The sequence below is a fragment of the Lactuca serriola genome, chromosome 6, assembly GCF_051521515.1.
Source record: "Lactuca serriola cultivar US96UC23 chromosome 6, Lser_US96UC23_V15, whole genome shotgun sequence".
NCBI classification, from domain to species: Eukaryota; Viridiplantae; Streptophyta; class Magnoliopsida; order Asterales; family Asteraceae; genus Lactuca; species Lactuca serriola.
In genome coordinates this window covers 77,674,201-77,746,289 of record NC_136413.1, presented here as the reverse complement: position 1 = coordinate 77,746,289, position 72,089 = coordinate 77,674,201, and the positions used below count along the sequence as shown (strand labels likewise).

General features: G+C 37.6%; 2 protein-coding genes across 2 annotated transcripts; both read left to right on the top strand.

Annotated features, from left to right (window-relative positions):
• The first annotated feature begins 43,155 nt into the window (after window positions 1-43,155).
• Window positions 43,156-44,858, top strand: LOC145059223 (Peptidyl-tRNA hydrolase family protein). The gene is made up of 8 exons (XM_079007071.1): window positions 43,156-43,311; window positions 43,501-43,585; window positions 43,709-43,776; window positions 43,858-43,908; window positions 44,008-44,081; window positions 44,213-44,271; window positions 44,373-44,449; window positions 44,536-44,858. The coding sequence occupies exons 1-8, from the start codon at window positions 43,195-43,197 to the stop codon at window positions 44,662-44,664; spliced, it is 660 nt and encodes a 219-aa protein (XP_078863197.1). The 5' UTR covers window positions 43,156-43,194; the 3' UTR covers window positions 44,665-44,858.
• LOC145059224 (transcription repressor MYB5-like) lies at window positions 44,753-45,763 on the top strand. Its single transcript, XM_079007072.1, has 2 exons — window positions 44,753-45,140; window positions 45,240-45,763. The coding sequence occupies exons 1-2, from the start codon at window positions 44,887-44,889 to the stop codon at window positions 45,565-45,567; spliced, it is 582 nt and encodes a 193-aa protein (XP_078863198.1). The 5' UTR covers window positions 44,753-44,886; the 3' UTR covers window positions 45,568-45,763.
• Window positions 45,764-72,089: the final 26,326 nt, after the last annotated feature.

The following is a 72,089-nucleotide window of genomic DNA, read 5'->3' as shown; positions in this document are numbered from 1 at the left end:
AGACTGTAAGGCAAACATTGTGAAAGACCGAGCCTTCTATCTCAGAATGGCTCAAGAACTGGAGGAAAAAGAAAAAGGGGAAGCTTATGTTGCTCAATTGAAAAGAAATCATCAAGTATGGTCATTCGAAGATGAGGATGAGGACAATCACAGCAAAGGTAAAGGCAAGATCTGTATGGTAGCAACTGCTGATGAAGACGGCTCAACCAAGCTAAAGAAAAATCATTGCTATATGGCAAAAGATGGAACCCTCAGCATTGTGGAACAGGTAAAGCTTATGATTCAAACTTTAAATTATAGTATGCATGACTGTCAACCTTTCATAGACACACTTAATGACACATGTGCTGCCGTCCTTACAGACTACAATAAAGCCTTAGATGAGAAGAACATTGCATCACAAGAGATGTTCCACGTTAGAGGACGTTTGGATGAAAAGAGACTTAAAATGGCTATGTTAGAAAAAGATTTGATGTTAGAAAAGGATGCTAGAATGTTAAGTGAAACACAACTAGAGATAGCTTTGAATCAGAGAGATTTAGCACAGAGAGAAATTATACATTTAAATATTTTAATTGAAAAGCTATTTAATGAAAGTGAAGCTATTGAGAATCTAGTTAATAATGGAAATGTTGATAACACCTACAATTGGGGTTGGTCCAATGGGTACCCTACCGCAACAGACTCTTCACCCCGGTTCACTCCGGAACGTCCCTACATCCCTCCTGACCGTAACTTCTTGTTTCCCGTCAATGAAAAAACATTTTCTGAGGATATCCAAGCTAGTTTTGGTAAACTTCATGATCTGAGTAACAACTGTATTATCAAGGAGATTCTCCCTGAATCTTCTAATCTTATTGATAATACAATGCATCCCAGTTCTCAGACATCATCCGTTGTTGATGAGGAAATTGTTGTGGAAAGTCCTGAAGTCTCATTAGACTTCCCATCTTTGCTGTCTGACCGCAGTATCCCTAACCGCAGTCATGAACTGCAATCTGTCCTACTACCTGATGTCAAATATCCCACTGAAGTACCCACTAAGACTTACTCTGTGGTTGTTCAATCCTCTACACCATAGACTATAGTCAAAAGTTCTGCGACTATTGAACCAATTCATCATGAATTGCAATTGAAAATTTTGAAGTTAGTCAATGTTCTCAAAACCTTGATTACTCCAGTTCGGATGAATCAAGTCCCCGTTTTTCAAAATCAACAAAAGATTCAAGGAAACCACAACTAAATGTCACTGACTGCGGTTCTCCTAAAACCGAAGCAAAAAGAGTTTTTAAAGAAGAATCACGTTCCCGCAGCAAGCAAAGGGAAATTTATTCAAAACAAAAGAAATTTGTCAAAAGTCCCAAGTCAAAAAGTCCTGAAAAAATTGCTTTCTCAAATTATCAATTCAGAACAATTTTTTCCAAGAAAACAAAAAAGGAGTTCACAGTTTCTAACACCACTCAGAAATCATCTGACAAAATCCCTAAGAAAGAAAAGTATTTTCAATCAAATGGCTTCCAGGTCTATTCCTTAAACAATCCAAAGTGGAAGGGTATTTTACCTACCCCAACCCCTCCAAAGTCATTTTCAAAAACTCAATAATGGAAAGGAATTTTGTCAACTCCGGCACTCAAAAGGTCACCTCAAAAGTTTAAGAAATCACTTCACGAAAAGTCTGCACGTGTCTTCACACCTGCAAAAACCAGCTTTTCAAATCACACAAACAAAGCTGTCAGATCTCACAATCCTCGGACTGGACAAAAGCATACTTTCTCTCCAAAACCAATGACCAAGCAAAATGTCAGGGTAAATGACAAGAAATTTGTGTGTCAATGTCAGTGTCAAAAGATTTCTTATCATGACAAATCTCATTTTTCTCAAAAATCTCGTAACTATTCTCACTCATACAACAATCCAAAAAATCTCAAACACCCAGGACTAGGTTTGAAAGTTGACCTAAAATCTATCCCTGCAACCTCACATCATGCATTGATTAGACAAACTTATGTTACTCCGGGCTCTAAACTCGCTTGGGTGCCCAAATTAACCACTTAGTTTCTGCAGGCCTTGTGCAAGGAGGATCAAGAAGAAGAATGGTTGATCGACAGTGTCTGCTCCTTGCACATGACCAGAAGGTTGGAATACCTTCGGGACTTCAGGCCAATTTGCAATGGGGGTAATATCACTTTTGGAAACAATGCAAGTGGGATTATCCGAGGTTATGGTGTTCTTACTACGGGAAAATTTTCAATTCAAAAGGTCACTTATGTGGAAGGTCTGAAACACAAACTTATTAGTGTTGGCCAACTATGTAAGGTAGGCCATCGGGTTGAATTCGATGATCAATTTTGCTACATTATGACAAACGATAGAAGCACCTGCCTGATCAAATCCAGATCTGAAGGTACTATGTATCCTCTGGTCGTTTCTCTGATTATTGGCAAATCGCACCTTTGCTTAGGATTGCTCACTATTTGGATAAAACAGAATTGTCCAATTGGACAATTTGGATCGGACTATTTGGATCGGATATTCGGATTTTTGGATTGGTTTTTAGCAAAACCGAATTATTATTTTGGATTTCGGATTGGTTTTGGTTTATAAAATAAAAACCGAATAGTCCAAAAAAAACGAATTACAATTTATTATTTTGTTCTTTTTAATATATATCTTTAATAATTATAAATTTACTAAATTATTATTTTAGTATATTAAAAATTTTCATCTATTATAATACTTTAATATCTACTTCATATAAAAAATAAATTGTCTATAAAGTAGTAAACTATAATATATTTTTCATGATAGTTATTTATAAGTTTTAGTTCACAACTAATTAAACAATATTTTTTAGTTTATATTATAGAGTAAGTTAATAGTAAAGTTATATATTTGTTGAAATGTCTTGATTCTTGAAACCGAATTGTAAAAAACCGATCCAACCGAATTATAATTTGGTTGGATCGGATCGGATTTGAATTTAGTTTGGACTATTTGGATCTACGTTTTGAGAACCGAAATTAATTTGGATTCACTTGATCGGATCGGATTAAACCGATCCATCCAAACGAACACCCCTACCTTTGCTTTCTATCAAAGGCAGTATCCGAAGTGAGCTAGCTCTAGCATCGGAAGCTTGCTCACCTCAACTTCTGGTATATCAACAATCTGGTCACAGGGGAACTAGTTCGTGGTCTCCCCCATTCTGAAATATCACAATCATACTCTCTGTCTTGCATGTGAATGTGGCAAGCAGTCAAAGGCAAGTCATCCATCCATGATCAACTCCTTAATTTTAGAACCATTGGACTTCTTCACATCGATCTCTGCGGTCCATCTACCGTAGCCAGTGTCACAACTAGGAAATTTGATGTCTTGTAAACATTTAACAATGATAACAAATGGGAACCAACAATGTGAAAGCAGGCATGATGCTTATTATATAACAACAAAACATCATCAAATAATTCATTCTAGCACTACAAATGGTCAACAAAGAATTGGAAACCCTAGAAATCCCGGTTTAAGTCCATTCTGGACTAGGATTTCCTTATTGGACCCAATGGGCCAATAAGCTTCCAATTTGACTATCTTGAACCTAGAACTCTCAAATGGGCCCTAATTGGACTTATATGCATGAACCATAATGATTTTGGGCCTTAGGAGCCCAAAATACACTAAGTTAACTTAAATGGGCCTTAATGGGTCACAATCAATTTAATTTAGCCCTAATAGGTCATAAAAATCATATTTTTATTTATTTGGGCCAAAAATCACCTAACTTAACCATAAAATGGGCTTAATCATTCAAAGCCCAAAAATCTTCTCTTTCCCTCTCCATTTTCGGCCCAAGCCCACAAAGAAAGAAAGAGTTGACTTTGTGGTGCCAACTCATTTTTATTTAGTGGACTTCCATACATGCTCTCATACTTCCATGCAACAATCCCATTACCCTTCTCTATTCTTCTCCCTTTCTTCCTCTCGGCTGAACCCAAACAAACACACACACACACTTCACTCAAAAAATTCTCTCAAGAAACTCTCTCCATTTCTCTCCAAATTTTTGAGATCTAAGAGGCTTTCAAAGAGATTCTTCCACAAAAATCATCATCCAAGGTAAGTGATGTTTGATCCATGCTTTAACTCACTTCTTTTCATCAAAAATCATCTCTTAATCCATTCAAAATCATGATCTTGCATCTTAGAACACACTAAGTTTGAGATCCATCCAAGAAACTTACTAGGCCGAAAATAGCACCAAACTTCTCCCAATCTTCTTCAAAACCGAAACTACAACTCAAGGTGAGCTTCATACCCCCTTTCTTTTTGGTTTTCATGAGTTTTATGAGGGAGAATACAATAAAATGTGTAGATCTATGTGTATGTGTATGCTATGTGTGATTTTATGCATGTATGTGTCTGATTTCATGTGTTTTTGTGATGAATATGTTAACAAAAAGGGGTGTAAACCCAAGATCTATGACATGAGAAAGGAAAACAAACATAATCTAAGCTATTTTACACCAAACAAGTCAAGAATGATAGCTTATAAGGTTATGATGAACATATTCTAACATAAAACCCATTTTAGGGTTTAAATTGTCAAAAATACAAAACTTGGGTTACAAATCGACAGGTCACGGTTTCTTGAGGGTCAAAAGTGTCAAAACAGTTTCTATAATCATTTTTCTGAATAATAAATTTTTCAAGGGACTTAAAATGTAAATTTTTAGCTTAATGGGCTAATTTTGGGCTTTTCGGCCCAATAAGCCTCAAAATGCGAAAAATGATAAATTTTAGGGCTGAAATGAAATTTTTGGTAAAACAGGGGGTAATTAGCATAACAAAGTCATTTTAAGAGTCAAAAATGCTTTCACTATCAAAAAGGACCAAAAATGTAAAGTTTTTAGATTTTGGGCCAAAACTATAAAAGTTGTGAAAAATGTGGTTCTAACCGAGAATCACCATTCTGGGAGGGCTGAAGCTGCCAACAAAATAAATTTTGGGTTAAAATTGTGTTTTCATCAAATAAATGATACAAAAGTGCCAAGAAAATGTTTTAAGGACTAAAAATGAAATTCTTTTATATAGAAGGACCAAAATTGTTATTTTTATAAAAGAAGGGTAGTGAAAAGGTCAAGTCCCACTTTTAAACAAATTAATTCATTAATACAAAATACAAAATCCACAACTACCGACGAAACGAAAAACAAATACACTTTTAACAACAAATATCGTTACAAACGAAGTGATTTGGTCTCGAATCAATACAAAACAACAAGCGTTGAACCAAACCATCTAAATAAATACGTGATAACTACGATGAGCAAACTTACAAACTTTGGGCTTGGAAGTTTCAAATCATGCTTGTTGGGCCTTTCTAGCCCATTAACATGACCTTTGGGCCCAAAGGGAATATGCTTATGTGCTATTGAGCCTCCTATGACCCGATTTCATGTAAAAGGACTTTTAATGGCTCTGATGTGCTATTGGGCCCTAGTGGCCCATTAGTATTGCTAGTGAGGTCAAGAAATCAAATACGAGTTGGGCCAACGTGCTTTTTGCATTCCCGACAGCCTAAAATAACTCACGGAAATAATGGTACTTTGTACTCCCATTTTCCTCGTTTGATAGGCTTACGAGAAATCAGGATAAACAGATTCAGGACGTTATTCAAGAGTAATCATGGTTGTGGATTAAGTGAGTGGTAACGGGCGACGCCTTTAAGGATCGTTCGAAAACTGTAGTTATAAACTAGTCATTTTCTAATGTGTGGGTATAACAACTCACAACCCAAATTAATCCAACGCCACCCGAGTAATCAAAATCATTCGTCGTGACAGTATAACAATTGAGAAATCACTGTATTTTATGTATTGGGAAAACATCGGGTTTTCCTGGGAAGTTCAACATTTTCACTTGTGCGATTAATACTAAAGTTCAACCTTTATACATATTTTAAAAATCAACAAGCATATATTTACGGATCTCCACACTTTTTATAAACAATGATCTTTTCAGAAAATATCGGATTTTCTGGGTTTTACAAACTACACATAATCATTTTATCACAACATTGCTTATGAACTCACCAACATTTCATATGTTGACGTTTTTCAAAATTAACTTGTATTCTCAGGTAACAGGTAAACCGAAGAATAAGTACCAAGTAATGTCAGGGTGTTTTGCTTATGATATCTATCAGACAATTATGTTATGAATTTGTAATGTTTAAAAACAAAGTGTTGGATGTAAACAATATCAGTTGTATTATTTTAATGCATGGTGATGATTTATGTTATGATTCATGTATATTCATTTTGATGGTATTCAATTTAATTCACAAGAGCCCTCGGACGTTTCCGCCGTCTGGTTCGGGGGTGTGACAGCCAGTCTTCACCACAAAAAATATATACTAGTTATAGTGGATGATTACACACGTTTTACATGGGTTTTCTTCCTTCGACTCAAATCAGAAACACCGCAGGTTTTCATCAGTTTCATCAAGGAGATCGAGCTTCAAATCAAACTGCCAGTACGTCGCATCCGCAGTGACAACGAAACAAAGTTCACTAATCATATACTGAATGATTTCTTCGTGTCCAAAGGTATAGGTCATAATTTCTCAGCTCCCTATACCCCACAACAGAATGGTGTTGTTGAAAGAAGAAATAGAACTATGGTGGAGGCAACCAGATCAATGCTCAACTTTGCTAATCTTCCTCTGTACTTCTAGGCCGAAGCCGTGGCCACAACTTGTTTTGTGCAAAACCGCAGCATAGTGTGCAAACGTCTCAGCAAAACACCATATGAAGGTCTAGCTCAACAACTACAAGCCTAACGTCCGCTGCTTCCACATTTTTGGATGTAAATTCTTCGTGATCAACAACCAAAATCATCTCAACAAATTCACGCCTAAATCCACTGAAGGCATCTTCCTAGGCTACTCAACCAATAAGATTGCATATCGGGTTTTAATCAGACGTACGAGGCTAATAGTCGAAAGCTTTGACGTAAAGTTCGATGATTCCTATGTCCGCAACGCTGGTCCCTCCTCTGAAACCAAATCAATTCTTGAATCTGATATTCCTAATTCTCCGGGTCCTCTAAACATAGTTGAAGTTAACTATGATGATCTTTTTGATCCAATAGAGACTGCTAAGTTATCCGAAGTTCTTGTCTCTTAGGAAGCTCAATTACAACATGTTGAAGTATCAGGTCCTACGCCTTCTGATGGTCTGTCTTTTGGCACTTCCACCTCTCCGGTTGAGGGGGAAAACTCAACTCTGGATCATACTACAACCATCGAGGTTCCAGTACAAATCGAAGCAGCTCTGTCCATCCGCAGAGAACCTCAACCATCAAACGTCTCTTTGGACTCGGATGATGAGAACATAGAAAATATTGACACCAGATTGGATCCAAGAATTTTCTCTCTCCCATTAGTCCAGGGGGAACACCATCATGTTTCTGAAAAAATCCTATCAGTAGTTCAAGGGGAATCACTTCAATCTACCGCAGCACCGACATCTCAAGACAACTCCGCAGGCTGTTCTCAAGTCTAGGGGGAACTGCCATTCCCTATCTCAGATTCTTCTGACATTGAAGACATCCCCTCCACCGCAGCTGCTGATCACCTTCAACCACGTCTTCACATATGGACGAAAGATCATCCACCTGGTCAGATCATTGGCAATCCATCCGCAGGCGTTCAAACCAGATCTTCACAAGACTTAACTGATCACTGCCACTTCTCAGCGTTTATATCTTCCGTCGAACCCCGATCAATCAAAGAAGCATTACTAGAGCCCGACTAGATTGCTGCAATGCAGGAAGAGCTAGCAGAAGTCGAATGAAACAGTGTGTGGCAACTCATAACAAAACTGCGAGGTCACACCATTGTTGGCACCAGATGGGTGTACAAGAAAAAGCTCGATGAGTCCAGATCCGTAGTCAGAAACAACGCGAGGCTAGTTGCAAAGGCTACAGTCAACTTGAAGATGTTGACTATGATGAAACGTATGCTCCGGTAGCTCGAATGGAAGCCATCCGAATCTTTCTAGCATATGCAGCCCACAAAAACGTCAAAGTTCATCAAATAGACGTTAAGAGTGCATTTCTAAATGGGGAATTAAAGGAAGAGGTCTATCTTCAGCAACCTCCTGGTTTTGAAAGTATTGAATTTCCTGACCATTGCTATAAACTTAAGAAGGCAGTCTACGGGCTGAAGCAAGCCCCAAGAGCGTGGTACGAGACTCTCTCTAAATTTCTTGTCTCGTCTGGATATAAAAGAAGAGTAATTGATCCCACTTTATTTAGAAAATCAAATGGTGATCACCTTATGCTAGTACAGATATATGTGGATGATATCATCTTCGGATCCATAGATCAGAGGATGGTGGATGATTTTGCTAAGCTCATGACTAACAAATTTTAAATGAGCATGAATAGAGAGATTAACTTCTTTCTAGGACTTCAAATTAAACAGATTCCTCAAGGGATCTTCATCCATCAAAAAAAATATACCTCTGAGCTGCTGAAGAAATACTCAATGGATAACTGCTCTTCGGCTAAGGTCCCCATGGCATTTGGTTATAAGATTTCTACTGATCCCTCAGGAGAACCTGTTGATCACAAAACTTATAGAGGCATCATTGGCTCCCTCATGTATCTCACTGCCAGCCGACCGGATATAGTTTTTGCAATGGGTGTATGCGCAAGGTATCAGGCTGATCCAAAAGTATCTCATATGATCGCAGCCAAACAAATTCTACGGTACCTGAAAGGAAGCAAGTCTCTTGACTTATGGTACCCAGCAGGCAATGACTTTAGTCTTCAAGCGTTTACCGATGCGGATCATGCCGGATGCAAACTCGATCGAAAGAGTACCTCCGGTGGATGTCAATTTCTGGGAGGAAGACTCGTCAGCTGGTCCTCAAGAAAACAAAGTTGTGTTTCACTATCTACCGCAGAAGCTAAATATGTGGCCGCAGCCAGCTGTTGCTCTCAAGTGTCATGGATGAAAACACAACTGTTAGAATACGGATACAGAATGTTACAGATACCAATTTACTGTGATTCTGAAAGTGCTATAGCGATCTCTCACAATCCTATTCATCACTCGAAGACCAAGCATTTTGAACTACGGTATCATTTCATCAAAGACCACATTCTGAAAGGCAACATTGACCTCATCTTTGTCCCTACACATGAAGAGATTGTTGATGTGTTTACAAAAGCACTTGACTCTACCAAACTCAACTCTTTCTTACAAATGTTAGGAATGATGAATCCGGACCCTCAATTCTTCTTGAATTGATAGATACCGCAGACCATTTATGGTCTTCACTGCGGTCCTAATTAAAAGTTATTTATAATAAATGGTTTTGGCATATCCTGTGTACCGCGGTCCATGAACCACAACCATATATTATATTCATCTTTTATTGGTCCCCCTTGTTTTTTATTACTAATCTCTTTACAAGTGCACTTCTTAGTTTCCTCCACTATAATCATCCGTAATGGCAAAGGATCCATCCGCAGGGATGTGTCTATCCGTAGTTCCATTAAATGTTTTTCAGATTGTTCATTTCTTATATATATATATATATATATATATATATATATATATATAACAAAAAAACAAAATATAAAAAAATAATAAAAAAAACATAGTGTGCTATTTAATGATACTTCATTAAATAAAAACATTCTTTGAAGAAAACTGTCACATTCTCTTTTTCTAAAAACTTGTGTCAGACCTATTTTAGGTATGATGACAAAAGGATTGTTTTTCCACAAACACAACCTTAATCTGTCCTTTCCTTATACCCAACACGTCCCATCCGTTCCAACTTCTTCTCCCCATCCACACGATACCCAAATGTGATAACGCATGTCTGGCTTTTCATTTAATACACACCCTATTTGGAAAATCTCCCATATCTTTTTAAAACTGTTTCATCATGTGTGGCTGAGATTTAATCCCAAATTCAAAGATTCCCTCCAAACAACCCCTTACTCTTATCCTCATTTTACCTAGGGTAAAACCCAGTTACCGTCTCATCTTCTCCCCTATATAAACCCTTCTTCTTTCCCATTACCACTTTACGCTTTCTGAACATTGCACCTTCAAAGATCTCAGTGCATTCACAAATTCCTGTATTCTTCTCGCTTTCTCAAAACTTCTACAATGGTGAAATCAGGTGTTTCAAAGAAATAGTCAAAAGCTTCTGGATCAGTAAACCCAACTGGTTTAGACTCTCCCACAATCGCATCCAGTAACTTCAGAGCCATCTTCGAAGAACACCCGTCTTACAATGCTCCCACAAAACTCATCATCAAATATCTGAAAAATCACCCTTTGTTTGGTCCCTTTGGTGCGTTCACAAATGTTATTCCACTTTCAACCCTATACAAATGTGCTTTCTCCACCTATCGCCCAATCGATAGCCCCCAAGAAGTTCACCTGAACATGATCAATGACTCTTTGGTTATCTTGACCAAAGAAAAATTCCTAAATGCCATTAACCTTCTTGTTCATCCCTCCATCAAGTTTTTCACTCCTTCCATGGCGGACATCACTACAGCTCTATATCAGATGGGTTATCAGAAAAGGATCAAAGGCATTGGCGAATTCAAAAAGAACCCATTGCCTGCGGTCTAGCACTTTGTGTGTCACTTTATAATCCGCAGTCTATCCGACATAACCGGAGGAACAGATAACATGGGACTCAAGCTTTTGGAATTAGTTTGGAGCATCTTCACCGGCCGAGATGTAAACTATGGACAAATCCTTTGGGATGATTTTCTACAATATGTTCCCAAAGAAAGTCCAAAGCAAAACCCAACATAGTTAACCTTTGCTAGGTTCTGGTCTCTTTGCATATCAGACTTACATGCGGATGCTGGAATAGACATGGGCAGTGACATCAACTTTTTCGTCACAAAGGATCTCAAAAGGTACACTCCTTCTTCTGATCAAACTATTTTTGGCCCAATCCGCAGACTTCCTGCCCATATTCTTTCTACCCTCGGTCTTGAGACTACTGATGTCTCAGACCACATTGAGGCTACGGAAGGTATTGACCATACCTTCCTACCCCGCCTCTTCCATCCGCAGCTCTAAATCCTGAAGGTACTACAGTCCCTTCCTCCACAACTCTTTCCAATGTCTCTCAAAGATGAAAGCACAAAGTTTCCTCTCTCCATGGTCCACACAACACAAAAAAAATCAGGAACTTCCAAAAAGGATGCACCCAAACCCTCCAAACCCTCCAAGAAAAGGAAAACCCCACCTGTAGTCACAACTATAGAACCAAGTCATCATGACTCCAGCAGTCCTTCTGAAGAAGATAACCAACCAATATCAATCCTCAAGAAACGCAAACCTGATCCTTCTAGCCAAATGCATGACCAAACCGATACCTCAGCCTCTCAACAGGCTCTGGTAGTCCTTGGGATGCCTGCACATCCATTCGACACTACCATCCTTTTCCTTTCAGACTCAGAAAATAAGTCTGATTCACAACAAAGAGGAGACTCCCCCCAATTTTATCCCAAGAGGATGATACTGGTTCTCGCCCTAAAGTCTCTAGGGCCTCCCGACTGCATATTTTTTCTCCTGAGGAGTTGAACCCCATCCTGTTGAACGTCACCCAAACACTACAAACACCTTCCTAACCGCAGGGCACTTCTTCTGCCTATGCCAGAACTGAGCCAAGGCCACACTTGACCACAGGTCAAGGAGACCAAGGATGCTCAGGAAATCCTACTATGCTTACATCAGTAACAGGTGGTTTAGGCACGGTGAGCACAACTGTGCAAGGATCCGTGAACCCAAGGGACACCTTGGTGCGCTTTCAAGGAATTGACGGTGATGATTCTAGTGATTCATGGAGCAAGTATCAACCTACAACCGACGTTGAAGCCAAAAAGTATGCTGTTTTCCGCAGGGCTTTCCAAGCCTGCAAGGATCAACAAGTCAAGCAACAGTAGCAGAAAGAACAAGAAATACAAGCAGTGGCTAAGTATTGGGCAAATGTTATCAACAATGCCAATACCATAGCCACAATTCTTAAAGTTCAAAACTGGATGGATCAGATGGCTGAAACTCTACAAAAGCATCAGGAAGAAACTGCTACCCAACATACATCCATATTTCCTCCCACTCCCATTGTTGAAGGATCACAAGACGACGGAAATGAAATCGAAATAAGCTCTGCTCCCACCTTCAGTCTTGATGACGATGACCTTCAAGAGGTAAAAAAAACCCTCTCCTTCCGATGATGATCTGATGATGTTCGATGAAGGTGAAGAATCAAGTGGTTCTCATCACTCAACCTCCAAACCCAAAAAGAAGAAGAAGAAGAAGAATGCAGTGACTAGGAAAGAAATTTTAAATCTCCAAGCCAAGGTCGATCAAATCCTGGCTGCGGTCAAGCCAACTCAATCGCAACCAGAAGATATTCCTGGACCGCAGTCACTGATTGAAAGGATTGAGCGACTGGAAGCATGTGAGCGAATGGCTGCAGAGCGCATCTCTTTGAAAGTTAAAATGGGGATCAGGTGTGACATCCCCATTTTCACGGCTAGAAAAGATCAATTTTGTTTATGCTTTGTTTGAAAATCAGTGTAACATTTTTAAATAAAAGTGTTGCGGAATTTGTCCCAAAATAAAATATGATAAAGATTTATCAAAAGCATTTCCATAGAAATGTATTTCATTAAAAAGAATCGGGATGTCATGTTCAATACAGATCATAAGAATAAACAATACAACATAGGCCTTACTACATTATTCCGTATTTACAGGCCTAAAATTCCTTAATCTCTCATCCCAAGACATCACATCTATGCTCATGCGCCACTACCTGTAATACAAGAAACTGAGTGGGTCAGGCTTGGGAGCCTAGTGAGCACATAGGGTTTTCAACCCACAATAAATAAGTTTATTAACTTTATCAAACCAAACAAACCCGATTACCCTTTCCCGTTATCCTCACTTTACATCCCTAAAACATCTAACACAAGGGACCTAGTCTAAGGACTATCATCGAGATGGACACTACTGCTAAGGGGATTCCTCAGCAATAAATATCCTTAAGGCAACCATGTGGGGGATGGAGTACGCCTGGTGAGCACACAGTTCAAATAAACACCTACAGGTTGCGAGCCTGCTAGCGTTCCACTGGACTGTCTAGAATAGTCCGTGGTCGTCATCTATACTCCGCTAGATGACTGGATCATCAATGACATCTATAACGAGGCCTCTCATTATTTTATTTTATCACACAGCAACTATTACATCTACCCATGTTCTACCCAACACATTTTGTAGATATAAAATACATATACAATTTATATCATTTAAAAAAATGTATAAAATCGTTCATCCAGCATAGATAGCAAGTATACAGATAATATGCACACATAGCACGTAATTTATATAAAATACTTCATATCTATGTGTACGCTGAAAGTAACTATGCACTCACCTGAAAAGGTGGTGAATCCGAACTCAGACAGCGCTTCGCTTCTTAAAAATAATTTTATTCGACGAAACCTAGTATTATTACCACTAGAGTTTAGTCTATTATTCAACGAGACTAATTAATAGTCTAGCTATTATTACTATTATATAAGCGTCAAACAATACTTATATAACCCATAATAATAGCCCAAGTACTTATTATAAGTTTCTAATAACGTTACTATAATTAAATAAACGATATATTAAAAATAGCGTAGGCGTAGCTCACTTACAGCGGGTTTTATAGAAAACCGGGCTTTGTTTGGAGCAGCGTTCCCGAGCCGAAAATCTCTTCTTCTCGGAGCCATCGAGCACTCCGGTGCTTCCTCCTCGTGCTAGGGAGGTTCCCTAGGCTTTTCGGGGGGTTTCGGGGCTAGAGAGAGGTTCTAGAGAGAGAGTAAAGAGAAGAAAGAATGAGAAAGGTGTGAAGAAAATGAGGGTGTGAGAGGTTCTATTTATAGGGTGAAAATTGGCTGAACTTGGTGCCACATGTCACCATCTAGTGACAAGACTTGGGGAGAAAGCAACGGCCAAGATTGTGTCACATCACCCATTTTCGCACAACACACTTCCGACTTCTAAAATCCTTAACTTTCACATACGACCTCCGTTTTTTACGTTCTTTATATCCACGCGTAGGTAAAAATAATATCTACAACTTTCATTTTGACTCCGTCGTCTAATTCTCGACCGATCTTAAATTTAACAGTACAAGGAGATTATACTCTTAAACGTCCGCGTAAAATTCATAACTTCTACATACGGACTCTGTTTTCGTCTGTCTTTTTACCGTTGAGTTCCTATTAATGAGATCTTCAACTCTCATTTAGGTCGCATAAGCCAAAAACTGCTCGAACTAAAATTCGAGTTTCATGTCGTGCACTACTAAGCCGAATCTTAGAAAAATCATAACTTCTTCATACGAAGTCAGATTTGGGCGTTCTTTTTATGGATGTTCTCGTTTTAAAATATACTACAACTTTGGTTTAGATCACTAAGGCTAAAAAGTCCTCCATCATAAATTCACTATTTACGTCTCCCGGTGTCGTGCCGGTTTTGCCGTAAAACTTCGGCGGGCCATAACTTCTTCGTTATAACTCGGATTTTGGCGTTCTTTATATACCCGGAATCCTTGTTTCGCCCACTACAACCTTATGTAAAGATGTCGGACTTATCTCACACTTTAATTTTGACGCTTATTTTTATTCTTTATTAACTATATATTTATAATAAAGTAATAAGCACACAAATACACATAATTCACATAGAATTCAAATATTTCATCTTTATTACTTCAAAAAGAGTTATAATAGTTGACCTAGAATATTACATCATCCAAAAATGCTTAGACCTAAACCCCGGGCGTTACATCAGGTCCCTTGACAATAATCGTCAAGCTGACCACAAAGCATTTCTGGCTACTGCTGAACGCCTCATCTCTGAGGTAACCACAGTTAAGACAGATCTTCAGGTAGTCATTACGAATCAAGCCTCCAACTCTGCAAGGCTGATTGCTGAGACTCACACAGCCTATGAGTCCGCAATCTTTGTTCTTCATTCTACAATCCACAAGCTGCAGCGTTCTTTGACTTCGAACTTTCATGGTCCTGAGATTCTTCATCTCATCAAGGAGACCCACAAGCTACTTTTCAACCCCTCTATTCCCAACAACCAACAATTGGCCAAAGCTGTTAATGCTAAATTCCAAGAAGTGTGTACCAAAGTTGATGGCCTTCGGAAATGGCTTGAGGAGTCTCCAGGTCTAAACTCCTCAAGAGGGGGAAGTGAAAAAGAAGACCATCAATTTGACCAGTCTGTCTCACAACATCAAACTCCCCCTATCCCTACTGAAAAAGTTCCTACACCACAACCTTCACTGCAACCATCCCATCACACTCCACCTCACCAATCTCCACCGCAAGGTAAAATCACTCCAGAGAAACCAGAGACTCCCCCTCACTTCAAAAACCTTGCATAGTTCATGTCTTCTCCAAGCTCAACAGACTCTCCTGTTACCTCCCAAAGAAAAAGAGACTGGAAGGCAGCCAAACTTGCCGAAGAAGTTTGGAGACTATGTGGCTTCGACACTATCATGGACGAATCCCTGATAAACTCTTGGGTCAATCCCCACCGAAGACTGCAAGATGAAGATTACACTCCTCACCTCACATATGCGGAACCGCCTCCTAATGGATACTGGGATGTTCCAATCTCGCCCAAATCCAAAAACTTCACTGTATTTGAGCAGTTCGACCGAAGCCTTCCTGATGCCAAAAGACTGCCTATGGAGTTTGAGAGACTTAGTCAATTCTATGCTAAGCATGCCTCTCCCATAGATCATATATGGTCTAACGACAGACCATCCGCAGTCATAAACTACAAGGTTCGGAAGTTCATGCAGGCAGATTCATCCAATATACCCTTACCAGAAGGGGACATGACTATGTTTGCTCCCAATCAGACTTCCCCTGCATGAATCCGGAAAAAGTCTTTCTCATCGATAAGGTGTTTCAAAATAAAGCAGAGAAGCACCCGAAGATGAAGATTGCACTTGAAAGGGCCAACAACTTCTTGAAGGAAACTGTCTGTGATTTTTTCAAGATTGATGCGGACATCCATCCCATCATTTCTAAGAAGATTGATCTACCACCGCTCGACCCCGCACCAATGCCCACCGAAGGCTTTGAAAACAGATCATTGGGTGCAACCAACTTCCCTGATCTTGGCATTGTTTTCAAAAGGAAGATCGACAATGTCAAATACTTCATTCCTTTAACTGCCATGCATCATCTCACCAGGAAGCAACTTGACATCTGCTGGACCGCAGTTGAAAAATCCAAATTCACTACCGTAGAGGTCAAGTTCAAAATTTTGGGAAAAATTACCTGGTTGGAGAACATCAGGAAGTTTTGGTGGATTTTGATCAAGTATCTTCAACTTGATTGATGATCAGATGTTAAAGAGGTTACTTAGGGGAAATTGTTGAATCATAAAAGTGACCCTCTTGAACTTTTGCTACCGTAGTCAGCTATGCACCCACAGTCAAGTCTTTCTCACAAGCCACCGTAGCCGAAGCCAGACCAAACCACAGTCTCTCTTCATAATTCAGTCTATTTTGTCTTATTTCAATTCTCTCTATTGTCCAGTATGACTTGCATGGCTACTCTTAGAGAACAAATCTGATGTAACTTTTGAGTCTCTATAAATAGAGCTCATTCTCTTTGTAACAGATACGCATCTATCACTTTCTAATACACTTCTCTGGATTTATCCTTTCTATATCTTTGTTACTTACTCTTTCATAGCTTGTTACAATCTCTCTTCGGAGCAAGTCTTTGTGACTTAATCACTAAGTTTGATCTCACCTACTAACTTGGTTTGAATGCATTCCTCGTTATGAATCAACTTACGTGTATACTTGATATAACAATTGTCGTCATTTTCATTTATTTGTTTTCCGCAACTAACTCCCTAACCATCTAACTTAAATATTATTTTTGAGCTCTTAGATCCTTTGAGATTAACTATTCTGCATTACACTTGTTCTAACTTTTGTTAAAGTGTGTCTCCAAGTTTTTCTCTCAACAACTGCCATCAGTTCTTCCCACCGAACCACTCCTTTCCTAATCCCTGTTTGCAGTGGGCATTAATCATCGATCCACCCCTATTATTGCATTTCGTTCGTTTTTCCCTTATTTTGATCGAGTTCTTTTTCGTTTTCTTTTCTTCCAGTCGAACTCAATAAACCAAACACTAACCTGAAGTAGCTAATCTCCTCCAATTTTCACCTCACGGATGGAGTAGAAGAGGAACGGATTTCACATATCCCTTCTGAGGAAGAAGAAGCGTAGAGTGCCTGAGCAACTTTGTTGCCTTCGTTCATCTTCTCCTTCTCAATCAGACGAGGATCAAAGTCCTTTTCCCCCAATTCACATCGTCGACAACGTCAATAAGAAAATGAGAGGAGGCAGAAATAAAATACGTATATATGAGAGGCTATGGTTAAATAATTGGTCAAACGGTTTTTTATGGTAATTCCCATGAATTAATGGATTTTATTTTAATTATCATGCTAAAGTTACATAATTACTGTCACACCCCAAAACCGGAATGGCGGAAACGTTCGGGGGCGGAGGACGTCATGTTTAGTATCACAAGACATGCATCATAATAATCAAAGTAATAAACAACCATTTCATTAGAAAGAAAGTGTTTACAAAGTATGTGTTCACAAAACATAGAATACATATGTAAATAACACAACAAGACTTGAAGCTACTATGCTCCATCTTCTGAATTCCCAGTGCGCGTACCTATCTACTAGTTTCCTGAGAATACAAGTTGTTTTGAAAGAGAGGATCAACATTTAAGTTGGTGAGTTCATAAGATTTTAGTGATGTGATTAAGTTGTAAGAAAGTTGTAGTAAGTTGTAAGTTCTGTTTAGAAAAGTTCGCCTGTTCCTCCAGAAAATCCTATATTTCCTGATTTGATGAAAGATAAGTAAAAATGACTCTACAATCCTTTCTATAAGTACTAAGTGGATACAAGTTATATAAAACCCAGAGTAAACAAACAATCGATTGTGTGTATCTTCCCTAAGCCCACGACCAAACAAGGAACAAAGAATGAGGCGGATGGCACACATCCCATTGGTTGTTAGATCCTTGTTGTATATAACCCTGGTGTATTCACTTGGTACTCACGGAGTTAACTGTAATAGTTCCTTTATATTGATGAAAACATTCTTTAAGAAAACCCTTATTTCTTTTAGTAAAAATTGGTAACCATAGTTGTGCCTTCTATAATCTCTTAGTTTATACTAGCTATATATAATCTAATATCAAACAGATAATTAATTGTGTGAATATGCCCTAAGCCTACAACCAAACAAGGAATAGGAAATGAGGCGGAAGACACACATCTAACTATCTATCAGGTATTAATTATATATAACCCTGATGTATAAACTAAGGTATTATAGAATTAACCACCTAAGGTCCTTTAAGTTATTATGGTTTAATAAAATGGATTAAACCCTTTACTGGTAAGTTCCTAGCTTTGTACACCAAATGTTTTATTTGAAAAGTATGTTTTGTACTAGAAAAATGTGCATTAAATTAGTGTCCTATGACCTGGCCCATACCTGGTACCTCTTATGATTACTTGGTGTATACGAGATGTATATATAACTAAGATCGAATAGATATTAGACTGAGTGAATCTGCTCTAAGCCCACAACCAAATAAGGAACAAGAAATGAAGCAGAAAGCACTCATCCTACTACCAGTCGGATCCGATTTATATATATCCCTATTGTGTACACTAAGGAATCATAAAGTTAGCATTATAGGTCCCTTTCTACTGATTGTACTAGACTCGACTGTTCTGTTTTTCGTTTGAAAAGATGTAAGTTTTCCTTAGTTTATAACTATCTTAACTCGAAAATAGTTTGCATTAACTTTCAAGTGGAACTGTCACAATATGAAAGTAATGGGAAAATGTAAGTACTCAGTTGTCTTTTGAATTGACAACGGGAGTACTGATTACCTTAAAACAAGTATGTTTTATTAAGGTCATAATGTGATGAGTAGTACCCATACTATACGCTCTCACTGCAAGAGATTATGGGGACCAAACGCGACTCCCACAAAAAAATTGCTAGGCCATGTAAATTCACATTAAAGTTATATGATCATCTATACCCAATTTACTATCACCTTTTGTTTAGAACAATGAGTTAGTGATTATCGGTATAGTTAGATCATGTAGTGTTCTCCTGCTATAGCATTTAGTATGTTCATTCTATTATAGTATCTTAGTATGTTCTTTCCGTTATCATGTATAGTGTATAGTATGTCTCTTTGATGTATTGTATGTACCTCCCTGATTCTCTTTATAATATGCTCTAGTATCTAGTATGAACTGAACCTCTAAACTATATCTCTTATAGTTTACTAGTGTTTTACTTGAACTGTTATTGAAAAGACTCATTTTACTACTAAGTTATGCTTGTACTTTAAAAACGGAGTTTTTTTAAACTATAAAGTAACATAACTTTAAAAGAGTTTTTGAAATGTTTTGATCACTTATAAAAGACATAAACAATCTTTTGAAAGATGTTTATAACAAACGTTTACACAATTATCATTGTGTTCAACATGTATTCCCCCCCCCCCTCCCTAAAAGCATTTAAAACAGTTAAAAGATTCATTATAGGGGTATGAACTCACCATATGTGGGTGATTCAAACGAATATGTGCGTAAGGATGAGAAGTTCCACGAATGAAGTCCCGAAACACAAACGAATCCTAAATGACATATATGGCAAGTATTTGCATGAATATAGTGTTTATAAGCAACTATCATGCAAGGAAACACTCCAAGGGACTAAGGGACACTTGGAATGGAGTGTAGTATCACATGTGATTGATCAAATGGATGTTTCAGGCCACCAAATGGTGTTTACAACCATGGGTTTACAGCCATGGAGTTTACGGCCGTAAACTCATGGTAAAAGGTGCATAAGAGGGTGTTTGAATGCTAGGGAAACTTGTGGGGCCATTGCTCTACAAGAGGATAAGCAAAACTAACTTATTGGGAGGTGTTGAGGTGTTTATGGCCACACCAAACGTTTATGGCTGTAAACTCTCCAAATGGTGTTATTTTGGGTCCTAAAGAAAATGGTTCTTAATGTTTCATGTGTTCTAATGGATAGAAAAGGGCTAGAAGTGTTTAGGGCTCATTACATGGCCAAAACTAGGGTTTATGGCCAAGGGAGATTGCTCCTGGCCGTAAACTCTCATTGATCTTGGAGATTGGTTGATTTCAAGGATGTAAATCATGGACCCCTACTAGATAACAAGTGTATGGAAGGAATACTCACTTTTTGAGGGCCTTTGAGGAGTTTTCGGCCACCAAGAACAAGTGCGTGTTCTTGGTGAAAGTTGAAGATTATGAAGATCTAGACAAAAGGGATGTTTTCACAGATGAATCATGACGATGATACTAGATCAAAGAGTGAAACAACTAAACAAAGGAAGAAATCACTTACATATTTGAAGATCAAAGTGAAAGACTCGATGATACTTGAGAGAGAATGGAAGTTTCTTGAGTTGGACATGTAAGAATGAAAGGAAAATGAAGGGAATGAGGCTTTAAAGGGGAGTTCACGGCCAACCTTGATTTTACGGCTGTAAACTTAAGTGTTGTGGAAGTGAACTCCTTTTGATGATGATTAAGGCTTGAATGTTGCACAGTGACTCTAGCAGGTACTTCCTATCGCTCATTCCTTGAATGTACTAGGCTTAGAACACTCAAACAGACTCTAAACAATGCTAAAAGATAGCAGGAGCGAGTCTGAATTAAGGTTGATTGGCTTAACTTTACAAGGCAAAAAATTTCAGGTTGTCACAATTACCCTTATTACAATTTTTAATTATTTAATTATTCTTAAATTCCTATTGGTGCATTCATGCACACAATAGTTGCTAGAAACATTTGAACCTATCTCTCTCTATCTATCTATCTCTCTCTTTTATATATATATATATATATATATATATATATATATATATACTAGTAATGGGAACATGCCATGCTCAACACAACCCACAAATAACATAAGGTTTTAGTTGAAGTTGATAACAAGATGAATTTATTAAAAGTACATTGCTATTATGGTCTAGAAATCAAAGTGCATTGCTATAATGGTAAAAAAAAATATAAAAGAATGAAGACATAGAATGCTGATGACTCATTTACATCTAGCTGCTATTCGAGCCTTGTGATCTCCTTTCTAGTCAAGGTGGTCTTTAGAGTCTTAGGCTGCAATGTCAACAAGTTGTCCATAATTAACAAAAAAAAAGTAAAAACCAAAAAGGCGAAACAACCCATCTCCTTTTAGCATGTTCTTCATGTTGGGTTTTGAGCATTCTAACACTCGTAAGTGTACATGCAGCCCTAAATACCTTGGATCTATGTTTTTCTCTATTATACATGCAAATATGAACTTTCCAAGGTATTCATCCTAACTAGCATAATATCATTGATTCATATGAATATATTAAGTTAGAATTACATACCTCTTTGATGTAGAATGTCTTCATGAAGCTTGAGTGCCTAGTGCCCCAAGTGTGACACCTCAAATGGTTCACACAACACCAAATACACATGGAATGACTTGAGAGGAATTTACACTTCATGAAAATCGGCTAGCCCTTCATTCTCACACATAGTCACCGATTTTCTCCAAGAATAAGATCATTATATAGTTAGGGTTACACCATGTAAACCCTAATTGTCATGGCCTTTCATTTCCATGATCCATGGGTACAAATACACCATGGAGCATCTTATGGGTTTTAGCCCAACTTGATAATCCATGGAGCATTAGTCCACTATATAAGTATGGATGATTTACACAATCAACCTATATATTTAATTAGTCTTCTTTTGATCACTTAATTAATCCTAGATTAATTCTTGATCAATACTAATTAAATAATCTTATTAATATATTAGAACTTATAATATACTAACAAACCTTAAGTGTTATTTTCTCTCATTCTAGTCTATCCAATTGCATGATGCCATGCAACCCAACTGGACCATGCTGGGTCAGGTCAAGTCTCACCAATTATAGTTATGGACTTAGACATTAATCCAAAAGTCTCCCACTTGGATAAGTCTAAAAATATTATTGTGTATGACTTCAAGAACCGACTGGCAATCGTAGCTCTCAAAAGCTTCTGTCGAACTCTGACCTTGCCGATGAACTCTGACCTTTGTCAATAACTTGTCCATTATATAAGGGATTATATATTCCTCCATTCTAGATATCATATGGACTGAGACATGGATTATAATCATTCTCTCTGTCCATTTGTTGTTTCCCAATTTCCGATTTATGACGACTGACTAATTGAACAAATCAAATCAGTCTTGGCCCGGCCGAGCACTTCCATTTGTCATCATCAAATCATCGAGGGGCCCACATATATCGCTTTTATCCTGAAGGTAAAAGGAATGGATAAACTTCGACTCAGATGACTTGTTCTACTACTTGTTGAATCATACACAAAGGCACATTTTATAACATCGAGTTACCAATGCGTTTTCGTGCAATCAATGTACAACCAACTCATAGTAACAACTCATATCTTTAGGTTTGAAGAATATAAGATATTATCATCTCATGATCACTCGTGATAAAATCCATGAAGTGATTCCAATGAGCGCGGGTTGAATCCAATACTCAAAACTTATGAGAACTCATGAGTGTTGTAGCCCTTTGTCCAACATCTTAGACCTCTACAAGCCAACCCATGACAGTCTTGATTCATATCTACTTCCAACATATGACCGACTGTGGATGGTTTGAATAACTTAGTCATCCAGAACAATGACCTAGTTATTCTGGAAGTTAAAACATGCAAAGTGAAACACAATAATAATTGAATCCAATATGGTATCAAAACCTATGAACATAAATAAAACACCTTTTATTTATCACCATATGATTACACATTATTCATTGTATACTATTTCAGCTATCAACTTTATTCTTGAATTTAAAACAATAGTTGTCCCATGCTCCAAGCATGCACACTATGTTTTCTAAACACTAGTGATGCCATACACCAAGTATGCATACTATGTTTGTCTATGATATTTACTTTGTGTAATAGATCAATTGAACATAACTCCAATGATCCTCTTTTCACAGTCCCAAATCCTTACTGCAAATGCAAGAATTCCAAATTCATGCCATTTACTGAAATTTGTTAGATTCTAAACTTATATACATTGATCCTCTTGTAATGATTATGCACAAAGTTAGAAAGACTTGACAACAACCATTACAGATCATTCCAAAGGAGATCAGCTCCTTGGAAACATCCTTTTTGCATTAACTTTCCTAATCTTACACAGACTGAATAATTTCTAACTTTGAAACATTTCCATATTCCATTTTGACTATCACTTCTGACCAAGAGTTGCCTCCTTACAGATTATGTCAATATGGTCATTCTAGAATTAACACTATACTTCCAACTGTCCTTGAGCAACCAATCTTTGGTAAACCTTAGATTGTCCTCGACAATTGTTTAATCCTTTTAGTCATATCCAATTCTAGACCTTTTCCCTTCTTAATGCCCCAAGCATTTGGAAAATTTTAGAAAGGATGAATATAGCACATGCAATCGATCCTATATCCGAAGCATATGGGACACGATTCATGATTTCTCACATAAAGACTAAACCAGTCTTTTGCTATAACATTTCCATTTCTATTTGCCAAGTTCTCATAATTCAGATTATGAAAAGGGATGTCGTAATCATAATCGAATTTTAGAACGCAAATAATGGACCCATATATAGAATTTTCTTATGTTGAGCCATTCCAACATGAAGTTGATATATATATCCTTGACTAAATACGATTAAAACCTCAATCTAAGCTTTTAGATTTAAGATAAAGTATAATTTCCTCTCCCTTAATTATAGCAAAACAACTTTTACCCAATTGAAACCTTTTGTTTTCTATAATTAACATTGCTAACTTGCAATACTTATCATAATTATCATGCTCCCACTAACATGATGATTATTAGCATAACACTTATGCTCCCACTAGCTTTGACATGTACTCAGAAATTAGCTGGACTTCTAGAAATCAATACTTTATTGACTTTCTTACCAAAGTTCAGATTTCTGATACTAGATTGCTTTGATAAAACTTTATCAATATCATACACCTTATCTTAAATAGCTCACAGGTATGTCTAAACAATTTTAAGAACAATGAAAAGGGATGTCGTAATCATAGTCTCGATTGTTTAGACCTTTGCCACTTCTCACAAGTCCATGTTAGTGTGCCGATTAACCACACACGCTCCACTAACGACTTTGAGAATGTAAATATCACAATTGCTATCTAACTAAAATTTGCTTAGTGAAAGTGTTTCCTCACCATCATTTTCATGAATCGGAGAGAAACCTTATGACACTTAGATTTAATGGTGTATGTGTTATTATCCATGTGAATTATCAAAACCATAGTCACAAGACAAGGATAATGACAAATCCAAACTCATATGGACTGAACTCAATCTTAATATCTTGCCACCTGGCAGCTCAAGGGCCTGCCATTGCTTCCAAGTTGTGCAACCAATTGAGAACTCTAAGAACTCATATGCAAAGCCAACTTTAATTGGAATGGGCACAGAATATGTCAACACGAAAGGTTATGAACCTCAAGTCGTGTGCTAGTGAAGAACTTCAGGTTTTATTCTTGATTAGTTCTTGAGACTTTCAAGACCTTTAAGACTCCCACTGTCCTCTTGACATATAAGACTTTCTTGTCAGATATTCAAGAGATAGTGTGGATTCTAATCAAGACAAACACTTCACACAATTGGCCTTAGTTGGTCTTTGTTTTATCCAAAACATCACAACTTACCAATTTCAAATGTACAAGAGTAGAAATTTTTTACTCTTACATTTGACAAGTGTTTTAAACCTTCTCTAAGACATGTCACTCAATTTACATTCTTAGAGTATAACTCTAAGAATTGTTTTTGGAACGAAGTATGAAACATCTTCTTGATTTAACCACTTCAACAATTCATAGGTCCTCTTCTTAGCTATCAGAATGCACTTAGAGGATGAATTATGATAAGGTCTCTTAATCATTAAGATGATCATATACCATGATACTAAAGTACTCTCCCATCTTTTCAGATTTGAGAAACTTTTATCCTTCTGCCTAATTTGATTCTTCTTATTCGCTCTGGCATACATTGGAACCTTTTCCAATGTCTCAGAATTAAACTTAAGCTCGTAAGTATAACCATATTTATTGAGCTTTAGTAAATTATGACGAATAATCTTATCGATCTTTTGTGGTGGACTTGACCAGTGCACAAGAATGTGTACTCGATCCCTTAGTCCTTCACTTGACTCACATATACATGTGAACAAGGAACTAGTCTTAATTTTCCAAAGAGGAAAAATTCTCATTCATCATGCTATACAACTTGCATGATTCCAAGTTCCGGTCCAATTGAAACTTGGGTGATGAGGATCTTTCCTTATTCGGTAAATTTAGACATTACCACAAATGAAAGAATCAATTTCATATTTCCACTCTTGCTATTAATGGAATCATATAAGCAACAATTTTTTTTTCCTCAAATGCCATTGTAAGGATATTTTAAAATAAACAAAACCATCATTTTTTTCCTTTTATTTTAAAACTTTGCGGAAAAACTATCCTTACAATGCAAAAGAGCATGAAAACTTTGTTGTTATCTATTCCTAAGCAATGTATCATAACTCCTAAGAAGTAGCTCAAGAATCCGATCCTCAAACTATGCGATAGAAATTCATCTACGCGATTAGATTCAGCATATTCTTTCTTTAAGTTCCTTCACTTTTCTTTGATTCTTAAAACATGACCATGTGACCCAGTCACATCATGTATCTAGAATCTCATAATAGAAACTTAGCAGAGTTAGATAGTGGACTTTACATGAAGTAGAGTCAAACTTATTGACTTTAACACCCTTAGGTAATTTTGGCAGCTTCACAACCAATGCCCCTTTCTTTGGCAATGGACCCTTGATAATGGGACTATCTCAGACTTAGCCTCTCTCTTTACCATTTGTTCAACCGAGTTAACTATGGCCGATCTCTTTCCATTGGGAAGAGAGAGCTTTACTGGATATCCAATGTCATCATTGTCAATGTCTATAAAGTTTTGGAAGTTGATCTTAGCAAATAGATAAGATCATTTAGGGTCTTGTCATATTCTGTTTCATAGGAGTCCCAAAGGAACTCACTATGTGACTTAGAAAGTAGTTGAGCCACCAAATTTCTCAAGACTTTGACACCCAACTCTCCAGGCTTGTCAATATGTGACTTCATCTCCAAGATATGATCACACCTAGACCTTGCCTTGCCAATAGGGCTTGAGTGACCTTGAACTTTTGGGTTAGGGAGAATAATTGGAGGAGGTGAAAGAAGTATGATTTCCATGGGACATCATCTTCATTTAGGGAAGCTTGTTTCAAGAGATTTGGGAAGATCATGTTTTAGGAGATATTCAAGATAGTTGATATAAAGTTCTTAATATAACACCCAATATGAAATATTAAGGCTAGGACCTAACACAATACTTTTATAACTTGGAAGAGGGATACCGTAATCCAAGCTATAAAATATTCGAAGGTAGGCGAATGACGATTCACCAATTTCCACCAAGATAAATGAAATGTATTATTAGGTTGTAATTAGATTTGAAACTCCTAGATCTTTTGAGATTCATTGAACTTTTCAATGGCATGTTTCAATCTCGAGTGTGCCCTTCAGGTTTTGTGACTGGGATGCCGAGGATCACAAAACAAGGTGTGAAGTAACCATGCAAATATATTGGGTAACCTTAATATTTACCCCTTAATCGATGTGCCGGTAAACCACACACGCTCCACCGATACTATGATAAATATTAAGTTACCCTTTGCCTACCTTGTTAAGTCCAGGTTAGTGTGTCGGTTAACCACACACGCTCCACTAACGACTTAAGCAAAGTGCAAAGTGTAATTTCATGGATTAGCACCTTATTAACTTTTTCCTAAGTAACTAAGATTGGGTATTTATAAAAGGTTTAGTTACTTAGTATTTATCATTAATACTTTTAATGAAGGGAGAATGATAGTCCTTGTCCTACCCGTTCGGATAACGACCCTCCACCAGTCAAGGAAGCGGTGGGTGACAGTGAACACCCATTAAACTGCCATTTTATAGGCAGTAGCCTTATACCCCCCTTATAGACCGGCTTCGTGAATGAGGCCTACTAACGGTAAGACTGACTTTACTCTTATACATAAATATAAATATTATTAACTTATAATATTATAAAGTATACGGGTTGAATTTTAACTTTTAAAATTCTAAGGGCTAACTTGGAATTAAAGTATTCATAAGTGAAAACTTTTCAAATTCCAAAACTTGAGGGCAAGTTTTGAAACTATTCAAAACTAATTAATTCCATAACTTATGAGTTTAAAGTAGTTTTAATTAAAAGACTCTTCAAGTTCCATAACTTGAGGACAAGTTATGGAAGACCTTAAACTAATAAAAGAATGTAACTTTTCTTTTATTTTGTAACTTATTGAATTAATTAAGGTTACACATTTTATTACTTAATGAAGTGACTCTTGAACCTCCATAACTTGAGGACAAGACTCTTCATTTTTTTTTGTAACCATTGCCAACTTTTATGAGTTTTATGAAACTTAAATGTGACTTTTCATATAACTTGAGGACAAGTTACAAAAACACATTTTAGAATCAAATCTTAGATTAAAATGGATTGAAAACACATAATCAATTAACTTTTCTATTAATCTAATCAACTCATAAGAACAAGATAATTCAAATCAAACTTTTTCATGTAATTAGCCTAATCACTAAACTAATACAAAACATGAATTTATTGACAATTATCTTTGAAAATGGATTAGCATGAACATTACCACATCAAAAACAAGTTTATAAGTCCAAAAACAACTTATGGTAATGTTCATAGTCCATTTCTAGCCAAAAAAAGTCGAATATATGCTGTCAGGGGGTCCAACTCGTCGAGTGCATGAACCAACTCGACGAGTTGGATGCTTTTTGCCTTGGACTCGTCGAGTCCCTTCATGGACTTGGAGAGTCTGCTGTGCAGATAGCTCCAAACTTCGATTTTTTAGCCAATTTTGCAAGTATAACAAGAAAACAAGCCTAGGCTCCGATACCACTATTGGGTTTTGAGCATTCTAACACTCGTAAGTGTACATGCAACCCTAAATACCTTGGATCTATGTTTTTCTCTACTATACATGCAAATATGAACTTTCCAAGGTATTCATCCTAACTAGCATAATATCATTGATTCATATGAATATATTAAGTTAGAATTACATACCTCTTTGATGTAGAATGTCTTCATGATCCTTGAGTGCCTAGTGCCCCAAGTGTGACACCTCAAATGGTTCACACAACACCAAATACACATGGAATGACTTGAGAGGAATTCACACTTCATGAAAATCGGCTAGCCCTTCATTCTCACACATAGTCGCCGGTTTTCTCCAAGAATAAGATCATTATATAGTTAGGGTTACACCATGTAAACCCTAATTGTCATGGCCTTTCATTTCCATGATCCATGTGTACAAATACACCATGGAGCATCTTATGGGTTTTAGCCCAACTTGACAATCCATGGAGCATTAGCCCACTATATAAGTATGGATGATTTACACAATCAACTCATATATTTAATTAGTCTTCTTTTGATCACTTAATTAATCCTAGATTAATTCTTGATCAATACTAATTAAATAATCTTATTAATATATTAGAACTTATAATATACTAACAAACCTTAAGTGTTATTTTCTCTCATTCTAGTCTATCCAATTGCATGATGCCATGCAACCCAAATGGACCATGCCGGGTCGGGTCTAGTCTCACCAATTATAGTTATGGACTTAGACATTAATCCAACACTTCCTTCTTAGAAAATTTCACTTTCTTAGAAAATACCACTAATAGAAGACAAATAAGCTACATAATAAACAAAGATTTTTGTTATTTCTTCACTACAAAAAATGCAACCTATAAAAAATAGTTTAATGGCTTAAATCATTATATAGTGAAAAATACATTATCTAATTAATACCCCTATAGAGAGAAGTTTATAGGTTAGAGTTAGTTTTAGGTCAAGGTTGAAGATCTTTTTGGTTGACTTCTTGAAAATTTTTAGTCCATTTTCTTTATCTTTTCTTTTAAAAAATATAAAATCAAATCAAGTGGTAAACAATAGCTTCATAGGGTAGATAATGAAAGGAATTCTAGAGTGAAGTCATGAGATGATATATAATTAAATGCACAAACAATAAAATGTAATCAACCTCGACGCAAGTAATAACAATGTAGTTCCATATATTCATGCATTACAACACCTTAAGGTATATTGTATTTTAAAATATCTACCCAATTATAGCATTATACTTTCATTTTTTTTCTTATTAAAACACTAATAAGGTATACGTTGGACATTAGCCATCGAGCGTTAAAGTTGAAGCTTCTGTTTTTTCCACTTCAAAAGGTCACAGTATCGAACCTTTTCCATCCAAATGCCATAGGTTCATGTACAGAAGAGGCCATTGTTCTCATAATATCTCCTTGATTTTTCAAATGATAGATACGAACCACATTCAAAAGCTCACTGATTATGAAAAGGTCAAACACCATGCATTAATCCATTACATTAGCCTAAATAACCGAACTCAAAAGATCTTATTTTTTTTATTTGGACTACCAAAAGCCTACATAAATTTGGAATAGAACTTAATTATGCAACCATTTCACCATTGTACACTTTTCTATAACTGACAGAAAAATTGTCCTAGCTAGAATGAAACATGGTTTGCATATTTTTGTCTAACATAGATAGACTTTACTTACCAAAAAGGAGCTACTTATATAGGTATTAAACCATCCACTATTGAAACATTTTGGAAAGGAATAACACAAACATGACCATACTTTCCTTCCCTGATACAAACATTGTCTCAAGAGAAACAACAAAACAAGGTTAGCATACATCTCATTTCCAATATTTTTTGCTAGAATTCCGATAAAAAAATAAAAAAAAATAACTTAGAATCAACCAAGTAAATCAGTAGAGCTCCAAGTCAAAAACATAAAATCTCCACATCATTGTGACAGACATCCATATCGGTAACATTTTTTTGATTTTGACCTGAAGTGATAAAAAATGCAAGCAAATACCACCTTGATTATTTGAAAAGAAAAGTTAAGATGGTGTTTTCATTAACATAAATGTTGGTAAAGTACCGAAAAAATCTTTCAATACTTTGAAGATCCCTGATTGGACTAAAGAAATAGGAAAGTACTGCTGATTGCTTTAGAAATTCAACGTCCAGATCAAATTATTTTGCAACTTTCTTTATGTAATATGATAGATCTTCAATTCCAAAGGGAATATTTCCTTCCACTTTTTTGCAACTTCCTTTATGCAACTTTCCACTGTATTTATTTCTCATTGTTGATGGTCAATAAGCATTCTCGATATCCATATCACAAAATACTGTCAAAAACTTGAAGCAAACTAAAAGATCACTTTTATGAATTCTCGTTAGCCAAATCATATAAGTGAATCAAAGCAAAGGATGTCGCATTCAATAAATTATCTACAACCATCATAGCTTAAACTATCATTTCATTCAGATGAATTTGATAATTTAGCAACAACCTAAACTCAAACTTCACAAAGCGAGGAGATAGAATGAGATTTACAGGTCGTCACGTATAGTTAATTCAATAATGTTATGATAATTTATGTCTGATTCTCGTCATTCTCTTCTCAATGAATCATATATTCAGTTATTATATGGAAACAAAAGTCATTCCTAATATATACAAGTTTACCTTTAAGGAAAACCAAATAATACTGAAACATCCCAAAAATACAAGCCAAAAATTTCTTTTTAATTTAATAATAAAAACCATAAACATCATACGTCATAGAAAAATCATAAACAACGTAGCTCAGAATACTATAACAAATGTCATGTATATCAGAGTATAAACATCCCAGGCTGAACAGATGGTGTGTGCACTGCAATCTTCTCGAGCTCCTCTTTTGAAAACTGCGTACCTGAAACCAAAACTGAAAACTGTAAGCACGAAGCTTAGTGACTCTCCCCAAACTACCACATACCATACATTAACGTATAAAGCACATACTGGGCCCTGCCCACTGCATCGGACCGAAGTCCGGAACTGATTAGGGCCTCGCCCATTGCATCGGACCGAAGTCTGGAACTGACTTGGGCCTCACCCACTGTATCAGACCGAAGTCCGAAACTAACTAGGGCCTTGCCCTCTGCATCGGACCGAAGTCCAGAACTGACTGGGGCCTTGCCCACTGCATCATACTGAAGTTCGGAACTAACTAGGGCCTTCCCTCTACATCGGACCGAAGTCCATAACTGACTGGGGCCTTGCCCACTGCATCGGACCAAAGTCCGGAGCTAACTAGGGCATTGCTAACTGCATCGGACTGAAGTCCGGAACTGACTGAACATAGCACAACATGATCATAACATATAACAATAACACATATATTGCATACTGCATCGAACCGCAGTCCGGAACACATAACACATAGACATGCCTGAATCACAAAGACATCAAGCATACTGAACTACTTCTCGGGACCACCCCGACATCGGACCGTAGTCCGAAACTACTGTTATCTAAACGGGCTGGCATTATGGCCGTAGAGCCGTTCCTACTGGTAGGAAACTCACCTCACACTGCTGAAGTCCCGTAGACATAACCCCACATTGCTGAAGTCCCGCAGACTGAACCCCAACTGTTGGATGACAGATTCCCGAACTGTCAACACTAAAATAACACCCAATTAATAATTGGGTCCCAACACATAACCATAAATACATACTTGGATAATTACTACATTACCCCAAGGTTGGCTTTATTCAAGCCCAAGTCCCAATCCATAGGCCCAAAGTCAACTATGAATCAAAGGCCAACATATGGCCCAATTTTCCAAATTGGGCTTAAACCTTTATAAGGTCTTACCATAAGGCCCAACCATTTGGTCCAGTCCAATATTCAATATTCTAATGGCCCAATATCATATAATCATAAAGGCCCAAACTATGGCCTAATCTTCCAAATTGGGCCCTACTCTTAATATGGGCCTTACCTCAAAGCCCATCAATTATTCTAATCTATTTGCTTGATCTTGGATGGTCCATTAATAATCCAATCATCAAGGCCCAATTGAAAGGCCCAATAATAAATCTAAGTGAAATTAGGGTTTTCACATAAAATGATGGTTAGGGTTAAGTGTTTCTCACATAACCCATTAAGGACTTAATCCACTAAGGACTTATTCCATTAAGTCCAATATTGCTTAGATTAATTTTTGCCATTGATTATTATTTAATATCTTCAATTAGTAAATAATTCCTGTGTGTCCCGATTAATTCCCCAAATTAGGGTTTTATTGACATTATGGTTTTTCCAACCCAAATACTAGCCCATTTATCGATTTGTTGGGCTTTTAGGTCAATTAGGGCTTTATTAGGCCCATTAGAATATCATTAAGCCCATTATTCACATGCTTGGGATTTTAGGTCCATTACGCTTCATTGGGTCCATTAGGGCTTACAAGGCCCATTAGGGGTTTTCTTGTGGGGCACCACCCACTATCACCTCGGGTAATGGTGGTCAATGGCGGCGGCCACCACCTTACGGTGGTGGTTAGTTTCTTTTCATTATTCTTTTGGAAATTACAATTAAAATTCTTAATCCAAAGATAAACACACACACACTAAATAACATACACACACAGAGCCACCCTAGTGGTGGCCGGTGGTGGCTCGTGGCGGCAGCCACTTTTTCCGGCCAAATAAACACACACAATCCATACACATGTGCTCCTAATTTACAAGATGTATCCCAACCACCCACCTGGTGGTTCACGGAGGTCCGGTAGCAGCATGGCGTCCCACAGTGGTACAAAAACATGAGAAGGCGGTAGAGGTGGCGGCTAGGGTTTGGCAGCGGTTTCCGGTGAAACAACCGCAAGGCGGCGCCGGAAATGGTTGTGCTAGTGTCAACAACGGCGTCTACGATAATGGGCATGAAAGGGCGATGAAACAGTGAATGACTCGACTATTGCCTATAACAGCCCCTGAAGTCGTCGGTCTTCCGGTTCCAACATAGATGGAGGCGGCAGCGGGCTTGGTGGCGCAACGACGGATGAACTCGGCTGGGCGGCGACTGAGGAGATCCACAACCCTCTCGTTGACATTCCTGGCTCCGACTTGGTCGCCAATAGACCTCCCGGCAGTAGGAGGAAGCAAGGTGGTCAGGCTTAGAGGTTTGAGGCCTTAGCGGCGGTGGTGGAGGAAGTATGGCGGCTACAGTGGGAGTCATAAGGTTGGCGGGGGGACAGCCGACATCATATCTTTAGGGTTAGGGTTTGGCACCCGGTGATGTTGGGTTATATACCTGACTCACGAAACATTGCCCCATAAAGACAAGTTAATCCCCTCATTTCCCTCATTTCTTTCAAACTAATCCATATTTTACACTTTTAACCATGCCTTCAGAAATCTTTACAACTGAATCCAAAACTTACCTTTTAAGCCCTTATCCCATAAATTTCTTTCATAATAGATCCCTAAATTACCAATAAACCCTTACGTCTTCAAATCTTTTCAATCTAAGTCCATAAATTACCAAACGCACCCTGACCTTCGAAATCCTTTTCAATTTAGTCCAGAACTTACACTTACTAATTTATGTAAATAAACGGGCCGTTACAAATACAACCTACAAGTTGCTTCAAACGTAAAACTGATAAAAGTGCAAAATAAAAGGTTAAAGAGTAACCAAGATTAATCAACGCTACAAAGCCTGTATGATTATCATGATACTACTCATGAGAAGCCCCATTTTTAGGCTATTGAATCCGAATCAAAATTGTTGAATTCACTTATTTTCTTTTTTTAACCAATTAAAAAATATTAAAGAAGAAAAATAAACCCACCAAAAAGGCAAAAAGAGATAATTTAAGCGACCTTAGTAGAACGAATCATCAATGTAGCTCATCGAAATTAACCTTTATATCAAAGATCTGAAACCAAAGCAATATCAATTAATATAGATATTAATCTCATTAGATTCAATCAGTCTTGTATTGATATAAACACAAACACACATATACTTATTCAGATTATAAACTTAAAACTATAGAATTGAGGAATCCAAGTTGACCTAATTTTCCTAAAATTACACAAATCAAATTCATGATTTTTGAATCGAAGGAAGTTTAATATGAATTTGAAATGGGAAATTTTGGGGGATTACCCGCTGTTTTAGGTTACGATTAGAATCAGCGATAGGAGAATACGGCGGAGAAAGATGATGAGCTTCTAGTAGAGAGAGGGGGGATACGGTGGAATGGAAATACTGGAAGAGAATGAGAGATAGCGAGGAAAAAATAGAAGTGAGATCTATGGTGTGGCACAGTGGATGATGAAGATAATAGAGTCATGCATGGCATGTTCTTTTAGGTAGTGGAGGGATACATGTGTAAGAGATACTCAAAGAGAGTAAGGCTGTCTAGATAGAACAGGCAGTGGCATCTGGCAAGGCTACAGATGACTATCCAATCCTATAAGCAGGCTGAAAAAAATTAACGCGCCTAAAAAAGCCTAACGTGAAGAAGCTTTACGCGCAACAAAATGGTCTGCGTGAACTTCCCGAAGTCATCTTAAAAAAACCTTTATATATATATATATATATACACACACACACACACACTAGACGAATCGCGTTGTGCAAAAATGTCACACCCCAAAACCGGAATGGCGGAAACGTTCTGGGGTGGATGACGTCATGTCAAGTATCACAACATATGCAGTATAGTAATCAAAGTACAACAACCATTGCATTAATAGTAATAATTTTACATATGTTACATATCATAGCAATATCAAAGTAAATACAGAACATAACAAGACGCAGCTTGGTACTAGGCTGTCTTCGCAAAAGCTCCCGGGATGTACCTGTCTATCGAGGACCTGAGAATACAAGTTATTTTGAAAGCGAGTATCAACATTTTTATAATGCTGGTGAGTTCATAAGTATTTAGTGTCATTAGTATAAATATACATTTTATCCAAAATGACTTTATGAAAGATAGTAATCTAGAATCTACGGTGTATTAGCGTTCTTTCTAGAAAATCCTATATTTTCTAAATAAAAGAAGTCTTCTACCAAGACCCGACGGATTTACGTTTTAAGGAGTAATTTTCCCCAAAAATACTATCATTACCACAATACAGTATTGACTTTAAAGGAATAATGAGAAAGTCACAAGTAAAAATAGCAGGGGTAAATAATATATACCTCAGCAATAATATTGCTGACTAAAACAAAAGAAAACATAGACTCCAGGAAAGTATCGTATGAATGATACGTCTGGCTCAGTCTAACACAAGGAAACACAAACTCCAGACAGTATCGAATGAACGACACAGCTAGCAAAGTCTAAAACAAGAAGTGAGTGTGAACTCGTATGTAACCATGCTGATCGACAATAGATTATCCGATGACCCTCCAGGTCACGCGTAGAGGTAGTGGCATTATGTCATCCATGGGCATTACCGACATGGACTGTAGCTAGTAGTCTGGGTGTGGGAGTGTCGGTCCCGTATAGATCTATACACATGATGTTCGCTCTCCTTCCCGGAGACTCTGGTTATACGACGATGGCGCTATGAAGCGTCGTAGAGGGAAATAGCGTGTCACATTCTATCTAAAGTATTATAACATTAGTATAGATTCATGAATGAACTGACTCCTGAGTGATTCTTCTTACTATATATATATATATAGAGAGAGAGAGAGAGTCTCCTAAGTATTCCTATAATAGTTACTAGGGTTCCAGAAACATGAATAATAGAAGGAAGCCTTTATTACCCAAAGGCGATAAACTAGCTAAGAGAGAGAGAGAGAGAAAGAGAGAGAGAGAGATTTTATGTCCATACGTGTATACATGATATATAATTAATGTTTAAACGACTTTCGGACGGATACCCGATACCCACCAGACCACATCCCAACGAGCAAAAGGAAATAGGGCTAACTAGCCTTCCTAAGTCCTTTAAACATTATTTATATAACTATACACATATAGGCATGCATTTAACGAAATAAAAGCATAGAAGAGAACTTTGGTAAAACTTTTGGAAAACCTTTACAAATAAGAATTTACGACTTGATGTCATTTTGTAAAACAAACTTTGGAAACCTTTGAAAATTCTTTGAAAAACCTTTCATAAACAGCTTTGAAAATGATTTTTATAAAACAGTTAAATGAAGTAAACCTTTGGAGAACCTTTAACAAGAAATAACGACTTGATGTCTCTTTAGTAAACAAACTTTGAAAACTTTGGATAACATTTAATAATCTAAAAAGGGATATTCATACTTTAACAAGATTCGAAAACATGATTTGGAAATCTTAAGCTGGATAAAACAGTTTAACATACAAAAATTTATTTTGCTATACGGTTATTAATCACATGTGATTTATCTAATAACTGTACATTTCAACTTGTATACCCCTATTAAAGCAATTAAAATCATTTAAAAGGTTAATTCAGGGGTATGAACTCACCTGTGGCGAGTGGATCTGATGGAAGTGTCGGTCGAGTGCTCGGTGCCAAGTGAAGACTTGAACACACTTAATGACCTAGTAACATATGAAGACATATGTTTACATATAATTAGTGGTTATAATACTAATTAAACACGTATAAGCATCCTAATGTGCGGGAAACACTTCGGTCAAGTGCTAGGAGGCTATTGGGTTGCAATAAAGGAGTGTATAGCCTAGTTAGGGAGTTTACTCTTCAAGAGTAAACTCTTAGAGGAGATTTCGGCCCAATGACCATATCCCCATGAGTTTACGGCCGTAAACTCATGGGTGGTGTGTTCTTGGTTGCTCAAAGGTCTTACAACACTTGTGGAATTAGGCTAGGTTCAATTCTAGGGCATAGGAAGTGGTTGAGTCCTCAAATGGTCCATTTATGGGAGTTTACGGCTGTAAACATAGAGTTTACGGTCGTAAACTCTTACTTGTCCCCTCACTTCATGCTTTGATGGTTCTGGGTTAAGCACACATGATTCTAGTCCAATATACTAGCCATGGAAGGAAGTTAGGGCACCATTTGACCTCCTTAGAGGAGTTTAAGGCCAAGGGACCAATCCTTGGGGGGTTTACGGCCGTAATCTCCTAAGGTCATGGTTTCCTTGGTGTTTAAGGTTCCTACTTCGATGGTGGTTGGTTCTAGACATTATTCCAAGCCATAGGAGGTGTTTAAGGGGCAAATTTACACCTTAAATGGTGTTCACAGCCTATGAAGAGGGGTTTACGGTCCAAGAATGTTCTTGGGCCGTAAACTCATGTTTACTCCCCCAAAAGACAAGATTTTGGTGATCTAAGCTCATACATGCAAGTCCCTAAGTCATAGCTAAGCACTAGAAGTGATTTGGAAAGGTTTTGGGGCTTCAAAACCCCATTTGTGAGTGTTTGCGGTTTGGGGTTGTTCTATGGCTGTAAACTCTTAAATTTGAGGCTTTTGGATGATTTAAACATGAATTTGCATGTAATACAAGCTAAACAACAAGCTAGGATGGATTACTTACGATTATGGAGCTCGAAAGGGGCGTTTTTGGATCGAAAGCAACTTGTAGAGAGAGAGAGAGAGAGTAGAGAGAGTGGAAAGGGTGTAAATGAGGTTCACTCACCCTTATATAGGGTGAGTTTACCGCCCGAAAACTCTATCTTATGAGGTTTATGACACGATTTTTGGTGTTAGGGCTTTAGTGGTTACTTTCTAAGACTTGATTGTTAAGTGTGAAAAGCTCAGAATGCCAAAACGGAATTTTAAATTGGCTAAAAGATGGCGGAAATGAGTTTGACTTCCAAAAGAAGTGTTTGACTGTAGAACTTTTATATATGAATATATTCGGGTTGTCACAAAAAATATATTTATATAGTTTTTTTTAACGACAAACACACACATCCACACAATTATTTAATCCTTCTCCTAATTCTATATATTGTGATTTAATATTTATAAATGGAAAAACAATGTTAACAAACGTATATAAAACATATGTTGATTTCTATATATAACGAATAACAAGTAGTATAAAAAATAAATATTTGATGATTTTATTGACCATTGTAAGGTTTGTAAATTTTATATAAATTGTATGTTAATTTATGGATTTAATGAATACAAAATATATGAAAAACATAAATAATACAACTTTTAATAACATAAAAACACTACAATGTCTACTATAACATTTGTAACAAAAAAACATTATTAAACACTGATAAATCATACAAAAAATATATGGAAGACACACACACACACACACACATATATATATATATATATACACACACAGAGAGAGAGATACACATACATACATACATGTTATTAAATATTATTAACTTTGAAATAATTATAGTTATATGAAGTTGATATAAAAACTCATTATAAAATGTTTGATGCCTTTAAGGCTTACAACAAAAAATTATTAATAACATAAAACTAATTATGAAAGAATACTTAATGTTTCAAGAAAAATCTGCATAGTAATAATCATGATGCGACAAAATACTCTTTTTTTTTAACTCTTCATATTTTAATTAAAAATATCTTAAAACACATGATTGTTTGTGAGAAAACTTATTTATATATTACTCATACGGATACAATGTATATAAATGAGAGAAAAATAAAAAGTCACTACCAATTACTAACCATAAGTTACAAAAACTTTTGAGTTGTAGTAATTGATAACTTTATATTTAAAATCTTAAGTATACACAAATTAGAAAACTCTTTTGTTGTTGTGAAAATTTCAAATGAATTTGTTTTAAGTAAATTTCTCGCGTTGCATAGAATATATATATATATATATATATATATATATATATATATATATACACACACACACACACAAATACACACATACACATACACACAGAGAGAGAGAGAAAGCGAGAGAGAGACATACATACATGCTATTAAAATAATCATATCGTTGTTATTAATTTTGAAATAATTATATTTATATGAAATTGATATAAAAATTCATTATGGCATGTTTGCTGCCTTCTAAGGCATACAATTAAATTAATTATGAAAGAAACTTAGTTAAGATTTTAGACTTCTCATTTTAGACCACTTCATATAAGATTTGTACAACTTGCTATAACGATGAACTTGAAATTAAGCTTTTATGATACAAATTATAGAGCATATCAATATACTTAATATGTATTGCTTTAATCAATTACAATATGTAGTTCAAACAACCTTTTATACATGCACAAATGTAAATATAAAATGAAACAAAAATCTAAGAATAATCAAAGCATATTGAAAATTCTTAACAAAAGTGAAGAGATAAAAACAAATAGGCTAATAATGATGTACTCACATGTAACTTCGAAAATTGCAAACCACAACTCGAATTGCATATCACTAATGGAAAAAAATTGATATAACACCATCAAACTATGAGCAAAAAATGATACATTAATCCACAACCTTGACATGTAGAGCTCTTTTAAGGACTCCATCATTGCTAATACGCTCTAAAAATTGAGTCTATTGAAATTTTTTTCTTTTCATTTTCTTATGACATCCTTCTTACATGTAAGAGTTTATATAGCATGTTTGGTGTTTAATGCTAAATCAATTATTTAGAAGATATTTGAAAATTCATTTGAGAATATGAAAAGACAAAGGAGTTTCAAATCAATGTGGTGTTTAGAAATATAGTCATTTGAGAATATAAAAAGACAAAGAAATTTCAAATCAATATGATGCTTAGAAAAATGCTTCTATTATAATATATATATATATATATATATATATATATATATATATATATATATATATATATATATATATAATTGATGTTATCGTCTATTTAAAATTGATTACTAAAATTTTACAAATGTTGTTGTGCCCCTCTGAACCATGTAGCTCCGCTTCACAAATCTAGATAAAATATAAAATATAAAATATGTGGATTTTTAATGGAGATGATGGATTTACATGAAGAGAAATAAAAGGAGAATGTTGAAGGGATAAGAAAGAAAAGCAACAACTCTAGTATGTGGTGAAGATTAAATGAAAGATTAATGAGTAGATGGTCGAACATACCTTTTTGAATTTTAATGGATACATAAAGTTTAATGAGTAGATGGTCGAACATACCTTTTTGAATTTCAATGGATACATAAAGTTAGTGTCTCACATGAAGGAAAATTTCAAAGAAATTGCCTAGTGGGTAGAAAAAAAAAAATGAGAAAAGAGAAAGTAGAGATTTGTCCTCAACAAGCTTACTAAATGGTTTCAAAGTCATGATGGAAACGATACTTGTACAACAAGAATATAATATATTTGAAAATTTTGACAATACATAGACACAAAATAAAGAATAAGGTATGTGAGCTTAAAAGAAGGAATAAAAGCCAAACATTTACTTATATTCTTTTGACTTGATCTAGCATAAGGGTAGTCTACCCTTTTTATCACATTTAAAACATATGATCATCTCCTTGTTACTTGTCTTTTTATCCTCACTCTTGAATCTTCTTTTCTTTCGATTAATGGTATTACTTGTGTTTCCATTATTCTTTCTTTTTTCTCATTTGTCTCTCAAACTAAAGGTCTTCTCCGTTTTCTTGGTCATACAAATAGCCTCATATAAATGGTTGCATTATTAACTTGCACTTGATATTCCCAAGGTAAACCTTCTATGAATTGACTTATTTTAGAAGACTCGTCTGACATACGCCGAGTAACAAAACTTATGTACTCTAAGAATTGAGTAGAATATTGTTCAATTGCAACATCCTTCTTTTTCAAGGAAATAAATTTGCTCTCTAGTTCCTTTATGTCATCCTTCATACGTACGCCTTCTTAAGTTTGGTTAAAAACACCTCCTTGAGTTAGGATAAAAACACCTCCTAAGAAAACTTTTTCAATGTAGTTGGATATAAGCTCCATGAGTTTGATAGTTTGTTCTTTAAACTAAAAATCCTAAATTAACTCAAATTTAGCTTTTTAACACTTTAAAAGTTTAAATTATTAATTATTAATTTTATCATATTCTTTATGTTCTTTATCTTAATTATCAGAAAAATGATTTTCCAAGAATTAGGATGTTATAATTACATTCTTTTATGATGATTCTATCATCGAAATTGTAGATCCTTTGAAGAGATGTGAATAACATGCTTTCATCTTTGTCTCTACTTCCATAGGAATATGTGACACAAACAAATGTTTCAAGTTGACAAGTACCAAGTCTATTATTTCTCTCTACAACTTTTGTATTTTCCTATTTATAATTTTAGGAAGTAGAGACAAAGAACAAATGTTTCAAGTTAACAAGTACCAAGTCTATTATTTCTCTCTACAACTTTTGTATTTTCCTATTTATAATTTCTTTAGGCTCTTCAAACAGTCTTATATCATTGTCTATTTTGATCTCTTTGAGTGACATTAGATCCACTTTTTTCACCCAATTATTTACTCAAGTAGCACACATGGATTCAACTTCCCACGTAAGATGTGACACCGATGAATGTTTCCTTTATATAGAGATAACTTGGTTAATACTTGATCACTCAATTCAAATACATTGGGTCTATCTCATAAATATTCACAACTCACTTGCTGGTCTTTATCCATCATCATTAATTCTCTTATAATCTTATATTTATCCGTAGTCTATTGTACCAAATCTGTCCTGCAAAAATTTATATCCTGCCTTTAACCAACATGTTGGATTTATATATTTCCTCTCATACAAGAATTAATATGGAGCCATCTACATCACTTAAGAGTTACACAATGACACATTTTGACATGAGATGTACACGTGAGACTATCAAGTACATACTAGGTAGGGGTGAAAATCGTGTTGTGTTTAGGTTGGTGGGTAGCAGGTTGACAGATCGGTGGGGGCGAATGAGAAAGCTCAACTCAGACTCGACACATATAAATATTCATGTCATCTTGCTCAACCCTAACCCGGAGAAGCAAAACCTACACACGAACCGCGTAACCTATTTAATTATATGGGTTTGTGGGTCAGAATTAGGATCGTGGGTCATGGGAAAAAAGTCTAAATATCACATATTCATTTATTAGTCCTTACTTTCTCCTTTATTTAACAAATATATATTTTTATTTTATTTTTCAATCTAATAAAATAAACGGGTTCACAGGTCAACCTAAAAAATAATATGTAAACCCCAACACAACCCGTATAATAAACAGGTCGACGAGTTAAAACTCAACTCAAACCCATTTATCTTCATTTTTGGTTTGTATTGTGTCAATAATTGTCACTCTCACATGACCATTTACCAAAAAAATGGAGGGTTTTGATTTGGAATGCCAGACAATGAATGAGTTTTATTTTAGAGGAAATGCTATAAATAAATATTGTTTATTTTATGGTTTACCAAGAAAACATATACATTGTAAACTTTGTTTTCAAGAACGAAAAACATATACTAATTGAATGGTTGAACTATTTCATTTTTCAGATAATTAGATAGAATGAAAATTTTGTACTAATAAACAGTGGCGGATCTTAGTGGAGCATTGGGGGTCCCGGACCACTGCTCAATTTCCGGCACGTAATGTAAAAAATGGTTTTTTTTATTAGGTGCACCGGCTTGAAATACGATGGACACCCCTGCTAAAACAGTCTGCGTCCGCCACTACTAATAAATAACATTGTCACTTTAATTATCAAACAAATTTATTAGTATTCTTTTATTTTGGATGAAAATATCATAAATGAAAGTTTGGTGGCCTAATTTCAATTTCTTTATGGTTGGAGGGATTATTATGAAACACCGTAAACCTCTTGAATCGTAAAAGTTAAAACTTCGAATGATCCTCGGCCGCTGCTAAACAGTCACTGGGAGATGCTAAGCAAACTCTATTTCAATCGCCGCTTCTGTACTGCAATTCAATCACCGCGTCCATGGTTGTTCGTTGGCTTGGGCAATCCAGGGGACAAATTTAAAGGAACAAGACACAATGTACGTTATCTCTGAAAACCCTAATTGTTTTTCCTTTGCTTTGTAACACCTATCTACACCAATTCAAATTCAAACAAGGAAATCACCGTTCGAATTTGGAGAAAAAACGTCCCTAAATTAACCCCATCACAATTGAACCTTAGTATGCTGGATTTTTCTTCCTAATTTGTTGCATCTTTGAGAAATTAGGTCGGGTTTAACATGATTGATACTTTCGCGGAGTCGCAAGGGATCGATATGGATACAGTTTTCTGTAAAGCGATTTTCGGAAAAGGCTTGTCAGCTCCTCTCAATTTATAATTTTGTTTGTTGTTTCTTTAGAAATTATCATATGATTTGGGTGTAATCGTGAATAACTAACGGGGAATCCGTTTAATTTGGGGGTATGACGTATCAGGCATTGTAGATGGTGTTCCTGTTTTACTCGCAAAACCTCAAACATATATGAATTTGAGTGGTGAATCGGTGAGTTCTTGCTTAGGATTCAATTCTGTTAAAGTATTTACTTCTTATTGTTTCCACATTGATACATTTTCTTATCTGCAGAGTGGCCCACTTGCTGCCTATTTCAAATTACCTCTAAATCGAGTCCTGGTGGTATGATCTGAAATCTCCATCATAACTTGAACATCATTCTTCTTCCTTCTTTTGACCTTTTTTGTTTTCATGTAACTGTTTTGCTTCTTGTTGCTGTAGTTCCATGATGACATGGATTTACCATGTGGGGTTCTTCGGCTTCAACCCAAGGGAGGCCATGGGAGCCATAATGGGTATCAAAAAATATGAACTTTTCTTTCTCTTAATGCAATATCATTATTTATCTTGATTCTTCATTATAAAATCAAAGGCTTAATAAGATATGCAAATTGGAATTCACCATGTTTGAATTTCTTTGTGTCAGGATGAAGAGTGTGATTCATCATTTCCGTGGGAATCGTGAGTTTGCACGTTTAAGAATCGGTATTTATCATTCATTAAATTCTTCTAGTAAAAGTTTTAGTTTCCTAGATTCATATTTTCCCATAGTTGATTTCCGTTTTTACCCTTTTATATGTACATAGGCATAGGGAAGCCTCCTGGTCAAATGGATCCTAAAGCCTTCTTGCTTCAGAAATTCAACGCAACAGCTCAAGAACGAGTAACATTTTATTCATTTAAACACCATTTACCTCGATTAAACAAATTTTACCTAAAAAATCTTTTTTTTTTGGTTGGTTTTGCAAGATTGATGTTGGTTTGAAAGAGGGAGTTGTTGCATTAAAAGAACTTGTGTCAAAGGGTGTGGAAGAGAGTGCTAGAAGCTTCAACACAGACCAAAAATACAAACACATCAAGATTTCTGTAGTAAACTGATATGGTGTCTCTGTTTGGGAACTTCTCAATTTAGCCCATTACTTGAAATAGAATAATATTTATAGGAAACGAAATTAAAACTATGGATCATTAGGGTAAAACATTTATGTAGTTTTATTACAACAATTCAATACTTGTACGCCACATTTTGATTCATCACTAAATACATATTTTGGGTGAAGATTTTGAAGTAATCTTTTTATTCGTATTCCTGAAAAAAAAATGAGAAAGATGGTGGAGATAGGGATGAAGAAAGGGCCATGGACGCCTGAAGAAGATGAGATTTTGTCAAGTTATATTAAGAGAGAAGGTGGAGGGAGGTGGCGGACACTGCCTAAGAAGGCGGGGCTCCGGCGGTGTGGGAAGAGCTGCCGCCTCCGGTGGATGAATTACCTCCGTCCTTCCGTCAAACGAGGCGGCATTTCACCGGAGGAAGAAGACCTCATCCTCCGCCTCCACCGCCTTCTTGGAAACCGGTAATATAATCTTGTTTTGTTTTTAAAAAAAAAAAAAAAAAAGTTGTGTTGATGGTTTTATGGGATTTGATGATAATTGTCAAATGATATGATTATAAGGTGGGCTTTGATAGCGGGAAGAATTCCGGGGAGAACAGATAATGAGATAAAGAACTACTGGAACACGAATCTTAGTAAGAAGTTGATTAGTCAAGGGATTGATCCAAGAACTCATAAACCATTATTATTATCTTCTTCTTCAAACCCTAATTCTCTGAATTTTGTTCGTTTATCTTGTTCAATGGAACAACCGGAAGTGGGTTTGCCAAATCCCAATGAAATTATCCCAAACCCTAATTTCAACAAAGATGAAGATAAAGAAGATGAGATTCTTAGCTACTCTGCTGCTGATGCTTTCTTGGATTCGTTAATTAATGAAGAAATGTGACCATGATGATGGTTAAGAATATCAAGAACAGTACTTGTCCCCTTGTGCTTCACCTCTTTGGATGAGGAAAAATATATATCTTTTTTTTTTTGGTCAATTGACATTAGTCTCTTTGGAAATCCAATGTATGTCGGTCAAACGTAGTATAAGTTGTACTTTCTTATCTTGCAAAACAAAAACAAGTGTTTAGATTCTAGACCATTTTTCACTAGAACGACAGAGGACAGAGGGTATAATTTTATTACAATTATTACAACCAACTTGGATTATAACAACATGAATCTACAATATAAGTGAAAATGATATTGTATATATTTTCCTTGATTTGTATTTTGGGATGACGGAAAAACAATTTGATGAATAATATTTACTAGGTGTTAGACCCCATATACTATAAGGGTTGATTAAAATAAAATGTTAAATATAAAGGAGTAAAAGGGAAGTTTATTTGTATTTGAAATTTATAATAAGTGAAAATTATGAGAAAAAAATTACAAAAAATAAATAAATAAACATAGGAAAAATAAATAAATTAAAATTACGTGTTTAGTTGTTAAACTCATATGCTAAACAGGTTGATTATAACAAAATGTTAAACACAAATGTAATAAACTGTAATTTATTAGAAATTGAAATTGAAATTTGAAATTAATATAATCATTATGATATATTTGATTTATGAAAACTAAATTAATGATATATTGAAAAATAAAAAAATGAAGTAAATGACAAGTGACAAGTGGAAAATATATATATTTCTAAATTATCACAAATTGACATTTAACAAATTAAAGGAAAAAATGACACGCGACAAAATTATTTTCATTTATTATGAATGATTCTATACATTTGCCGACATCTCACATTTTATTTTTCTTTTTACAATTTTGGACTCGCATTTTAATTTTTATAACAAGTTTGGTATTTTATTTTTATTTTATGGTCCCTTATTTTTTTTTTCCTTTTACAGTTTTGGCCAAGATTTTTAATATTAGTTATGAATTTGGTCTATTACTTTTTCTTTATGGTCTTTACTTTTTCTTTTTGCATTTTAGCCTTTATTTTTAATGTTTAGGGATAATGACTTGAAATGGTAATCAACTTTGATTTTTATACACGTTTAGTCACCGAACCTTTTTTTTATTTACCTGTGGTTTTTTTGAGATTGTTCACATAGTATCAATATGATCGGTAATAGTGAGTTTTGTTGGTTTCCGACCAAACATGTATGATTTTTCCGATAATCTTCTTTGGCTAAACTCGATTTTCCGATGAATCCCTTTGCCGACGATTATCTTCTCTTTTTTTCTTTTCTTTTCCAACGATCTGATGAAAAAAATAAACACCGAACCTTTTTCTAGAAATCATAAAAAAAAATTCTAGAAATGTTAAAAACCCAAAATCAGATGAACAAAAGAATCATATGAACTCAAACACAAGAACCCTATGAACTCTAACTAAAAAACTTGACAAAGTCACAAATTCTTTAATCGAAACCCTAACTCAAACATCAAGAAACCCTAACTCGAATATTGAAAACCATTTCACAAACCCTAATTTGAACATCAAGAAACCGTAAATGATTTCAAAACCCATTCGAATATGGAGATTTCTAATTTCTGCAGAGCAATGATGTGTGTGTTAGATGTGTTTCAATGATAAAGACAGAGAAAGAAACCCATGTTTTGAGTTCTTGGGGTCTTCAAAAAATTGCAAATTATGGGTTTAAGTTCTTAAGTTCTTTATTGAAATCTAGAGCAAATCAAAACAAAGTCAAACTATAAGTACTTTCTAATTGGAAAAAGTAGAGTTAGAAACCGATCGATGCAGATTCCAAACCATAAAGACCATTCCTAGTTTACTAAAGTTATAGACCGGTATTGTAATTTACTATTGTTCCTTTTACGTATACAAAGAAAATGTTAATGTCTAAAACTCAATGTGGGAGGACTTATGTTATGCATTTGATTTTGGCCAAATGCCATAAAAGTCTTTAAATTCGATAGAAATATTAGATTTTTGCCATTTTGCATATTTTTTGCTTTATTAAAGCATGAGGTTTGCAACTATTTAAAAATTTTATCCTTTATGCAGGTTTACTCGGTAAAGTAAACATTTATATCAAACTTAAGATTTTAATGAAACCAGAAAAAGAAAAACATCTAACATTTCGTCAAACTTAAAGAGTGAACTTAATATTTTAGAGGGTGTATGAGATTTTATTTTGAAATTAAAAATAACTTTTGCCAAAAAGGATTTATTGACTTATAAATGTGAGAAAATGAGTTTTTCAAAAACTGTTTGGATTAGCCTTTTAGTAGTAAAAATCAATAAGCCAATAAGTTAAAAAGTATTTAGTTTAAAATTGTCTTTGTTTATTTTTTATTATAGGTCATTCAAAAAGTCACAATTTTTGAAAGCTCATGTAACGACCCGTTCCCGGTATGTTAATTCATTAGTAATTGTTTTAAAGTTTTGCAAGAGGGACTCGGCGAGTTCATAGCCTGACTCGCCGAGTAGGGTCGCGACTTCAAGCACGTGTTAGCTGGAGACTCGGCGAGTCCATATCACGGACTCGGGGAGTCCGTCTGTCTGGGTGAAACCCTAAATCACCGGGTTGCCCACTATTTAAGTCACCTTATAGCCCCATTCTTGCCTCCTTCACCCTCTAAAGCTGTAAGGAAGAACCCTAGTTCATCCTTGAGAGTTTGTAAGTGTTTTTGTGTGATTTGTGAAGGCTTGAAGAAGGAGAAGAAGAAAGGAGCAAGGAGAAGAGGAGTAGTGCAAAGATCCAAGGGAAAATCTGAGTTATTTGAGGTATTTTCGGATTTCCCCTCTTGTTTTATGCTTTAAACCTCCATTAGAACTCTTCTAAGATCTAGTTGATGCTTGTTCCAAGCCTTATGATTTCATGAATGCCCTAATAAGTCGAGATATCTTTAGATCAGAATGATTGGGTGTTGTAGAGCCCAGATCTACTGCCTTTTTGGAGCTACTTTGCATATTAACCCTAGATCTATCCCTTTTATGCATCTTTTAGCCTTATTTCCCTTGTTCATGTGTTTGTACACGTAAAGTTGGAAACTTTACGTGGTAAACCAGCTTATTGGACTCAGATCTATCATTTGTATGTTTTGGATTCAAGCAAAATCGAGTGAAAAACAGTTGCATGGCGGCAACTCGGCGAGTCGGAAAGAACGACTCGGCGAGTCGAGTCGCGAGTCCCCGATTCCTTCGTTTTTAGCAGTGTCGAGTGGAACCAGTGAGTTAGAGAGTGGACTCAGCGAGTTGAGGGTAGACTCAGTAATGGAGGGACTCGGCGAGTTGTTCATACAACTCGGCGAGTCCAAGGCAATCTTCTTAAGATCAAGAGCAACTCATCGAGTATGTTCATATGACTCGGCGAGTCGGATGAAGATTGTCTGAGTTCTTGGATCGAGAGGGTACTCGTCGAGTTGATGCCATACTCGACGAGTAGCAACGAGTAGGATTGAAAAGTGAGAGTAAGACTCGGCGAGTTGGGCGGCCCAACTCGGCGAGTCAGTCCAAAAAGAGAGTTGACTTTGACCAAGGGTAAAAGAGTCATTTTACCCCAAGTGCAGTGTTTAGTACTTGATTGAGTGTGTTTATGGACTTGTAGCCGAGGAGATACAGGAGCAGCAGCCGTTAGCTTCCAGAGCCACACACTCAGCAGCCAGTTTACGAGGCGAGTTTCCTTCCAGTAGGGACGGGTCTAAGGCCACAATGCCGACCCGTTTAGTTAGCAGTAGTTTCCGGACTTGGTCCGACGCAGTAGCTAGTATGTTTGATGCCTTCGTGGCTCAGACAGGATTTGTGTGCTATGTTTTATGTGTTATGGGTTATGTGTCCCGGGCTACGGCCCGATGTAGTATGCAGTATATGTGTTCATGCTGGTTGATGTGTTATGCTATGCCATGTTCAGTCAGTCAGTTCCGGACTTCGGTCCGATGCAGTTAGTTCCGGACTTCGGTCCGATGCAGTTAGTTTCGGACTTCGGTCCGATGCAGGGGACAAGGTCCCAGTCAGTCCCGGACTTCGGTCCGATGCAGGGGACAAGGTCCCAGTTAGTTCCGGACTTCGGTCCGATGCAGTTTCCGGGCTGCGGCCCGATGCAGTGGGCAAGGCCCAACATGTGTTTATATGTTATTGTATGGTATGTGGTAGTTTGGGGGAGCTCACTAAGCTTCGTGCTTACAGTTTCAGTTTTGGTTTCAGGTACTTCCGCAAGCAAAGGGAAGGGCTCGGGGTGACGGCATCGGACACACCACAGCTTTAGCTTTTATCCTGGGGATTGATTTAGTTTGTTGTGATTTGACGTAGTATGATACAGTTTTCCGCACAGTGTTTCTATTATGTTGGAATACATCACGTATGGTTTTATTATATGACACTCTGATTATGGTTTTGATCATATTGAAAAACGAAATTTTTGGGTCGTATTTTTGGGTCGTTTCAAGTTGGTATCAGAGCCCTGGTTTGAGGGATTCGGGTACACTTCCGGGTGTATCTGAACTCAAACTAAGGGAAATAAAAGATTTTAGTTTTTAAAAAAAAAATGAAAACGTTTTACAAAAAGAATTTTGAAAGCACTTAGAAAGAAAGAAATTGTTTTTAACAAAATAGAGGTGTGTGCATGCGGTCAGCCGAGCTCAAGTAAGTACTCCCAAATTACCCATACAAGTTATTTGTTCAGTTTCAGTTTCAGTAGAACAGCATGCTAGTATAGGACTAAGGATCTAGGAGAATGCCTTATGTGCCTACTTTATGTGTTACAGCTTTATGAGTATTGCATGCTAGTATTGAGTAGACAGTAGTAGGATAGCCTGTTTAGGTTATGCCTGATAGTATGAGCTTAGCATCCTATGCTAGTACAGTTTCTTGTTATGAGAATAGTTTTGCCTGAGTCTGTTTCCCTTATCCGAATGCTGCTTGCTTCGTGCTTTGTGGGGTTCTGAGTGATGGGAGTTAGCCATTAGGTGAACACGTCACACCACATGTGATCAGGGTTGAATAATCCCAGAGTGCTGGAACTGGCCCTATTGCGCAGCTCTTGTTTGAGTCCAACCGTTATAGGGACGGGTCTTTTACTTGAAAGATTATCTGATCCTCATCACATGTGATGGTGTTTAGGTGGTGGCTAATTGGCATTATGAGGAAACCTTCAGCAGCTGAGGACCAGTTGTGTTGAGCCTGAGGTTTCCCTAGGGCAAGTCTAGGATGAGAGTAGCAGAGAATAGCAGTAGTAGAAGTGACTTGGTGGAGTCAAGGCAGTTCTTGAGGAAAGTACGGATAGATGTGGAAGGTAGTATGGGTCCGTACTACTGAAAGCAGAGGATCCGTACTCGAATCAAGGAAGGCCAAGACAAGACCAGGAAGCTAGTAGTAGTATCACGATCCCTTGAGATATTTCAGTGTTCTGATGTTGTTATGATATGTTTCAGAATGGTAGTTTTGCGTCCGAGACCAGCAGTCGGCAGCTCAGATGTCGGAGGGGGATCAGGATCGGGATCAGGCCCGGAGGTCGGGCAGATGGATGAGCAGACCAGAGAGTTCCTTTCTTCTGAGGTTACCTGCATCATACTGGAGCAGACTCCTGTGATCTTCGGTTCGATCAAGGAGGGTATTTTAGAGCTGATGGATGAGAGATTGGGTATTTTCCGTGCTGAGATGGCGGCCATGATGGGGTCGCGCACACTTACATTCAGGGAGTTTCGGGCATGCGGAGCTCCAGACTATCATGGGGCGCGGGACCCCATAGCGAGTACCAGATGGTTGGCGGATGTGGCCAACGCTTTCCGCACTAGCAGGTGTCCCGAGGGGGACAAGGTCAGATTGGCGTCCTGTCTTCTGAAGGACAGGGCATGGGATTGGTGGGAGGAGGTTGGACATGCCATCGGGGATGATGCAACATTGGACGCCATGACCTGGACTGATTTCTCTACCCGGTTCAGGGCGGAGTTTGCACCGGTCATTGAGGTGCAGCCGTTAGCTAGGGAGTTCCAGGACCTTACCCAGACTACAGAGACAGTGGCGGAGATCACCGCCAAGTTCAGGGAGAGGGCCCTTCTTGTTCCTCAGTATGCAGCCAATGAGGAGATGAAGAAGGCCCGTTATCATGAGATGTTGCGGAGTGATATCCGCATGTTTGTGAGCCGGTCCAGTTGTAAAACGCTGGACGACATGATTGCTAGAGCTCGGGAGAGGGAGATTGATCTCGAGATGGAGAAGAAGAGGAAACCGGAGGCGGTTTCGGGTTCAGGCAGTTTGGGCAAAAAGCCCAAGGTTTCAGATCACAGGTCCAGGAGTCAGCAGAGCCACGGTCGGTGTGGCAAGTGTGGGAGATTGCACGAGGGGGCGTGCAAGGCAGGGAGTTCCGGCTGCTACAAGTGCGGTCGGATTGGGCATTTGAGTAGGGATTGTACGCCCCCTGCTACTACGGTTACAACATCAGATCTGATATGCTTTCAGTGCAATCAGAGGGGACATAAAAAGTCCCAGTGTCCCAGTTTAGCTGCAGCAGGGAAGGTGGTTGCACCTGCCCCTGCCACCTTGAGGATTACAGATGGCCGGCAGGGCCGATCTGATGCGCCAGTGGGGAAGAGTAGGGCGTTTCAGATGACAGCAGAGGAGGCGCGAGCGACTCCTGATGTGGTGACGGGTATGTATCTTTCCTCCATCTTTTGATTATTATTATCGTTTGAATATTACTTGATGATATGTTTTATTTAGGGTCGTTCTCGGTGAACGGCATCTCTGCTTTGGTATTGTTCGATTCGGGGGCTACCCGATCATTCGTATCGCTTGCGCTTAGCAAGAGATTTAGTAGAGCTCCTGGGGAGCTGGATTGTCCATTAGAGGTTGAGATAGCAGATGATAGGACCGTGAGGGTCGGCAGAGTACATAAGGGATGTTCCCTTCAGATATTTGATGAGCAGTTTTCAGTGGACCTGGTTCCTATTCCCCTGCGAGGGAATAAAGTTATTGTGGGCATGGATTGGCTAACCCCAATGGGGCGGTGATTGACTGTGAGCTTCAGTTAGTGAGGGTTCGCACTCCCAGTGGGGGAGAGATAGTGATTCAGGGCGAGAGGCCCCAGCGAGGACCGACCTTTTGTTCCGCCGCAAGGGCGAGGCGCTATGTTCAGCAGGGTTGCGCCGGTTTTGTAGCTTACTTTTTGGACGCCCGGGAGAAGGGCAAGACGACGATTGATGATGTTCCTATTGTTCGGGAATACCCGGATGTGTTTCCCGAGGATTTGCCGGGGATACCTCCTGAGAGGCAGGTTGAGTTCAGGATCGACCTAGTTCCTGGTGCGGCTCCGATAGCCAAAGCACCATATCGACTAGCTCCCCCTGAGATGCAGGAGTTGTCTACACAGCTACAGGAGCTGTTAGACAAGGGTTTCATTCGGCCGAGCAGTTCGCCTTGGGGAGCGCCGATCCTGTTTGTGAGGAAGAAGGATGGGTCGCATCGTATGTGCATTGATTATCGGGAGTTGAACAAGGTAACGGTGAAGAACCGTTACCCACTTCCGAGGATAGATGACTTGTTTGATCAGCTTCAGGGAGCGTCTTGGTTCTCCAAGATCGATCTACGCTCCGGTTATCATCAGATGAGGGTTAGAGATGAGGATGTACAGAAGACTTCTTTCAGGACCCGGTATGGTCATTATGAGTTCGTGGTGATGCCATTTGGGCTCACCAATGCCCCAGCCGCGTTCATGGACCTCATGAACCGCGTGTGCAGGCCGATGCTGGATCGGTCAGTGATAGTATTTATAGACGATATCTTGGTATATTCCAAGACACAGGGGCAGCACGAGGAGCACCTGCGGGAGGTGTTGGAGACCTTGAGGAGGGAGAGACTTTTCGCAAAGTTCTCCAAGTGTGAGTTCTGGTTGCGTGAGGTGCAGTTTCTTGGTCATCTCGTCAACCAGAAGGGTATTTTGGTAGATCCGGCCAAGATAGAGGCCGTGATGCAGTGGGAGGTCCCGAAGTCTCCATCCGAGATTCGGAGCTTCCTAGGGTTGGCAGGGTATTATCGGAGATTTATTCAGGACTTTTCCAAGATAGCAGTGCCGCTCACCCGACTAACCAAGAAGTCGGTGGTATTTCGTTGGGGGCCTGAGCAGCAGGCGGCGTTCGAGACTCTCAGACAGAAACTGTGCGAGGCTCCGATCCTTACCTTGCCAGAGGGAGTAGAGGACTTCGTAGTCTATTGTGATGCTTCGATCACAGGTATGGGAGCAGTATTAATGCAGCGAGGCCATGTGGTAGCTTATGCCTCGAGACAGTTGAAGCCTCACGAGGCTAATTATCCTACCCACGATTTGGAGCTGGGGGCAGTTGTGTTTGCCCTCAAGATTTGGAGACATTACCTTTATGGGGTCCGTTGTACTATATACACGGATCACAAGAGCTTGCGATATCTTATGGATCAGCCGAGTCTGAACATGAGGCAGAGGAGGTGGTTGGACGTGTTGAAGGATTATGACTGTGAGATCCTTTATCATCTAGGGAAGGCCAACGTGGTGGCCGACGCCCTGAGCCGCAAAGTGTCGGCGGCCCCTATTAGAGATCTGTGTATGAGGATGACAGTGATCACTCCGTTGTTGGAGCGGATCAAGGAGGCTTAGATGGAGGGCCTCAAGGAGGAGAGGCAGAAGTGTGAGAGAATAGTGGGCCGAGTAGCTTCGTTTGATTATGACAGTCGGGGTTTGCTGACGCTTCATGGGAGGGTGTGGGTACCGTACTGGGGTGGAGTGCGGCAGATATTGATGGACGAGGCTCATAAGTCTCAGTTTTCTATCCACCCAGGGGCGACGAAAATGTATCGAGATCTTCGACCTGATTATTGGTGGCCCTGCATGAAGCGGGACATCGCCTGGTATGTTGAGAGATGTTTGACCTGTCGGAAGGTCAAGGCAGAGCACCAGAGACCTCATGGCAAGATGCAGCCATTAGACATTCCCGTGTGGAAATGGGAGGATATCACCATGGATTTTGTCACCAAGCTCCCCAGGACCGCACGTGGAGTGGATTCGATATGGGTAGTAGTGGATCGGTTGACGAAGAGTGCCCATTTTATTCCGATCCAGGAGAGTATATCGGCGGAAAAGTTAGCCGATATCTATGTGCGAGAGATTGTGGCACGTCATGGAGTGCCGGTATCGGTGGTGTCAGACCGAGATGTCCGTTTCACATCCAGATTCTGGAAGCGGTTCCACGACGAGATGGGTACGCGTCTCCATTTCAGCACCGCTTTCCACCCTCAGACTGACGGGCAGAGCGAGAGGACGATTCAGACTCTTGAGGACATGCTTAGGGCATGTGTTCTAGATTTTGGGGGCAGTTGGGATACGTATCTTCCGTTAGCGGAATTCTCGTATAACAACAGTTATCATGCGAGCATTGATCGACCTCCTTTTGAGATGCTGTATGGGAGGAAGTGTAGGACCCCGATTTGTTGGGGCAAGGTCGGTCAGCGAGTCATCGGGAGCACAGAAGTGGTGCTCAAGACGACTGAGTTGATCCAGCAGGTCCGCAGTATGCTGCAGACTGCGCAGAGTCGGCAGAAGAGCTACACTGACAGGAGGCGTTCGGACTTGGAGTTCCAGGCGGGAGATATGGTCCTTCTGAAGGTCTCACCTTGGAAGGGTGTCATCAGGTTCCGGAAGAGGGGCAAATTGGGCCCCAGATTTATTGGTCCTTTCAGGGTTTAGGCCCGGGTGGGTCGGGTTGCTTATCGGTTAGATCTTCCTGAGGAGCTTAGTCAGATCCACAACACCTTCCACGTGTCGCAGTTGAGGAAGTGTTTGGTGGATGAGTCAGCAGTCGTTCCCCTAGAGGATATTCAGGTTGATAGCAGCCTGAATTATATTGAGAGGCCGGTCGCGATTCTGGATCGGAAGACCAAGACCTTGAGGAACAAGGTAATTCAGCTAGTGAAGGTGCAGTGGCAGCACCGGAAGGGGTCTGAATGGACGTGGGAGATGAGAGCGCACTACCCGGAGATATTTGCAGATCCAGCCGTAGCAGACTTCGAGGACGAAGTTTGAGATAAGTGGGGGAGAATTGTAACGACCCGTTCCCGGTATGTTAATTCATTAGTAATTGTTTTAAAGTTTTGCAAGAGGGACTCGGCGAGTTCATAGCCTGACTCGCCGAGTAGGGTCGCGACTTCGAGCACGTGTTAGCTGGAGACTCGGCGAGTCCATATCACGGACTCGGCGAGTCCGTCTGTCTGGGTGAAACCCTAAATCACCGGGTTGCCCACTATTTAAGTCACCTTATAGCCCCATTCTTGCCTCCTTCACCCTCTAAAGCTGTAAGGAAGAACCCTAGTTCATCCTTGAGAGTTTGTAAGTGTTTTTGTGTGATTTGTGAAGACTTGAAGAAGGAGAAGAAGAAAGGAGCAAGGAGAAGAGGAGTAGTGCAAAGATCCAAGGGCAAATCTGAGTTATTTGAGGTATTTTCGGATTTCCCCTCTTGTTTTATGCTTTAAACCTCCATTAGAACTCTTCTAAGATCTAGTTGATGCTTGTTCCAAGCCTTATGATTTCATGAATGCCCTAATAAGTCGAGATATCTTTAGATCAGAATGATTGGGTGTTGTAGAGCCCAGATCTACTGCCTTTTTGGAGCTACTTTGCATATTAACCCTAGATCTATCCCTTTTATGCATCTTTTAGCCTTATTTCCCTTGTTCATGTGTATGTACACGTAAAGTTGGAAACTTTACGTGGTAAACCAGCTTATTGGACTCAGATCTATCATTTGTATGTTTTGGATTCAAGCAAAATCGAGTGAAAAACAGTTGCATGGCGGCAACTCGGCGAGTCGAGTCGCGAGTCCCCGATTCCTTCATTTTTAGCAGTGTCGAGTGGAACCAGTGAGTTAGAGAGTGGACTCAGCGAGTTGAGGGTAGACTCAGTAATGGAGGGACTCGGTGAGTTGTTCATACAACTCGGCGAGTCCAAGGCAATCTTCTTAAGACCAAGAACAACTCATCGAGTATGTTCATATGACTCGGCGAGTCGGATGAAGATTGTCTGAGTTCTTGGATCGAGAGGGTACTCGTCGAGTCGATGCCATACTCGACGAGTAGCAGCGAGTAGGATTGAAAAGTGAGAGTAGGACTCGGCGAGTTGGGCAGCCCAACTCGGCGAGTCAGTCCAAAAAGAGAGTTGACTTTGACCAAGGGTAAAAGAGTCATTTTACCCCAAGTGCAGTGTTTAGTACTTGATTGAGTGTGTTTATGGACTTGTAGCCGAGGAGATACAGGAGCAGCAGCCGTTAGCTTCCAGAGCCACACACTCAGCAGCCAGTTTACGAGGTGAGTTTCCTTCCAGTAGGGACGGGTCTAAGGCCACAATGTCGGCCCGTTCAGTTAGCAGTAGTTTCCGGACTTGGTCTGACGCAATAGCTAGTATGTTTGATGCCTTCGTGGCTCAGACAGGATTTGTGTGCTATGTTTTATGTGTTATGGGTTATGTGTCCCGGGCTACGGCCCGATGTAGTATGCAGTATATGTGTTCATGCTGGTTGATGTGTTATGCTATGCCATGTTCAGTCAGTCAGTTCCGGACTTCGGTCCGATGCAGTTAGTTCCGGACTTCGGTCCGATGCAGTTAGTTCCGGACTTTGGTCTGATGCAGTTAGTTCCGGATTTCGGTCCGATGCAGTTAGTTTCGGACTTCGGTCCGATGCAGGGGACAAGGTCCCAGTCAGTCCCGGACTTCGGTCCGATGCAAGGGACAAGGTCCCAGTCAGTTCCGGACTTCGGTCCGATGCAGTTTCCGGGCTTCGGCCCGATGCAGTGGGCGAGGCCCAACATGTGTTTATATGTTATTGTATGGTCTGTGGTAGTTTGGGGGAGCTCACTAAGCTTCGTGCTTACAGTTTCAGTTTTGGTTTCAGGTACTTCCGCAAGCAAAGGGAAGGGCTCGGGGTGACGACATCGCACACACCACAACTTTAGCTTTTATCCTGGGGATTGATTTAGTTTGTTGTGATTTGACGTAGTATGATACAGTTTTCCGCACAGTGTTTCTATTATGTTGGAATACATCACGTATGGTTTTATTATATGACACTCTGATTATGGTTTTGATCATATTGAAAAACGAAATTTTTGGGTCGTTTCAGCTCATTTTCAAAGGTTAAACAAAGACGAGTTTTAAAACACTTTATTAGTTATCCGAATATTTTTTTTAACTTATTGAATTTTTAAAAAATCAATAAATTATTAAGAAATTTTTAAATGAACCCAAAGATGTGAAACCAAAAAAAGAAAAACATCTAACATTTCGTCAAACTTAAAGAGTGAACTTAAGATTTTAGAGGGTGTTTGAGATTTTATTTTGAAATTAAAAATAACTTTTGCCAAAAAGGATTTATTGACTTATAAATGTGAGAAAATGAGCTTTTCAAAAGACAAAATTGCAAAAATGGTCCCTGTGGTTGGCAAATTTATGTGCTTTTGGTCCAAAATGAAATGTTGGTGCACCACTGGTCCAATTTTAGATATATTGTGTGGTTTTGGTCCCTATGGTTGTATTTTCTTGTGCTTTTGGTCCACATCCCACCTAAAATGACTAATATACCCCTTAAATAATTATATTTTAATTTCTTTTATTTATTTTCTTATTCTTATAATAAAATGAAAAAAAAATAAAATAAACCCACCACTCTCTCTCTCTCTCTCTCCAGATCAAAAAGAAACCCAACTCGTTCTTGAAGGTGTTCTCTACCGGATCAATATTGCAGGCTTCATCGTCCCATGCTTCTCCTTCGCACCACCAATAACCACCCTTCACATCTGTTTCTTCAACGACCATCGTCCCACCGTTACATCTGAACACCTGTAACAAAAACCCCAAATCTCCACAGTTTTTTATTCTAAAGAAGAAGGAGACGAACATGAAGGGTCGGGGTTTGGAAATTATCTCAAAATTTGAAGACAAAGAAGGTGATCGGAGAGGTTGGGTTTTTTCTTGCCCTATATCACCTTGGTTCACCCCACGTCTCTAGTTTTTCACAATTAATCGACACCTACCTCCTATTTCTTTTTCTTTGTTCTAAATACAGACGTCAAGTCAATTTATGGTGGTGATCGGTGGCTAATTTGGGAGGTGATTGGTGGTTATTTTCGTGTGATCAAGAAAGGGGTGGAGGAGTGTTTATGGTGGTGATTGTTGGCTAATTTGGGAGGCTGTTGGATGTGCCGCCACCATCGACCTCATATGTTCCCTTCAATCCACCTTCTTCCACATTGACTATTCGATAAGAAAATCAACATCAAGCCACATTCAACACTCACCTTCTTCTTTAAATCCATCGATTTTCCGATTTTTTGGGTCTTTGTGGATGGTGAGAAGTTAGCAGAGCTTGACCAAGCTTTTGGTTTGATTTTTCCGGCAAGATCTGGGGGTGGTTTGGTGGTTAATGGTGAAAGCTTATCAGGTTAAGGAAGGAGAGGTGGGGGTGGGGGAGATGGAGGTGGTTGGCGGCGAATGGTGTTGGGGAATGGAGATAGTGGCAGGAGAGATAAAGAAAGATTTTGGGTGTGTTCTTAAGCGAATGGTGGAGAACGACGGTGGCAAGCGGATGGTGGTGGTAAATGGCGATGATGGCAAACAAATGGTGGTGGTGAACGTCGTTGGTAGCAGATGGATCTTAGTGGTGAACGATGGTGGGATATGTTAGGAGTTCTTGAGAGGGTGGCATCTGGTGGGTATTCTTGAGAGAGAGAGAGAGAGAGAGAGAGAGAGAGAGAGACTTTTTGTATCTTTAATTATTTAAAAACATTAAAAAAAATAGAAAATACAAATCTAAAGGGCATAATAGTCATTTTAAGTGTATAGGGACCAAAAACACTAAAAATATCCAAAATTGGACCATTGATGCACCACCAAACTTTTTTGTACCAAAACTGCAGAATTTTGCCAACCACAGGGACCATTTTTGCAATTTACCCTTTTCAAAAAGTGTTTGGATTAGCCTTTTAGTGGTAAAAATCAATAAGCCAATAAGTTAAAAAGTATTTAGTTTAAAATTGTCTTTTGTTTATTTTTTATTATAGGTCATTCAAAAAGTCACAATTTTTGAAAGCTCATTTTCAAAGGCTAAACAAAGATGAGTTTTAAAACATTTTATTAGTTATCCAAATATTTTTTTAAATTATTGAATTTTTTAAAAATCAATAAATTAATAAGAAATTTTTAAATGAACCCAAAGATGTGAAACCAAAAAATTATAAAAAAAAGAAGGCAAAGTTTCACAATTGGTTCATGAGGTTTACAGAATATTGCACTTTGAGGACCTCCTAGCAAAAGTCACGCGGATGGTCCTTAAGGTTTTAGTTCATTGCATGATTGGTCCTTGACCCTAACCCCATCACATTTATACCGTTAGTGTAGGGGTAATTTTGTCTTTTCACCTCGCTATCCTTTCGCATTAGAGAAGCTATTTCCATCAGCTCAACAAAGGTTATGTTTAAGACATGTGTATGACAACATGAAATTGAAACACAAAGGAGATGAATTGACGGAAGTAGTATGGTGTTGTGGAAAAGTATATAGCATACCAAAATTTAACAGGGCTATGGAGAAACTAAAAAAGCTTAACCCAAAAGCACATTAGTGGTTAAGTAAAATTCCTGCAAAACACTGGGCAAGATCCCATTTCTCTATTAAGTATCATACTCTTTTCACTAACATATTTCATAACTAATTTGACAAATTAATTGTTTGGTTTTATACATAGGAAGGGCATTGACTGATAGTTTGACAAATAACTTGTGTGAGGTATTTAACTCCAAGTTAGATGAGGCTAGGGACAAGCCTATAAAGTGCTAGACAAATGCAAAAGTTCTCTAAGTACAACTACAACAACAATCTTAGAAAACAATAAGATAGAGGTAAATAAAATGAGGGTTCTATTCAGTGGAGCTGATAAATATCAAGTGACTGGTCTATGGATGGAGCAGTATGTTGTGAACTTGAAAGAGAGGAGTTGTACTTGCAGGAAATAGGACATTACAGGTATTCCATGCGAGCATGCTATTGTTGCAATGTATGGGTCAGAATGTGGAGATCCTGAGGCTTGGGTGATCAAATGTTACTGGCTTAGAACATGGAGTTCTATATACCAACACACAATTGACCCAATAAATGGAAGGAGCATGTGGCCTAGATCTGATTGTCCAACAACCTTTCTCCCACCAAAACATCACAAATAGGTTTGTTGTTATACATGTTTTGCATAGTTTAATTTGAAACTATTTACTAAACTTGTTGATATGTAACCTTATAAATTTGTCTATAGGTTGGCATGCCAAAGAAAAAAAAAAAAAAAAAAGGCAGCTGATGAGCCAATTCAAAGCACCGGTTTAAGTAGGAAATACTTGACAGTCACTTGCAGCAAATGCCACAACAAAGGTCACAATACCAGTACATGCAAGGGGCAGGGAGGTCCTAGTGAAGCTGGAAAAAGGAGTGGACAGAAGAAGGGGAAAGATGTTGTAGTTTAGTTTGTAGCTTTAAGTATGCTTTTGCTATTATGTCTAAGTAAAATTAGAACATGTTTACTAAGTTTGGTAATGGTATGTTTGTGGAAACAATTACTTGTGATAAGTATTTTAGGTATTGTATGTTTGTAACATGATATCGCACTTACATGCATTATGGTTAATGGTATTTTGCTCTGCTATGTTTGAACTAATACATTTTCAATTTTAGTAATGCCAGGTAACTAGTTTTTTGGTTATGTTATTGCACATTAACAATCAACATTACACTTACATGCAATCAAATTGACAATTAAAACAAAACATCAAACTTACATTACATATAATATCCATTACATTTTCTTGTCCCAACATTACATACAATCACATGGAAAATCCATCAAAAGCTATAACAAAACACAGATTCCAAATCACAGATTTCCCCTCAAAAGCTTGTTGACTTTTTACTTGAAAAGTAACACACCAAGAAAAACAATCAACTTAGACAACGTAGCCATTTCACCATCATCAATCTTGCTTCGAGATTGTTTCTTCCACGTAAAAACCCCGGAATCACAACAGTTGACCTAGGGCATATGGGAGGGTCAAACCATCCAAAAAAGCTGCATGTTCCTCCTAACCTTGAGCATGACCAGAATCAACGACCTGGGTTCAAATCAGTCCATGATGTCACCAAAATCGCCGGCCTTCCACCGTGGCATATCACCATCTTCTTCTTTTCTGGAATAGAATGCGAGTGGGGAGGGAAGAACATAGGTAAGGAACGAGAAGTAGAAATATGGTCTTACATTATATACTCTGATGCACAACGAAGTGAAAAGACAAAATTACTCCTGCACTAACAGTACAAAAGTGACGGGGTTAGGGTCAATGACCAACGTGCAATGAACTGAAACCTTAAGGACCATTCGTGTGACTTTTTGCTAGAAATTCCTCTAAATACGATATTCTGTAAAAACCATAGGACCAATTGTGAAATTTTGTAAAAAAAGAACAACATATCTAAAGTTTCGGTCAAACTTAAATAAAAAAAAAAAAAAAAAGGCAGCAAAGAGATTTTAATACCGAAAGTTTTCGGCCTTTTAATACGGAAAGTTTTCGGCAGATGTAAGGGTTTTACGGCCTTTTACGACATTTTGCTTCGTCAGCGCGTTCACTTCTATCCCCCATGCCATTGTCTATTCTTCTCCATCTTCCATCACTGTCCCGCGACGTCTTCATCATCTCTATTATATTCTTTGTTCTTTCAATCTCGATTTTTCTTCTACATTCTTTGTTTGAATGATGTTTCTCTGTTTATTTATTTATTTAAAATTTGAGTTTTGACGTTGAACGGTGCGTTTTTGTATGAATTGACATTTTTTTAATTGATTCCATAAATTAGAGTTGTTTTTTGGGTTTATTCTATTAAATCCGTTTAGGATATTAAATCTGCTTAGGATAGGAAGAATTGTGTCAATTTGACATAAACATAAGAAACAAGAAACTTCTGGTTATGATCGTCAAACCACGAGAATTTAGATTAGTCTTCCAAGATCATCTTGTAACTGTCTGCCAAAAGGTTAGAATAACATGGAAATCAAGTATCCTCAAAGTACAGACTACAGAGAATAAATTTCAGGAAAATCAGATCTGTCGATTCCTTGCAATTTTCCAGTACATATGTGTGAAAAGAAGACACAAACATTAGCACTTCCACCCCACGTTTCCTACACTTGTGGAAACCCAAATAACTACTTTACTACTTTGACAACTTCAAACAAATAAAACTAAAATAGAAAACAACAAAAATGCTGTGAAATAAAAACGTTAACTTCATGCAGTCAAATATTTGGATACAGATTAATCCATCTTTGAATCGGGTCCGCAGATGTGGCATTATGGGTCTGGACTGGTGCCTTCCTATCACAATAGTTCTCAAACAAACAACAATTTTGCTATTCTACATCACTTTTAGATAGATAGAAGGGTAAAATGGTAATTTTCTCTTATTCGAATGGTTTCTTCAATCCAAAATACAAAAAAAAAACCCTTATTTTATCCAATACATTCTTTGGAGACTCATCGTTTATCACTCAGCACTAAAGCCCTTAGGGGCTGATTCTTTATGACTTAATTGGCTTAATAAATAAAGAATTTGATCTGGACAGCTAACTATATATATGATGGTTGTTTCTTTTTGACATAACATGCATGTTAAGACAAAAGACACTTAATGTTTCCAGGCACTAACCCATTACCTATTTACCATTTGTCTTTTTTCCTGAATGTTTAGTTTGTTTTTTGGGATTTGTATGACATAAAATGAGGACCAAAAGATATCACAATATGAAAAAAGATATGTATAGGAAAAATACAAATTTTCAAGACCTGAGATTCTTTGAAGCTAGCTATCCATTTCAATTGTTCTTTTCTAATTTGTCTTATAGTTTGAATGGTTCTATTCACAAGATGAATGGTTCTTTTTTAAGAGCATAAAAATATGCCTAATTACTGTTATCTTTTATTTTTTAAGGTAATATTATTTTTCAAAAAAATAAAAATAAAGACCCATGCAAATTTATATATTTTCATGTTGTAAATAGACATCCATATCGATATACAAAGTCTTTATTATGATGTTTTCATTGATGAGTATTCTTAATTTTTTTTAATTTAATTTAATTTTTTTTTTGTATATTAGGGCATTATTTTTTTCAAAATGTTTTCATATTGATGAAAAAAAAAGGAAAAAAGAATTCTGTATTCCTACCGTTCTAAAGAGAATTATTGAATCCTTCATTTTCAAAGTTGGCAATATATAAACTTGCATGGGGCATCTTCAAATATTCATCAATACAAACAACAAGAAATCACCAATTAAGATTTGCATTTACGTTATGCATCCTTGTGTTTTTATAATATTGTCACTTCTCTTCTCATGTCTTGAGACTACAACTGCCAACCAATTGGCAACAGTAGGAGGAGGAGACGATGATAATGGTTCTGTGAACAAGTGTTTTGAGAAGGAGAAAGACGCTCTCCTTCATTTCAAATCTCTCCTTCAAGACCCTTCTGATCGCCTCTCTACGTGGACAGCTGAACAAGACAATTGCTGTCAATGGAGTGGAGTGACATGCAACAACCAAACAGGTGGTCATGTCACAGTACTTGAAATTCAGTCATGTGGTCTTGTAGGTGAGATTAGCCATTCATTGGTTAACTTAACCTACTTGAATAATCTTGATCTTTTCAATAATTCTTTTCATGGAACCATTCCCACCTTCATCGGTTCATTGACTGACTCGATTAAGGTACCTTGACCTTGGCAGCAATAATCTTAATGGAACCATTCCTCTAGAGTTCGGAAACCTCACCAACTTGCAATGGCTTTCCCTTTCAAATGTTGGAAGGTGTAGAGTCGAGAACCTCGAGTGGTTGTCTCCTCTATCTCATTTGGAGGTACTTGAAATGGATGGGATTTCACTGGCCAAAACAAATCATTGGGTAGATGTTATTCTCAGTCTTCCAAAACTCTCGTATTTAAGTTTAGAGGGATGTGAGCTGTCACAGGTCATTTATCCATATTCTTCTTCATTTCTCAACTCTTCTTCCTCATCTATTAAATACCTTTTTCTTGGAAACAACAGTCTCACCTCATCCATGTATCGTTGGTTGTTCCCATTAACCAGCAATAGCCTTATATATCTTGATCTCTCTGGCAACATGTTACATGGGATACCCAAATATCTTGCTAACCTCTGTAGTTTGGTAAGTTTGAGATTTGATAGGAACTCTGCTGTTGTCACTTTTCCTGATTTTCTCAACAACTTGTCAGGATGCACATCGCTTTCATTACAATCGTTGTATGCTCCAGGAAGCCAATTTACAAGGTCATTGCCTGATGACATCCAAAAGTTTACATCCCTAACAGAATTGTCCCTCTCTAAGAATCAGTTAAAAGGAACTATAAGTAAGAACCTGTGGGAACTGCCCAACCTTGAATATCTTGATCTTTCTAAAAACTCACTCCATGGATTTCCTTCCTCAGATTACACGTCAAACCGTTCTCATATAGAATAAATTAAAAATGGGGGGATTGGTCTTTTGAAATACTTGAAATAAACTAGAATTAAACTAAGATTTAAATAAACAATTTCAACAAAAATAAGAGTTTGATGTAAAATCAATAAGATGAAGATGGTTGACTTAAGGTTTCCTCACTTTGACTTTTGATGAGCATATCATTAGAATCCAATGGTGCAATACTTGTTTTAAATCCTTAATTTGGCTATAGTATCCAAGAAGCTTGAGATTACCTAGACTTTTTTTAGTTGTTAAAATGGTTAGAGAAGCTCATAACAATTTCCTTGGTTAAAGTCACAATTTCCATTAAGCATGTAATTAGTGAAAGTCAACTAGCATTAAGAACCAAAAAGTCACCAAATCCAAGAGGAGTCAAATGCTTTCGCTACCATGTTGGAGAAAATGTTTTTATGATTGTGTGAAGCAAAAATAACACAAAAATCATTTGTTGCTTGCTAACTTGAGGATCCTTTACTTAATCAAGAAATTAGCCAACTAATCACCACAAACACATTTAAACCCATGAATAAAAACATACAAGTAGTGATAAGATGTTAAAACACAAAACATTCCCATAAAGATTTAAGAACATGTTCATGGATTCTTCAACATTCAACAAAAGTTCAAAGGATTCAACAAAAGTCAACCAAGATTAGTTTAGCCAAGCATGACTAAACTCAAAGAAATAAAGTTAGAGAAGATTGTACCAAACATTAAACAATAATCAAGAGGTGAAAAGATGATGTTCTTGAGGTGTTCTTGGCCTTCAAAAATCTTCAAAACTCCAGAGAGAATGCTCCAAAGTCGGATGTCTAAGAGTTTTGCAAAAGTGGCACACCAACCTTCCCTATATAGCTCAAAAGAAGAATTTCCGGAATTGCCCCTGCAGAGGGTTGCGCGACCCGCGTGCTGTTGCGCGGGTGGTCCCTGGATGTAGCATCTTTGAGGTTTGGGCCTCCATAGCTTAGCCCACTTGGCCCAGTTCGAATCCAATCAGCTCCTAGCCCATTTTTCTTCAAGTTTTCTTCATTTTAAGCCCAATTTGACTTCTCCAAATCCTCCAAAGCTCGTGAACTCGCCCGATTAATGATCTACGCACGCTTGAATATTCTCCCGCATCTTGCAAATTCAAACTTCATTTTCTCCAAGCCTTCAAATAATCATCAAGCCCACTCCACGCATTAACTCCATTATTATAAAGCCTAAGATCCTTGACATCCTCTAAATCCTATCACTTCCTAAAGATCCCACTCCGCTAATCTCCTTAAAATCTGCAATTAAGCTCACAAAACTAGAAAGTAACCGAAATGGCCATAAAACAACAAAAAAGAAAATATGCATGGAAATTAACTAAATTATGGATGAAATATGTTAAAAGTAACTATAAAAAGAAGTAAATAAAATAAACTATCAAATCACCCCAAGCTTAAACCTTACTTGTCCTCAAGTAAGACAAGACTAAGATGAACTTGGGATGAACTATCCTAAGGGAAATAAAAAGAATGGATAGAACCATAGAACCTGATCACCGTTAGTCAACATGGTCAAAATTAATCTTGCTATTATCTCATTACTTTTTCATCCGATGACAATAGGACCATAAACCACAACTAGGACAACTCCTCTAGGTGAGTAAGGAGAGATGGTCAGTCGCAGCCTCAATGGAACATGCATACAATGAAGAACATTTGTAGTAGGGAAAAAGTAGTTGGATGGGCTCGTGTGGAGCTCTTCTTTAAGTGTACACTCTTATCACGAAAGTTGCGTGATCTCACATCTGCCAGTTACTCTCATGTGTAATTGGGTTTAATCGCTCAGTCACCATTGTAGGAATTGGTTCACTTAGTGTTGGCCCAAACCTCCCGTAGTATCCGACTCAACAGTCTCTCTAACATCACCAATTTGTGAAAAAACAACAACTCGATCTATATACAATAAGACAATCCTAAATAAATAAATATCAAACGTTGGGCGACCAAAATGTAGGGAAATTTGTTCATTAATTGAACCTATCACCTATCTAAGATTTTTTTTTTTGAGATTTTTTTTTAAAAACTAACATATTGAATTTTTGCTTTTATCAAGAAAATTTTTGACTCAAAATTTGGTTCCCAGAATTATTTAAGTGGAATCAAGGGGGTAAAAATAATAATCCGAATGGTCTAAGTGTGAAAATGACCATGTGTGGAGCATAAAGTTGTACGCTCCTCTTCAAACTTGTGAGTTTTCCAATCATAATGAAAATGTCCAAATGCGGACTAAAAGACTCTTTAAAATCCTAAAAAAAATCGCGAAAAAGATATGGTGATGTAAAGAGACCGGATATAGATTCTACTCGGGGACAAGCACCAGTGCTTCATCCTAACGGTTCAAACATGATCAAGTGTGATCCTCTCGGCAGTATTGACCGCAAGGCAAAAAAAACATCCATTGCTATAGTATATCCTACAGTTGTTAGTATCACATGCATAATTCTTCATGAAAGCTACCTGGCCATGATCACTTACCCCTTTAAGCTTCCAGCATCTGATCCCGAGTATGAAGTCCCAAACTGCAGCTAGTGGTCCCGGTTCGATGGGTGAGATTACAACAAGATCCTGGACCAATAATGATATAATAACTGTGAACCTGTTCCATGGTATCTAAGGGGGTGAGAATAAACAGACAACAAAAATACATGAATGTTAATGCCCTAAGCTAAATGTTATGAAAAAAATAAAAAGTATAAAAGAAGAAAATAAAATCTTTTTGAAATTTTATTAAAAAAAATGAATGCGAATTAGCCTAAAACTAAAATGATATGCAACCTAACTAAAAATGCATGAAAAAATAAAAGGAAAATGAAATGCCCCACCCCAAGCTTAAGAACAAGCATTGTCCTCAATGCTTAAGGTAAGGGTAGAAATGACCTAAATTGGAGGATCGGGCGACAGAAAGTGTCCATGGTGGTGTCGTGAAATTCCGACCGGTAGAACTCTGAGAATCTTGATTTTTTCGGCGAGGTGGGTATTGGAAGGTTATGTTCTTGAGAGGAATAGAGTAGGAGGTCAAGATGGTTAAATGAAGAAGAAGGGAAGCTGAACATTTTAATCTATGGGTCAACAATGGTCAATTTCGGTCAATGTTGGTCAAGAAAAGTCAAAAGGTCAACTCCTTAAAACCTTTGGTAAACACCTGGTCAAATAATAGCCAAAAATAGCCCAAAATGCCCAGCACAGTGCGCGGGTCGCGCAGAGTAGCACGCGGGTCAGGCGGACCTTGCAGTTAACGCTTGGGCCAATGTCGCTTCATCATACCTGGCCGCGTAACCCACCCGCGCAACAGTACGCGGGTCGTGCAACCCGCTGATCCTGATCTTCATTTTTGCTTCATTTTTCTTCGTTTTTCACCCATTCTTGCTTTGGAAGGCCCCAAACACCTAGAAACTCTTGATTTCTTCAAAAAACAACTCTTTTGAATCCCAAAAACATCTTCAAAACTCATTTATTCAGATTAAAAAATGAAAGCACAATGCTTTCCAAAAATGCCCTTCTTTAATGTCTTTGGCGAGACGCCTCCAAACTTCACTTTAACACTTTGGGACGTTCAAATGGACGACATCTTGGACATTTGAATCAAAACCCTCGTTAAATGGCTTCAATCGATGTCCATTAACCTTGCAAATTTTCCCCGTGTCTACATTTTTTAGTTTCCACGCCTCCATTGAGACTTTTTTCTAGTATTTGACTTTCTTTTTACGGGAGAACCACACCAGACTTAGACTTTTGATAAAAGCAATCATACAACTATATTCTTTCTTGTACTTGTTCATTAAGGTGACCAACTCTTCCCTCTTTGACATGGTTTTCGAGTAGGTGACTGGTTGGGCGTCTTCTTTCTTGGGATACGTATCTTTTGAAGAGTCCGACAAATTTATCGCTTCTAGCTCTTGTGGTTGGTCTACCAATGGAGTTAGTTTCTTAATGGTAGTGTGTGGCTCAACCTCTCTTTCATTAACCCCTATCATTTCCTCTATAGTTTCATTGTCAGCTTTTTCAATTTCTTCTTCTTCTTTGACAACCTCTTCCACTTCTACTTCTTCTTCCTCTTCTTCATATAACACTCTTGGGCCATCAAAAATTTTATCATCATTCAAAGGAATGGAACATGCGCTATGCGATGGGCTCTCTTTGGATGGTAGTTTGTCTTGAGCTTCCATTATACTAATTGATTGAGCAATTTGTCTTATTTGTTGCTCTAAGCTTTTGAGGCTAGCTTGGGTTGTTTCCTGGATAATTTGGGTAGAAGTGGCAATGCTTTTAACAATTTCCTCTAATGACATGCTTGGCGTTTGAGTTTGTTGAGGAGGGTAAGGATAGAGTTCTTGGAACTGCGGAGTTGGTGGGTATTGGTTATTTCCCCAAGTTTGGTATTGGTTGTTTCCCCAAACTTGGTTGTTGTCCCACCATTGATCATGTTGATGTTGATCATAACTCGATTGGTTTGACTAGTAGTAGCTTCCCTTCTCTTGCACGTCTCCCCATTCTCCTTGTAAATATGGACACATGTCGGAATGATGTCCATTTTGGGCACAAAAGTCGCAAAGAAGAGGTGTGGGCTGCACACTTTGGTCACTTTCAATCATCATAACTAAATGAGCTAGCTTAGAAAGTTGGTCTTTCGGTGCAAGGAGTGTTCATTTTCGAACCATACTACTTTTTTTTCGGGATTTTAAATTTGAGTACCTGTACAATGAGATCTAGGCATAGAGAAACAAATTGATTAAAAATAAACCAATCCCCGGCAACGGCGCCAAATTTGGTGGTTGTCGAGGCCAACAAAAATAAATAACCCTAAATCTTTTACACTAAAATAGTGTATAGTGGTAAAGGGGTCGATCCACGGAGATTGGTTCAATTTTATAACTCTATGAAAAATCTCTTTGTAAAAATACTTGTAAAATAACAATAAATTAAAAATGGGGGGATTGGTCTTTTGAAATACTTGAAATAAACTAGAATTAAACTAAGATTTAAATAAACAATTTCAACAAAAATAAGAGTTTGATGTAAAATCAATAAGATGAAGATGGTTGACTTAAGGTTTCCTCACTTTGACTTTTGATGAGCATATCATTAGAATCCAATGGTGCAATACTTGTTTTAAATCCTTAATTTGGCTATAGTATCCAAGAAGCTTGAGATTACCTAGACTTTTTTTAGTTGTTAAAATGGTTAGAGAAGCTCATAACAATTTCCTTGGTTAAAGTCACAATTTCCATTAAGCATGTAATTAGTGAAAGTCAACTAGCATTAAGAACCAAAAAGTCACCAAATCCAAGAGGAGTCAAATGCTTTCGCTACCATGTTGGAGAAAATGTTTTTATGATTGTGTGAAGCAAAAATAACACAAAAATCATTTGTTGCTTGCTAACTTGAGGATCCTTTACTTAATCAAGAAATTAGCCAACTAATCACCACAAACACATTTAAACCCATGAATAAAAACATACAAGTAGTGATAAGATGTTAAAACACAAAACATTCCCATAAAGATTTAAGAACATGTTCATGGATTCTTCAACATTCAACAAAAGTTCAAAGGATTCAACAAAAGTCAACCAAGATTAGTTTAACCAAGCATGACTAAACTCAAAGAAATAAAGTTAGAGAAGATTGTACCAAACATTAAACAATAATCAAGAGGTGAAAAGATGATGTTCTTGAGGTGTTCTTGGCCTTCAAAAATCTTCAAAACTCCAGAGAGAATGCTCCAAAGTCGGATGTCTAAGAGTTTTGCAAAAGTGGCACACCAACCTTCCCCATATAGCTCAAAAGAAGAATTTCCGGAATTGTCCCTGCAGGGGGTTGCGCGACCCGCGTGCTGTTGCGCGGGTGGTCCCTGGATGTAGCATCTTTGAGGTTTGGGCCTCCATAGCTTAGCCCACTTGGCCCAGTTCGAATCCAATCAACTCCTGGCCCATTTTTCTTCAAGTTTTCTTCATTTTAAGCCCAATTTGACTTCTCCAAATCCTCCAAAGCTCGTGAACTCGCCCGATTAATGATCTACGCACGCTTGAATATTCTACCGCATCTTGCAAATTCAAACTTCATTTTCTCCAAGCCTTCAAATAATCATCAAGCCCACTCCATGCATTAACTCCATTATTATAAAGCCTAAGATCCTTGACATCCTCTAAATCCTATCACTTCCTAAAGATCCCACTCCGCTAATCTCCTTAAAATCTGCAATTAAGCTCACAAAACTAGAAAGTAACCGAAATGACCATAAAACAACAAAAAAGAAAATATGCATGGAAATTAACTAAATTATGGATGAAATATGTTAAAAGTAACTATAAAAAGAAGTAAATAAAATAAACTATCAATAAACTACAAAGTACATTGTTAAATGGAACTTAAAACATGAAATACAAATATATAATCTTACTTGATCTTCATGAGCATCTATATATCGAATTATTTGAAGCTGATTGTTGAGAAGTTGATGGTTGTAGACTACTTTTTTCACCTTTTGGCATTGCCTATTGATGGTTACGTATTAAGAACTAGATCAATGATGGTGGATTGGTGGATAATAAATGTTGATTTAAGATGAAGAGCATATGTGGATGGAATCAAGATGTGGATATGTCGACTTAAGATGATGATGAATTGATGATCGAACAATCGAAGTCCAACATGAACAACCTACTTAATTTTTTCTTTGATATTGGTTTAGTCATGCGTTTTGAAGTTGAAACATCCCAAAAATACAACCTAAAATTTTTTGTTTAAAAAACATTACTAAACCATATATCAAATTTCAAAAGATAAAAACCAAGAATCGTGTATATCAAATGTCATAATAAATTATCAAATCAAAACTAGTGTCAAGATCATATCAAAATATCAGAGTCAATCTCCCAT

Bases quoted from the DNA above. Each gene is read 5' to 3' on its own strand.
- LOC145059223 (XM_079007071.1), top strand. From the start codon at position 43,195: ATGCTAAGCAAACTCTATTTCAATCGCCGCTTCTGTACTGCAATTCAA. The intron at 43,312-43,500 runs GTACGTTATCTC...TTGAGAAATTAG, and splicing joins TTAAAGGAACAAGACACAAT to GTCGGGTTTAACATGATTGA. The intron at 44,272-44,372 runs GTATTTATCATT...ATATGTACATAG, and splicing joins GTTTGCACGTTTAAGAATCG to GCATAGGGAAGCCTCCTGGT.
- LOC145059224 (XM_079007072.1), top strand. From the start codon at position 44,887: ATGAGAAAGATGGTGGAGATAGGGATGAAGAAAGGGCCATGGACGCCT. The intron at 45,141-45,239 runs GTAATATAATCT...TATGATTATAAG, and splicing joins CACCGCCTTCTTGGAAACCG to GTGGGCTTTGATAGCGGGAA.